Source organism: Neltuma alba, unplaced genomic scaffold, assembly GCF_004799145.2.
Source record: "Neltuma alba isolate B1F8T4 unplaced genomic scaffold, ASM479914v2 tig00012449_pilon, whole genome shotgun sequence".
NCBI lineage: Eukaryota > Viridiplantae > Streptophyta > Magnoliopsida > Fabales > Fabaceae > Neltuma > Neltuma alba.
In genome coordinates, this window is record NW_021636928.1 from 92,573 (window position 1) to 162,333 (window position 69,761).

At 32.1% G+C, this 69,761-nt stretch overlaps 7 protein-coding genes, 2 long non-coding RNA genes and 1 pseudogene across 9 annotated transcripts; 9 read left to right on the forward strand and 1 right to left on the reverse strand.

Annotated features, from left to right (window-relative positions):
• Positions 1 to 4,372: 4,372 nt before the first annotated feature.
• On the forward strand, positions 4,373 to 6,284 carry LOC114727110 (cytochrome b561 and DOMON domain-containing protein At3g25290-like). Its single transcript, XM_028913835.1, has 3 exons — positions 4,373 to 5,011; positions 5,101 to 5,355; positions 6,024 to 6,284. The coding sequence occupies exons 1-3, from the start codon at positions 4,373 to 4,375 to the stop codon at positions 6,282 to 6,284; spliced, it is 1,155 nt and encodes a 384-aa protein (XP_028769668.1).
• Positions 6,285 to 13,241: 6,957 nt separating this feature from the next.
• On the forward strand, positions 13,242 to 16,535 carry LOC114727111 (putative disease resistance protein RGA1). Its single transcript, XM_028913836.1, has one exon. It carries the CDS (start codon positions 13,314 to 13,316, stop codon positions 16,533 to 16,535), a length of 3,222 nt encoding a protein of 1,073 aa, XP_028769669.1. The 5' UTR covers positions 13,242 to 13,313.
• Positions 16,536 to 17,713: 1,178 nt separating this feature from the next.
• Positions 17,714 to 18,307, forward strand: LOC114727108 (uncharacterized). The gene is made up of 2 exons (XR_003738559.1): positions 17,714 to 17,755; positions 18,028 to 18,307. It is a non-coding gene; the product is annotated as an uncharacterized LOC114727108 (long non-coding RNA).
• Positions 18,308 to 22,371: 4,064 nt separating this feature from the next.
• LOC114727112 (cytochrome b561 and DOMON domain-containing protein At4g12980-like) lies at positions 22,372 to 28,849 on the forward strand (annotated as a pseudogene).
• A 185-nt stretch (positions 28,850 to 29,034) lies between these two features.
• LOC114727113 (putative disease resistance protein RGA1) lies at positions 29,035 to 32,066 on the forward strand. The gene is made up of 2 exons (XM_028913837.1): positions 29,035 to 31,976; positions 32,045 to 32,066. The coding sequence occupies exons 1-2, from the start codon at positions 29,035 to 29,037 to the stop codon at positions 32,064 to 32,066; spliced, it is 2,964 nt and encodes a 987-aa protein (XP_028769670.1).
• A 107-nt stretch (positions 32,067 to 32,173) lies between these two features.
• LOC114727107 (uncharacterized) lies at positions 32,174 to 33,767 on the forward strand. The gene is made up of 4 exons (XR_003738558.1): positions 32,174 to 32,294; positions 32,439 to 32,506; positions 33,328 to 33,474; positions 33,747 to 33,767. It is a non-coding gene; the product is annotated as an uncharacterized LOC114727107 (long non-coding RNA).
• A 3,958-nt stretch (positions 33,768 to 37,725) lies between these two features.
• Positions 37,726 to 44,024, forward strand: LOC114727114 (cytochrome b561 and DOMON domain-containing protein At3g25290-like). Its single transcript, XM_028913838.1, has 4 exons — positions 37,726 to 38,358; positions 38,448 to 38,702; positions 39,370 to 39,591; positions 43,897 to 44,024. The coding sequence occupies exons 1-4, from the start codon at positions 37,726 to 37,728 to the stop codon at positions 43,945 to 43,947; spliced, it is 1,161 nt and encodes a 386-aa protein (XP_028769671.1). The 3' UTR covers positions 43,948 to 44,024.
• A 153-nt stretch (positions 44,025 to 44,177) lies between these two features.
• Positions 44,178 to 47,000, forward strand: LOC114727115 (putative disease resistance protein RGA3). The gene has a single exon (XM_028913839.1). It carries the CDS (start codon positions 44,178 to 44,180, stop codon positions 46,998 to 47,000), a length of 2,823 nt encoding a protein of 940 aa, XP_028769672.1.
• Positions 47,001 to 61,118: 14,118 nt separating this feature from the next.
• LOC114727117 (uncharacterized) lies at positions 61,119 to 62,020 on the forward strand. Its single transcript, XM_028913840.1, has one exon. The coding sequence runs from the start codon at positions 61,121 to 61,123 to the stop codon at positions 62,018 to 62,020; it is 900 nt and encodes a 299-aa protein (XP_028769673.1). The 5' UTR covers positions 61,119 to 61,120.
• A 5,492-nt stretch (positions 62,021 to 67,512) lies between these two features.
• On the reverse strand, positions 67,513 to 68,257 carry LOC114727118 (cysteine-rich repeat secretory protein 55-like; the record flags this gene model as incomplete). The annotated part of the gene is given in 3 exon segments (XM_028913841.1): positions 67,513 to 67,784; positions 67,787 to 67,894; positions 67,897 to 68,257. Coding segments are annotated over 3 exon segments (741 nt in total), but the record flags the coding sequence as incomplete, so codon positions are not given.
• Between the last annotated feature and the right edge of the window lie 1,504 nt (positions 68,258 to 69,761).

The following is a 69,761-nucleotide window of genomic DNA, read 5'->3' on the forward strand; positions in this document are numbered from 1 at the left end:
TTTACCTATATTTATTGTCTCCAACTCACATTCTCTCCCCCTCCCACTTCTCTTTCTTTTAATAATTTAATTAGGGGTGTTCACGGGACGGATCGGGACCGGGACAGGCCCGTCCCGGTTCCGTCCCGATGAATAGTAACGGGACAGATTTTCTGTCCCGTGTCCCGGACTCCCGGCCCGTCCCGGGGTTGTCCCGGTCCCGGTCGGGACGGGACCGGGACGTCCGGAAATTATTTTTTAAAATTTTTTAATTTTTTTTAAAAAAATCTGATTTTTTTAATTATATTTTTTTGAGCTTAAATCTTATAAAAATTCTAATCATTAATAATCTCAAATTATTAACAAATATAAAAACTCTAAATAAATATATCCATAGTTCCATACAATAGTCTCAAATCTTAAAAAAATATGAAAAAAATGATATTATATAAAAAATTAAAAAAATTTAAAAGAAAAAAGGAACCGGGACGAGACCGGGACGGGTCGCCCGTCCCGTCCCGTCCCGGTCCCTTTTTTGTCCCGTCCCGAAAAATTTCGGGACGGATCCGTCCCGTCCCAATAAGATCGGGACCGAAACGGGCCGACCGGGACGGGCCGGCCTTGAACACCCCTAAATTTAATTATTCTCTCTCATGCTCTCTCTCCTTATTAATGAGGGCATTTTTGGAAAGAAAATTATGCTTTTTATACATTGATTGTTCTTAACTAATTTTAACTGTTTTTTTATCAACGTAATTCGGTTATTCGTCTCTTATAATAAGGAACGGAAGGAGTAGTTTTTATAATTCAATAAAAATTTAGATCATTTTATTGTTTTAGGGTTCAAAATTTATAATTTAAAAACAAAGACAAATTTAAAGAATAAAAAATTATATTAATCTTTAAAAATAAGCATAAATATTTCACTTTGATTAGTTAAAATGGCACAATCTTTTTGGGTTTGACGTCCGGTTAGACTTTCAGAATATTACTTTATTTTTTGCTGGATCCCGGGGGCGGGAAGAAGCGTCGTCGTCGTCGTCGTCATCATCTAGCTTTAGGAAAAACAAATGCCATATTATAAAGAAGAATAAGAAATTTGTTCTTCGGGTGGCTTATAGAAAGCAATGATTACTTCTTTCCTTTTTAACGGGTCAAATTTTGCTATTGCATGTACTCTAAATAGGCTTTCTATATTTTAATAAAATATTATTTGTGGTGGAAATTTGAATTTTGTCCTTATTGCAATTGGATTTATGCAGCAGTTTTGGCTTCTGCTTTTTTTTCACTATAACACGGGTTTCCTTTTAATTCGTTACGTTGTTTTTTTGCTAGCATGTGAGTATAATTCATGTGATATTTCTTTTCATTTATTCAATTTAAATAAATAATAATGCAATCGCATTAATTTTTGGAAGGAGAGGATCATCCTCTATTTAGAGAGGAAACAAAATCTGGGCCATTCACTGTATTAATGATTCTTTACAAATAAACTTTAAGTCGCAATGAATTTAATATTATCAAATCTGATTTTGAATCTTTTTCGTTCCCCATGCATGTGACCCTACTTTTCCTAAAAGGAAGCGATTTGAATACAATAATATACGTAAGATCAATTATCTTATATTTTCCTCGCCAGTTACAATTAGCAATAGTAATGAGATCATGCATATCCCTTTAAATAAAAAGGTATTTTTTAGTGCTTTTGATATTTATTATTAAATTAGGAAAACATTATGAAAATACCCCAAAAAAAATTATAGACACGTTTCTGTGAAATTACACATAATTTTTAGAAGAGGTTTGCGCATATTTTTAAAATCGAGAAAATATATGTAATTTTTTTTAAAAATATGATTTGAGAAGATTCCAAAAAAGATTTAGCGAAAAATTTATGTGATTTATAAAATCAGAAGTACAGTGTTTGCCACCTTATCTTTAATATGATAATATCATTAAAATGTAACAATTTTGATACTTAATATAAGAGCTGAATACTAACTTAAAAATATTAAATGTGTGTTGATTTTCCTAAATTATTGTATTTAATTATATGCATTAGAATTTATAATTATTTTTTGATAAGAAGCTTTCATAATCAATAATAAATAAGGATATTTTAAAAAAATTATAAATTTAAAAAACAGAATGAATTAAAATATTATATTTATAACTAAATAACTGAATTTAATCTCCCAACCAACCCTTAGTACGCAATCGGTAGTATTTAGCAAATATTTTTTCAAACTAGAAAGCAAGAACAAAAAGGTAACCGTATTGTCAAAACTCAAAGCGGGGGATGAGAACACTCCGGAATTCTTATTATGCCATTTAACAGGGAGATCCTATCGGAATTGTCCTTTGGCTACCATGTTTTATGGCAAATTAAATGGATGATTTTAAAAAAAAATGTTTTATTAAGCGGTAATGAAAATTTTCATCTATTAGATTTGCTTCAATTACCAATTTAATCCTAACATCTAATATTCATCAATTTGATTCATGAAACTTCATCATTATGTACAATTAATTCTTATGGTTTGAAGGGAGAATAACCCTATTAATTAGGAGTAACATTTTAACTAATACTCTTCCGATCTTTAATATAGGATCTAATTAGAAAGTTTATTTTGATCTTAAATATAAGACCTATTTATCATATTTATCAATTTTTTAAAATTACCTCTACAGATACTCCCTCAACCATGATCAAATAGAAGAGGAAGAGAGGATATTAAGAAAGATAATTATGGTGTTTTAGAAAAAATATGTCATATTTTTTTATAATTAACTAACTTTCTTAATCTAATCAAATTAGTTAAATAGGACTTATATTAAGAACTAAAGTTTAAAAAACTTGATTAATAAATATTAAAATTCGAAGATTATATTGATGATCAAAGCAAACTTTGAAGGATTGAAAGTTTTATTGTTGTTTTTATTAACTCATTTTTAATTCACGTTGGGTGGTACCAGGTGTCTTTTTTTAATGATGACTTTAATTAAAGTGAACTTCTGACAAGTGCTCACTGTGAACTAAAGGGTTCAAATTAGACGTACTCTTAGACAATGCAGAAGCACTGAAAAGAATAATAGGCAAGAGTTACTTCATGTTTAAGTTATTTAAATTTCAGTCCCAAAAAAAAATTTGAGTTACTTAAATGTACAATTTTCAATAATTTATTTTACTTTGAATATTTTTATTTCTGAAAATAAAAAATATAGAATAGAATAATTTTTATTTTGAAACATAAAAATTATAATCATATCAAATAAAAAAAAGACTAAAGTCAAACTTAAATAAAATTTACTTTGAAGTTTTAACATTTTAATTTTTATTATATCATATTGATGATAGCACCAAAGAATATGCTAATTTGAGAACTCAGCTTTTCCGAAACCGAAAGGGTATCCCATTATTTACCCTTGTTCTCAGCCAAAAGGCTGAAATTAAAAGATAGTGAAGTGTTAAATGTTTTGTCCAGAGGACCAGAGGAGATTTATGTTCCATTATCTAATCTATATATAAAATAATTTTTTTAATAAAATGAGCTATTTATAATTTATCAAAAAATGTAATTCATTCCTTAAATTGAGACGTAACCTGATTCTACAATATATATTTATTGTAGAGTAATCGAAAAACATAGAACCATCATTATATTTTAATTAAAAATTCCATTTACAAAGATATACAAATTTAATCCTTTTAGGAAATCAGCTACAAGAAGCCAAAATATTTTCCCATATACTCCTCAATGATATTAAGACAAAAATTTTCATTTTTTTTTGTTGAGACAAAAATAATCTAACAAGTCTCTCAATTACCCTCTATTTAATCTGATAACATACTAGAAGGTCGAAGCTTATAATACCGCATACCGAAAAATTATATTTAAAAAACATTAAATGGGCAGGGTTCTTCTAATTTTTATTGAATTAAAAATAATAAAAATTTGATTTTAAAATTTATATTTTTGATAAAAAAAAAATCCAGCAACACAGTTATATGTAAAGATATCATATCTGGGTTTTTCTTCTTTTAGAAACAATCAAATCACATATGGAACCGTGGAGTGCGTTGTAATTAACTACTAAAAGTAAAACAAAAAAACAGACAAAATTAAAAGACACCTTACCAACAATAGAAAAGTAAACCGCAAATTGCCTAAATCTGGAGAAAAGTTCAGTTCGAATTCCTTTCCAAGCAGAAAAGTTTTACGTTCTTCCAACACATTTGTTGCTCTCTAACAGTACTTACTAATTTGCCCAGATTTATTGGCGTTTCGCTTTTTGTTTAATCTCAGTCTTAAATAAATATATCAGAGGAAAAAAAACACCACATGAACACGTACGTACCCACGTTGTCTTGTCTCTAATCTCTCTCTGGACGATGACGGCGATTATGCCTCTGCTGCCACGCTCAATTATTCCTCTCTTTTTGGGTCTTTCACTTTTGGTGTCGTTGCCTTCTCCGGCGACTTCACTCACATGCACTTCCCAGAAGTTCGCCCATAATAAAGTTTATTCCAATTGCGCTGACCTTCCTGTGTTAAACTCCTATCTCCATTGGACCCATGCTTCCTCCAACTCTTCTCTTTCCGTCGCCTTTGTCGCCACTCCGGCGAAACCCGGTGGGTGGGTGTCGTGGGCGATAAACCCAACAGGGACTGGCATGGCCGGAGCGCAAGCTCTGGTGGCGTTTAAAAACAAGGAGGGCGTAGTGACGGCGAAGACGTATAACATTAGCTCTTACAGTTCAGTGGCTCCCGGGAAGCTTTCATTTGACGTGTGGGACTTGAAGGCGGAGGAGTCATCCGGTGGCGCGGTGAGCATTTTTGCCACAGTGAAGCTGCCGGAAAATGCAGAAAAAGTGAACCAGGTGTGGCAGGTGGGGCCTTCAGTCACCGACGGAGAACCGGACGCTCATGACACTGCTCCGGCGAATCTGGAATCCAAGGGCGTATTGAACTTGAAGTCTGGGCAGGGTTTTAGCAGTGGTGGGAATGATTCAAGAACAAAGCAAAAGAATGTAAATTATGAAGCTTCACTGTTTTACATTAATTACGGAATAGATTAATATAATTTGATTGTGATTAATTAATTATTAATATATGGCAGATTCATGGAGTGCTGAATGCAGTGAGCTGGGGGATTATGTTCCCAGTGGGGGTGATAATAGCGAGATACATGAGGGCATTTCCGTCATTAGACCCAGTATTGTTCTACCTTCATGTGTTCTGTCAAGTTTCAGGATACGCCATTGGAGTTTCAGGATGGGCCATTGGTCTTAAGATTGGAAGTGAATCTGAGGGCATTCAGTATTTTGGCCATCGCAACATTGGAATTACCCTTTTCTGCCTCGCCACATTACAGGTAATAAGTGAGGATGCTGGCTATTATACTTGTAAATAGTAATTCTCATAGTACAAATTAGGTCTTATATTTATTTAGAATAAAAAATAATAACATGGTTCTGAATAGAACACAATAATATGTTATTACTTTCGGTTTTTAATATAAAACCTTATTTAATTTTTATTTTGTATGAAATATAAGACCTCAATCTATTTTGTGTCTTATATTTATTCATTTTTTCTAAAATAATTCTTATAATAATAATAGTTCTAGTCAATACATTTGATTTGTAAGATACTTTAGCAAAGACAACACTTATTTATTATAAATAAATAATTTAACTAATTTTTTTAATCTACTCAAATCCGCCGACTGGTTCTTATATTAAGGATCGAAGATAGTGTTATCCATATGACTGACTTTATTTAGTAAAGTAACGCGTAGCCATTACTGTTATGCATGCATGCAGTGCATGAAATGAAAATAAACTATATTATTTACTCAGTCATTTCTAAATATAATATTCATTTTATAGTGTAATTTAGGATCAGAGGGAGTATAATTTATGGAGAGTACAGCTTATTATGGTTTGCATTGTTGTTAGTGCATGATGTGGTTAATTCAAGAGAAATATTCTAATCTCTCTGTTTATATTTAACGTCTGTGTGTATTTTGGAAAATGACAGGTAGTTGCATTGTTGTTGAGACCAAACAAGGATCACAAGTACAGATTTTGGTGGAATATGTATCATCACAGTGTTGGATATATCACCATCATCCTTGGGATCATTAACATATTTGGAGGATTCAACATCTTGCGCCCTAACAGGAGATGGAAGCTTGCTTATGTGGTAGCCATTGTAGCTTTGGCTGTTATTGCCTTGTTGCTGGAAGTCATCACTTGGATCGTTTTCTTTATCAGAAAACGCAGAAGAAACAAAAATTAACTAAATATAGTCTCATATATGCATCATGATCACCTCACAACATCCTCTTAAGAAAAAACACTTACGCTTAAAATTCATGATCTGGGGTAATTAATTATTACATCGATATTTTCTGCAATTCTTGGCTTCTCATCAGCAAGGATTTCTTTTGAGTGTATTGAAATATACTTGAAACTTTCAATTTGTTAGCTAGGTACTTAATCAGCAAAATAGTAGGTAGATAGCTCTTGTATGTGTATATTTGAAGTACTTAATGGGAAGAGTAAGTGTTGTCTGCTTTTAATTATTGTAATTTACATATAGGTAATATTTTATTTCTATGATCTGATTCTGAACAGGCATGGGCATGCTTCATGCATGCTACTTCCAGTCCTTAGTATGAAAGCTAGTTTGAAATTTGATTTGGTTTTAAAATTTAATCCTAATATATTTTATCTCCAATATTTATTCATGTTACCCCTAAGTAATTCTTATAGTTATTGCACATGTTAACAAGTCTCTATCAAAATGTAGTTTCCTTGCGCATGATTAACAGGAATATTTTAAGAAAGACGACAATGTCTATTTATTACAAATAACTAACTTAAATAGCTTTCTTAATATATGCAGATTAGTTATATAAAGTTTTCATATTAAGAACTACAAGGGGTAGCATTTTACTATTTTTATGTTAAATAGATAGGGTTTTAAATTAAATAAACAAGATGGATATTGGTGACTTGTTAATTTAACTTAATGGCGTGGTAATATGGGGTCCAACTCAAACTGAAATAATATAAATTAGGGAATTCATCCAGCACGTTCAAAACGTTCGTTGTGATATTCACTAATGATACTCCCTGACCGACAGGAGTAGGCAATAATTTAAGATGCTTTGGTGAGATATAAAAGCCTCTTTTAAGTAGGGGCCAAGTGATGTACCTAGGGTGCTGGTTAAAAATGTACCTAGGGTCCGTTAGGACTCAGGAGGAGGGTGAAAATTAAAACCTACAGTTTGTAGTCATTCACCTTTTGACCAGGACCCGTAATCTACCTCATTGCTTTTTACTTACTTAATTTAAGTAAACTAAGAAGATTTATCAAGTTGTTATTTGTACTAATTAGGTATTATCTTTTTTAAAATATTCTTGTTAATCATGTGTACTAATTAGAACTATCATTTGATGGAACTTCTAACATATGCAGCTATAGCAAAGACTGCTTTTGAAAAAAAAGATAAATATAAGAGATAAAATAAATTGAGATCTTATATTTATGATAAAATTAAATATCAAATTAGCTCTTATATTAAGAACAAAAAATAATATATAATATTTAGTATTATTGGATCAAATTCCATCATTATTAGCTTGAATGAAAGTCGCTTCCTAATGTAAGTTTTTTTTAATTCAAATTTTTTTGACTCCACATAATTACTGTCGAATTGTTCTTTTGTTCTAAATATAGTAGCCCAGTTTTGGTCCTAATCAAATGTCATATCTTAATTCATTATTTTTTTCTTGCATTTATTATTTCTCTAAAATTAATTTATGCAACACATAAACTGATATACCCAATGTCACACGGAATTATTTTAGAAATATTACTAAATAATTTATTTAACGTGTATTAAAAAAATAGTTTATTTAACACCCTTAATCTACCAAAATAGATCAATAGCCTGACTACATTATTGATCGAAGAAATACTCATTTGCTAAGTTAGTAACATTCCTTAAAGCATGTTTTTTCCCATAAAAAAAATCCTTAAAGAGATTGTTGGAATAAGTTTTGGGATTTAATTTGTTAATTTTCCAGAAGGAATGCATGGATGAAGGCGAATGCTTCTCCCTCATGCCAATCACCATTTTCATTTTGTTGGATTCCATGACATTTTTCCATTCCATGCATTTTAATGGATAAAAAAATATTGCAATGGTTTTATAGCATTTTACATTTCTTATACTCTCTTTACCCAAAGTAATTTTAATTTGAATAAAAATGCCATATTTTATTTTATTTTTGGATGATATGACATGAACTTTATGTAATTATCTTTTTATGTGGCAAATACTTTCTCTACAATAATGTTGAAACATATAATAAGAGAGGGGATCACAAAAAAAATGACAAAAATAAAAATATAAAAATTAATTTCATTTTCTACATATTTATTACTCTATCTTTTTTAAATCAATTTCTTATTACATCATTTTATATAATATTTTTTTCAAATTATTATATTAATGATTCGAAAATAGAGTATCATTATTTTGTAAGCCGTTTCTGTTTAATTTATTTCCCGGCATACATGAAATCTTTTAAACCAAAATTGGGAAAAAAATTCCTATTGAAAATTTTATTGATGGAAAGAATCTGACAAATTTTTATGCATTAAAGGTGCTTGGTAATCTACAAAATTTGTATATACAAAATATTAATATTTTGATTTAAGTCCCTTTCATCAATAACATTTTTGAATTGGAGATTAATTTTTTTCCTCTTTTTGAAATGTTATATGGTATCTTTAATCTAAAGTAAAATATATCAATCTCTCCTCTCTTTAACCTAAATTACAAATACCTTCTTTTTATTTTGGAAACTTCTATGGACCTTTCTTAAAATCAAAATATATATTGTACAAACTCCTTTTCTAGTTTTAAGATTCAACTTTTATCCACCTATCCGTTAGTTGACCATTAAATCATAGGATTTACCCATTATTTTGACCAAATTATCCCTTCTTAATACAAATATTACTTAATAATTATCATTTAATGACACATCATACATCTTTATTTGAAATTAAAAATAACTTTAATATTTTTTGTTATACTATTGAATTGTTTACCATATTATAAATTTTATTAATTTTATAAATACAAATTTTTATTTTACAATAAATGTTGTTTATTTATTTAAACTTACATGTGATGTAATTTTTTAAATATATATTAGTAAAAAATGTTTTGTAATCGTATATATGTATTTTCAATAAAATTATAAAGTTATGTCTTAATTTATTAAATTTGGTAAAATATCAAATAGATTATTAATAAATATTAATGTTAAAAGATAAACTACATATTTAATATAATGAGAGGTAAAGTAAGAAACAAGGTTTATTCTAATATTTTTTAATTAAAAATATATGTAAAAAATCTTTTCAGAATATTCTTTAATGGTATTAATGGTTTGGACTAAAATATATGTTATTAATAAGATCTGTGTAATTAAGACAAAATAAAAGGGCCATCAGAGTATTTTACTTTTTAATCTATCATGGGCGTGGCATCACAGTGATGTAATCGTGAGCACAAAAATGGTCCTAATTTTTTTCCCCCCAAAAAGCGTCACATTGGATTAAAGGAATCTGCATTATATTTTATGTCCTATCTTCAAACTAATGTGTCCCCTTCTTTGGTGCCCCTTTCTTTACGCAGACAGAGACTAATTTATAAAAATTATTATTAAAACTCATACTAATATTATCACAAATTTTTATTTATAATTTTTTTATGGGGAAATCACAAATAAAGACCCTCGAATTAGCAAAATCACTCTATGGTCACCTGAATATGCTAAATTACTATGAGGGACCCGATCTCAAATTGTAATTATGAAATCATGGCCAAATTACCAAAATACCCCTCTTTAATTTTTTTTTTTTAAAAAAGAAAGCCACTGCCTCACCGGAATCCGGCCACCGGCGCCGCAGCTCCGGCAGCCGCTTCCGGCCACTGTCGGCGGCCGGACGCCGGGGTCCGGCTGCCGGAGCTCCAGCACCGGCGGCCGCTTCCGGCGGTCTTCCTTTGTTTTTTATTTTTAAACTGTTTTTTTTTTTAAATTGGGGGGAAGTGAAGTTGGGGGGATTTGATCCCCCAACCTAATGCTTCCCAAAATAAGGAATGACCATTGAGCCAACAAATTTTTGTTAACATTATGATGCAAAAAAAAATATAAGTTAACTCATTTACTCTTGTTCCAGGTGATAACAACAATACATTTGGAAATAACAAGTTCTGATTGTAAAATAACACGTCTGGAATAAAAATTTAACAATATGTTTTTTTTATAACAATAAATTTTGTTGCAGGCAATAACAACAATACATTTAAAAATAACAAGTTCTGATTATAAAATAACAAGTTTGGGATTAAAATTTAACAACACGTTTTTTTTTTATAACAACACACTTTATTTCAAGTGATAACAACAATACATTTAAAAATAACAAGTTCTAATTATAAGATAATAAGTCTGGGATTAAAATTTAACAACATGTTTTTTTATAACAACACACTTTGTTTCAAGTGATAACAACAATACATTTAGAAATAACAAGTTCTGATTATAAAATAACAAGTCTGGAATTAAAATTCAACAGCACCTTTTTTTTATAACAATTAATTATTTTATACTTTTGGAAAATAAATTATTTATAACTTATAAAAAGTACTTGTAATCTATTTAATTTGCTAAAAAATAATTTTTATCTCCAATTTATAATCAGAACTTGAAGTATAATTTTTTATAGATTAAAAATACTTTTTATTGTTCAAATTTATAAATAAAATTTAGGGAAAATGGCAACACACTTTTTTAATTTTTTTTAAAATTTTTTTAATCTATATATCTATACAACTTATTATAAATCAAACTACTTCTTATAAATTATAAATAGTACAATTTATTGTGGATTAAAAATACTTTTTGACTGCTTAAATTTATAAATGAAATTTATCTCTAATTTATAATTAAAAATACTATTTTATTCTTTAAATATAAAAACTATTTTTAATATTTAAAGAATGAAATAATATAAAATTTATACTATGATTAATAAATCAAAAATGCCTTATTATAAATACTTTATAATTTATAAGAAGTAGTTTGATTTATAATGAGTTGTATAGATATACAGATTAAAAAGTATTTTTTTAGAGAAATAAATATATTAAAATTTTTTTTATAAGTTATAAATAATTTATTTTTTAAAAGTATAAAATAATTAATTGTTATAAAAAAACGTGTTGTCAAATTTTAATCCTAGACTTATTATCTTATAATCAGAACTTGTTATTTTTAAATGTATTGTTGTTATCACTTGAAACAAAGTGTATTGTTATAAAAAAAACGTGTTATTAAATTTTAATCCCAAACTTGTTATTTTATAATCAGAACTTGTTATTTTTAAATGTATTGTTGTTATTACCTGCAACAAAATTTATTGTTATAAAAAAATCATATTGTTAAATTTTTATTCCAGACGTGTTATTTTACAATCAGAACTTGTTATTTCCAAATGTATTGTTGTTATCACCTGGAACAAGAGTAAATGAGTTAACTTATATATTTTTTTGCATCATAATGTTAACAAAAATTTGTTGGCTCAATGGTCATTCCTTATTTTGGGAAGCATTAGGTTGGGGGATCAAATCCCCCCAACCTCACTTCCCCCCAATTTTAAAAAAAAAACAGTTTAAAAAAAAACAAAGGAAGACCGCCGGAAGCGGCCGCCGATGGCCGGATTCCGGTGAGGCAGTGGCTTTCTTTTAAAAAAAAAAAAAAAATTAAAGAGGGGTATTTTGGTAATTTGGCCATGATTTCATAATTACAATTTGAGACCGGGTCCCTCATAGTAATTTAGCATATTCAGGTGACCATAGAGTGATTTTGCTAATTCGAGGGTCTTTATTTGTGATTTCCCCTTTTTTTATTTTGAAGGTTTTTTTTTTACTATTTTTTCTTAAACTAATATGTCCTTTTTTTTTCCCTTTCCCGTGTATCCCCCCAAAAAAAAAGTGTCCCTCTCTTTCTGTTTCGGGGAAACCTCCAAAGGATTTATGAAATGATGTGGCCCTTGCAAATTGGACCGCACCCCCCAAAGTAATACTGCTTTATTTACACACGTTGACACGTTTTACGCTTTTTCTCCTCTTTTAAAAGAACCATGCCATACATGTATAAAACAAAATACTATTTCTATTTGGTAATATAAAACCTACTTAACTAATTTAAAATTTTTAAAAATTATTAAATCAGTTAATTATAACATGTATTATATGACTTTAAAAATACTTATATATTATTAGATTATATATTAATTTATAAGTGAGACAAATTAACCAATTGAGTTAAACAGAAGAGGCAGAACTATTTATTTGATTTTTTAAAATGATTTTATTGTTAGATTAAGAAAGTTCCTTTAAAGACTTTAAAGTTCAATCTGATCAAATCGTCCTTGCTAAACACAGCCAACAGAATAAAAGAGAAAATCAAAAACGTGTGAGCTGTCAGACTGGGGGATAAAGTGAGGAAACATATGCTACTGAAAGAATTTCAAATGCGTAACGTTTTAATAATGACAGAAGAAATGGAAAGAACTGAAATGCATATGTGATGTCAAAAGCGAGCGACACAATATAACAGTCATTTGAAAATTTCCCGACGATTTAGCCCAAAATTTTTTGTAAATAAGCCATGATTATTTCACCAAAACCAGAATCAAAGATCTTTTATGCGCCGAGGCCGACCTGCAATTGACAAAAGGTGGGCTTTCATGGGCATTCATTACGAATTCCAAAAACAGAAATGTAATTATTAATAAAATCTCAATAAAAACTGGATAGCATAAATACCGTGCACTTTCTCTATGCTTAGCTCCATCTCTGTCATTCACATCTCACCCTCTCTCTTACAAAGCAAGACGACGTTGGTTTCTCTGAACCTTACCACATGGGCCACCACAGGGGAGAAATTATTGGAAAGTTTCCGCGAAACTTTTTTAAAGTTGATGGATGCTACGCGTATAGGCAATTTCCAGGAAACTTTAATTCCTCTTCCTTAGTGGGAGACAATGAATCAGTGCACTGGGGACCACCAGAGCAATTGCCATGGTCATTTCTCTGTCAATAAAGTTAAATATCATATGGTAGACTTAGTTGAGCGCTTTTAAGTCTTCTCTTCTCCTGCACTTTCTCCTCAACTTGTTTCTAATCATCGAACACCAGAGAGAGAGTCTCCCTTCGATTTGTGTATTGGAGGAAGGATGGCGGAACAAGTACCATATGGAGTGGCTACAAGTCTCATCAACACGTTGGCTTCATTAGCCTTCAAAGAGATTGCTTCCATTTATGGGGTCGAGACTGAGATTGATTGGCTGGAGGAAACTGTTGGAGACATCAAAGCTGTGCTTGCTGATGCTGACCACAAGCACACTGAGCAAAGCATCCAGCGCTGGATAACCAAACTCAAACAAGTGCTTTACGAAGCAGATGACGTGCTTGATGAGATCCACACTAAACATTTGCTGCGCCAGAGGGATGGAAAGGGAAAGGTACGTGACTTCTTCTCATCCTCCAATCCAATCGCTTTTCGCTGCAAAATTGCTTGCGAGATTAGAAGGATTAAAGAGCAATTTAATGCTGTTACTAAAAGAATGTCGGAGTTGAATTTAGTTGGAAGAGTTGTTGAAATGAAGCATGAAAAGAGGAACCGGAGGGAAACTAGTTCTTTTGTGCTCCAAGAGCGTATGGTTGGCAGGGAGGGAAACAAGAAGCACATAATTGATTTGTTGTTGAATGATGATAATAGCCATCAAAATGTTTCCTTGGTTGCTATTGTCGGTATTGGGGGTTTGGGTAAAACTGCTCTTGCCCAGTTGGTGTACAACGATGCTGACGTGGACCGTTTCTTCCAAAAGCGAATGTGGGTGTGTGTTTCCGAAGACTCTGATGCAACGGCCCTTGTGAAACAGACACTCAAATCACTACCTGGCCAAAAACATGACGAGCAATCATTAGAACTACTTCAAAATGAGCTTCAAAAAAATTTAGCTGGCCAAAAATTTTTGCTAGTTTTAGATGATATTTGGGATGATTTTCCCAGAAAGTGGGAAGACTTAGAGAATATTTTGATGCGTGGTGCTAAGGGTAGTAAGATTTTGTTGACTACACGAGATCAAGCGGTAGTCAATAGAATGGGTGTAAAAACGCCATATCTTTTGGAAGGATTGAATAATGACCAATCTTGGACTCTGTTGAAAAGGTTGGCATTTGACGATGAGAAAATAATGACCCAAAATTTGGAGTCTATTGGCCAAAAAATTGCAGCAAAATGTAAGGGCGTTCCACTGGCAATAAGAGTGATGGGAAGTTTGTTGCGCTCAAAATTGCGGGAAAGTGACTGGGAAGATCTCTTGAAAGATGACTTTTGGAAGCTACGTGATGATAATGTTTCAATTATACCAATTTTAAAGTTGAGTTATGACAGTCTGGCAATTGAATTAAAACAGTGTTTTGCTTATTGTTCTATATATCCAAAAGATTGGAGATATAATAAGGATGAATTGATTGATATGTGGATGGCACAAGGCTTCCTTGAAAACAAAGACGAGGAACAATGTCTAGAAGACGTGGGTGAAGAGTACGTTCATGTTTTATTGATGAAGTCATTCTTGCAAGATGTTGAGAGGGATGAATCAGGAGAAATAGAATCTTTTAAAATGCATGATTTGATGCATGACTTGTCCCAATCAGTTGCTAGCTCTGACCTATACGTTGAGGGAGGAAAAAATGGTGCAATGTGTCCTATACATGCTTCTTTTGAAAAATATAACACCAATCGTTCACTAAATATGCCGGATCTAGGTAGATTGAGAACGTTTCATGAAATGAAGAAAGAAGATGGAAGGGATCTACCCGATTTATTTGTGTTCAAACGCTTACGAAGTCTAGATTTGTCAAACTCTATGATGAGATATTTGCCTAAATCGATAGGTAAAATGATCCATTTGAGGCATCTTAATCTCTCTTCTTGTAGCCAATTGACTTGTTTGCCGAAGAGTATAAGTAACTTAGTCAATTTGCAAACATTGATATTGAGCGACTGTTATAATTTGAAATTTCCTGGAGATATTATCACAAAGTTGGTAAAGTTGCGCCGGCTTGACATAGAAGATTGCAAGGCCTTTGATGATGGAATGCCTATGGGGTTGGGCAAAATGACTTGTATGCAGAGGTTGTCACATTTCATAGTGGGTAATGATGATAAGGAGATAAAGAAAGCCAAATTGAACGAATTGAAAGATCTTAACCTCAGAGGTAGATTAGCCATTAAGAAACTTGATTCAGTAAGGGATATAGAGGAGGAGTCCAAGAATGTTAATTTGAGAACAAAGAAAAACCTCATTTCCTTGTCCATGGATTGGGGAAACGACCCAAAGATGGAAAAAAGTGATGCCATGCAGTTACTGGAAAATCTTCGCCCTCATCAAAATTTGAGGATGCTAGAAATATATGGGTACCCGGGGGGACACCTGCCCGATTATTGGCTTTTGTCATGTACAAATCTTGTTCAACTACAGTTTTCTGGATTCAAAGATTGTCAATACTTGCCAGCATTAGAAGGCTTGGTTTCTCTCAAGACTCTTGACATATCGAGGATGGATAAATTGGAGTGCATATACTATAAAGGATGTTCCTCATCAGCCAACTTCTTCCCATCTTTGGAGGAATTAACAATTAGCCGGTGTGGAAGTTTAAGGGGATGGCAAAGGGAGGCAAATGGCCAAAATACAAGAGATAATGAGTGGCATGATTCACTGCCTCCATTTTTACGTCTTTTAGCATTGAGTATTTGGGGTTGCCCACACTTAAGATGCATGCCTGCTTTTCCAAATCTCGTGAGGGATTTGGATTTATTCAACTCTAGCATGAAGCCATTGGTAGACACATTAAGTGTGGGCACAATTGGGCCGTCAACATCACATGATATGACTCCATCTCTTTCCATGCTCAAGTCTCTTCACATTAGAGGGATAGAAATGGAAGCATTACCAGAGGAATGGATGCAAAATCTCTCCTCTCTTAAACATCTCTCCATTCGAGGATTTTCAAGTCTGGAGAAGCCATTTCTTCATATGCGGAATCTATCTGCTACACTCGAGGAATTGACTATTCAAGAACTTGGTGATGAGGATTATAGCATACAGTGCCAAGACCTTTGTTGCCTATGTTCTCTCCAAGCAATCACTTTTTCTTTTTGTGATCACCTCACAGCTTTACCCGAGTGGATTTGTGATCTCCAGTCACTGCGTAGTATGTGCATTTTCTATTGTAAAAACTTGGAGTTATTTCCAGCAGAAATGTCTCGCCTCACTACTTTACAAACACTAAGTGTCTACAGAGCTCCACTTCTAGAGGCCAAATGCAAGAGAGAAACAGGAGCAGAGTGGCTAAAAATTGCTCACATCCCAAATATATGGATCTAAAGGTATGCTCGTGATGTCTATAACTACTTTATTAAAACAAAAAATACAGCCCCATTTGTTTTCACCTTCATAAAAGAATTCATTACTAGAATACATCCAATTTGATAAACTCCACTCCCCTTACTAATTAATTAACCTTTCCTTGCAGTTAACCTATTTTTCCAAGAGAAGAAGGCCTCGCAGAGCATGCTCTGCTCACTGAAGCTTTAAGACGAGGTACTCTACTGCTACTTAAATTGATTATTACTATAGTATTCGCCAACTAAATAACTTGTGCGCCCTTTAAATTTCAAACTAGTTTTGTCCAGCTACATGGATTATAAAACTTTGAAAACATTCAAAGATGATTGGTTTTATTTGCTCTGTTTTTACGAAAATTAGATAACAATTAAAGGGTGCTCCAGCCTACTCCAAATTTGACACTTCCTCTGCTACTTTAGTTAGTTTCAATCCTTTTCTTACTCAGTGATCATGATTTCATGGTTTTAATTTCAATTCAAAAGTTTTAGGAATAGTACAATTGAAGGAATTATGAAGGCAAGGCTTCTTCAAATCTGTTTAATGTTGTTGGAGAGAATTAAAAACTCAAAACAAGTAAGAAAGGATTCTAGTTTTACAACAAATGTGTTAAGCTTGTGCCGCAATAAAATTCTGTAGTGTCTGTTATTATTATCAATTTGACAATAATTGATTACCGTCTCATACCATCGAAAATTCCAGGTCAAAATGGTTATGTTCAGGGTGATCCTGTGAGTTATGTTTACTCCATTTTAAGTAAGCTGCTTTCGTACTGAGTTGAAATATGAAAAAGATAATATGCATATACTTACGATGAAATCCTATTTTGAAGAATAGTATCCAGCAAAACAAAATCGGGTTACAAATTATATCACCATGTCTTCATATTCTTAATTGATTTTCGGTAATTACTCAATTTCAGAATTGGATGGATGTGACAAGGAAACTCCATTCCTGTTCTGAATTTGAATTCAACTGCAATGAATTATATCGCTGGCCGTTCAAGCTTCAATACTTGGATATTTTAGTTTGTCTGTTCAATGCTTATTTTAGTCACTGGCCTCAGATGCAAGAAAGCTTCACTGGGCTCAACAAATTATGCAGCGGACTTCAAATCTAATAGATCTTTTTCTCAATATATATTCATAGCAGAGAACCAGCAATCTGCTTTCAGGAGATTGAAGCCAAACGATGAGAATAAGGTCCAGGTCTCACGCTCCTGATCTTTTTTGTAGTGAATATTTATATGGTGCATGAAGATGCTTCCTTAGTTACTGAACTATAACATACACGCTTGGCATGAAAAGCCTATTATATGCATGAGGTTAATTGTTTAGAGCTATGAATTAGTTAAATAGAATCAATAGATGCTTAAGTTCCTAATTGCCTATAATTAGTGGGGAATATTTAGATAAAATGCCAAATTCATAACTAACAATTTTGAACTTTTTGATGTTTGTGATTTGTTTTGCAGGAAGAACAGCTGGTTTTTTTTCCTCCCCAAATCTCAAGTTTCATATATTTGGTAAAGGAGAATTGAGAAGATTAGTATCACTCAAGTTGTGGAGTCCCCATAATAAATAAAATTGAGTTTGTAATTCATCTCGAATTAAGAAAAACAGCCACATTTAATTGTAATTTATGGAGTGTTGACAGGCTATATTTGATCCTTTTTTCTTTTAATGTGTACTATTTCTAAGAACATTTAATGATTTTTGATACAGTGGAATTTTTCGGAATTGATCCCATGGTTTTTTCCCTGGTATTAGAGGGTTTTTCATGTTAAATTTGTTGTCATTTTTGTTCGGATTGCGTTTCTCGAGATGTGGATGGAAATGGGCTGAGGGTAATTGGCGAATTTGCTGCCCTTTTGGGATGCGACCGTTGGCATGCGATCCATGTGTTTGAGATTCATGATTTTTAGCGGTGCATTTTTTTTCCAGAAATAAAAAAATAATAATATTATCTGCATGAAATAAATATGAAATTGTCATGTGACTTAAAAATAAGAGTTAATACATTTTTTATTCTGATTTATCTTCATTTTAGTTCTGGTTTTTAAAATTTTTTCATTTAAAATATTACTTCCAATAATTCAATAAAAACTTGGATTATTTTGCTTTTTGATGGATCAAAATTTATTTAAAATTTAGAGGACCAAACACAAAATGAGGAACCAAAAATTATATTAACTCTAAAAAATAATCATAAATATTTCATTTTGATTAGTTAAAATGGAACAATTTTTTTTGGGTTTGATGTCAGGCTAGACTTTCAAAACATTACTTTATAAGAAAAGATAAAAGGAAGCATCATGATCGTCTTCTAACTTTAGGAAAAACAAATGCCATCTTATAAAAGAGAATAAGAAATTCGTTCTTCGGGCGGCTTATAGAAAGCAATGATTACTTCTTTCCTTTTTAATGGGTTAAATTTTGCTATTGCATGTACTCTGGGCCATTCACTATATTAATGATTCTCTGCAAATAAAATTTATGTCGCGATGAACTTAATATTCTTAAATCTGATTTTGAATCTTTGGGATGCATGTGATCCCACTTTTCCAAACAATATTCTTAAAATTTCTTCTGCTCCTTTTTCTTCCACACCAGATTCACCTCCAGTCCTCCTCTCTGGCTGTTTCCTCCTTCTTTCAAAACTTCTTCCATTGTAAATCCTCGCCTCTCTGAGTTACTGCGGTGTACAGAAACCCAAAGCACTCTTTCTTCCTCCGTCGCAGTGGGCGGTGGAGCTCACTAGTCACAATCGGCAAGATAACTGCCGTAACAAACTCTCATTGGGAGAGAGAAAAGCTCGTGCGAGGAGAGAGACTTAAACACAACACCTTTGAAATCGATTTTTTATATTAATGATTCTTTGCAAATAAAATTTATGTCGCAATGAATTTAATAGTCTTAAATCTGATTTTGAATCTTTTTGTTCCCCATGCATGTGATCCTGCTTTTCCAAAAGGGAAGCCTTTAAATACAATAAAATACGTAAGATCAATTGTCTTATATTTTCCTCTCCAGTGAGAAGCAGCAATATATCCCTTTAAATAAAAAGGTATTTTTTAGTGCTTTTGATATTCATTATTAAATTAGGAAAACATTATGAAAATACCCAAAAAAAAAATTATCGGCACGTTTCTGTGAAATTACACATAATTTTTAGAAGAGGTTTGCGCATATTTTTAAAATTGAGAAAATATATGTAATTTTCTTAAAAAATATAATTTTGACAAGATTCCAGAAAGATTTAGCGAAAAAATTATGTGATTTATAAAATCAGATGTACAATGTTTGGCATCTTATCTTTAATATGATAATATCATTAAAATGCAATAACTTTGATAAGGGTTGAATATAAGAGTTGAACACTAACTTAAAAATATTAAATGTCTGTTGATTTTTCTAAATTATCATATTTAATCATATGTATTAGAATTTAGAATTATTTTTTGATAGGAAGCTTTCATAATCAATAATCAATAAGAATATTTTGAAAAAAATTACAAATTTAAAAAACAGAATGAATTAAAATATTATATTTATAACTAAATAACGGAATTTAATCTCCCAACCAACTCTTAATACCCAATCGGTAGTAGTTAGCAAATATTTTTATGAACACTTTTTTCAAACCAGAAAGCAAGAACAAGAAGGCGACCCTATTGTCAAAACCCAAAACAGGGGATGAGGACACTCCAGAATTCTTATTATGCCCCTTAACAGTGAGATCTTATCGGAATTGTCCTTTGGCTGCCCTGTTTTATGGCAAATTAAATGGATGACTTCAAAAGAATGTTTTATTAGGTGGTAATGAAAATTTTCATCTACTACCTCTGGTCCTAATTATAAGAGCTAGTTTACTAATTTGAAGAGATTAAAGAAATAAGTTAAGTTAATTATTTGTAATAAATATGTGTTGTCTTTCTTAAAATATTCTTACTAATCAACTGTATTAGCTAGAACTATTATTATTAGAAAGACTACCTTGGAAAAAAATATATAAATATGAGAGACAAAATGGATTGAGATCTTATATTTAGGGTCAAAATAAAAGTCAAATAAGGTCTTATATTAAGGACCGGAGGTAGTATTAGATTTGCTTCAATTATCAATTTAATCCTAACATCTAATATTTATCAATTTGATTCATGAAACTGCATAATTATATACAATTAATTCTTACGGTTTGAAGGGAAAATAACCCTATTAATTAGGAGTAACATGATACCTAATAAAATTTAAGAAACTTGATTAATAAATATTAAAATTCGAAGATTATATTGATAATCAAAGCAAACTTTGAAGGATTAAAAGTTTTATTCTTGTTTTTATTAACTCATTTTTAATTCGCGTTGGGTGGTACCAGTTGCCTTTTTCAATAATGACTTTAATTAAAGTGAACTTCTAACAAGTGCTAACTACGAACTAAAGGGTTCATATTAGACGTACTCTTGAACAATGCAGAAGCACTAAAAAGAATAATGGGTAAGAGCTACCTCATCCTTAAGTCATTTAAATTTCAGTCCTAAAAAAATTGGGTTATTTAAATGTACAATTTTCAATAATTTATTTTACTTCGAATACTTTTATTTCTGAAAATAAAAAATATAGAATAAAATAATTTTTATCTTGAAACATAAAAATTATAATCGTGTCAAATAAAAAAAGATTAAAAGTCAAACTTAAATAAAATTTACTTTGAAGTTTTAACATTTTAATTTTTATTATATTAATATTGATGCTAGCATCAAAGAATATGCTAATTTGAGAACTCAGCTTTTCCGGAACCGAAAAGATATCCCACTATTTACCCTTGTTCTCAGCCAAAAGGCTGAAATTAAAAGATAGTGAAGTGTTAAATTTTGTCCAGAGGACCAGAGGAGTATTATGCTCCATTATCTAATCTATATATAAAATAAAAAATTTTAAGCAAAATGAGCTATTTTTAATTTATAAAAAAAATGTAATTCATTCCTTAAATTGAGACCTAACCTGAGTCTACAATATATATTTATTGTAGAATCATCGAAAAACATTAGAATCATCATTACATTTTAATTAAAAATTTCATTTGCAAAGATATACAAAACTATATATAAATTTAATCCTTTTAGGAAATCAGCTACAAGAATCCAAAATAATTTCCCCTATACTCGTCAGTGATATTGAGACGAAAATTTTCATTTTTTTGTTGAGACAAAAATAATCTAACAAGTCTCTCAATTACCCTCAATTTAATCTGATAATATACTAGAAGGTCGAAGCTTATAATACCGCATACCGAAAAATTATATTTTAAAAATATTAAACAGGCAGGGTTCTTCTAATTTTTATTGAATTAAAAATAATAAAAATTTGATTCTAAAATTTATATTTTTAATAAAAAAATTCCAGCAACACTGTTATAGGTAAAGATATCATACCTAAGTTTTTCTTCTTTTAGAAACAATCAAATCACATATGGAACTATGGAGTGCATTGTAATTAACTATTAAAAGTAAAACCAAAAAACAGACAAAATTAAACGACACTTTACCAGCAATAGAAAAGTAAACCGAAAATTGCCTAAATCTGGAGAAAAGTTCTGTTCGATTTCCTTTCCAAGCAGAAAAGTTTTACGTTCTTCCAACACATTTGTTGCTCTCTAACAGCACTTACTAATTTGCCCAGATTTATTGGCGTGCCTTTTGCTTTTTGTTTAATCTCGGCCTTAAATAAATATATCAAAGAAAAAAAAAAACACACATGAACACGGACGCACCCGCATTGTCTTGTCTCTAACCTCTCTCTGGACGACGACGACGGTTATGTCTCTGCTGCCACGTTCAATTATTCCTCTCTTTTTGGGTCTTTCACTTTTGGTGTCGCTGCCTTCTCCGGCGACTTCACTCACATGCACTTCCCAGAAGTTCATCGATAAAAAAGTTTATTCCAATTGCGCTGACCTTCCTGTGTTAAACTCCTATCTCCATTGGACCCATGATTCCTCCAACTCTTCTCTCTCCGTCGCCTTTGTCGCCGCTCCGGCGAAACCCGGTGGGTCGGTGTCGTAGGCGATAAACCCAACGGGGACTGGCATGGCCGGAGCACAAGCTCTGGTAGCGTTTAAAGACAAGGAGGGCGTAGTGACGGTGAAGACGTATAACATTAGCTCTTACAATTCAGTGGTTCCCGAGAAGCTTTCATTCGACGTGTGGGACTTGAAGGCGGAGGAGTCATCCGGCGGCGCGATGAGCATTTTTGCCACAGTGAAGCTGCCGGAAAGTGCAGAAAAAGTGAACCAGGTGTGGCAGGTGGGGCCTTCAGTCACCGACGGAGAACCAGACGCTCATGACTTTGCTCCGACGAATCTGGAATCCAGGGGCGTATTGAACTTGAAGTCTGGGCAGGGTTTTAGTAGTGGTGGGGATGATTCAAGAACAAAGCAAAAGGATGTAAATTATCAAGCTTCACTGTTTTACATTAATTACGGAATATATTAATATAATTTGATTGTGATTAATTAATTATTAATATATGGCAGATTCATGGAGTGCTAAATGCAGTGAGCCGGGGGATTATGTTCCCAGTGGGGGTGATAATAGCGAGATACATGAGGACATTTCCGTCATTAGACCCAGCATGGTTCTACCTTCATGTGTTTTGTCAATTTTCAGGATACGCCATTGGAGTTTCAGGATGGGCCATTAGTCTTAAGCTTGGAAGTGAATATGAGGGCATTCAGTATTCTGGCCATCGCAACATTGGAATTACCCTTTTCTGCCTCGCCACATTACAGGTAATAAATGAGGATGTTGGCTGTTGCACTTGTAAATAGTAATTCTGATAATACAAATATGTCTTGTATTTAGAATAAAAAATAATAACATGGTTCTAAATAGAGCACAATAATATGTTATTACTTTCAATTTTTAATATAAGATCTTGTTTAACTTTTATTTTGGTACTAAATATAAGACCTCAATATATTTTGTGTCTTGTATTTATTCATTTTTTTCTAAAATAATTTTTATAATAATAATAATTCTAGCCAATACACTTGATTTGTAAGATATTTTAGGAAAAACAATGCTTATTTATTACAAATAACTAATTTAACTAATTTCTTTAATCTACTCAAATTAGTCGATTAGTTCTTATATTAAGGATCGAAGATAGTGTTATCCATATGATTGACTCCATTTAGTAACGTAAAGCATAGTCATTACTGTTATGCATGAATGCATTGCATGAAATGAAAATAAACTATATTATTTACTCATTCGTTTCTAAATATAATATTCATTTTATAGTGTAATTTAGGATCAGAGGGAGTATAATTTATGGAGAGTACAGCTTATTATAGTTTGCATTGTTGTTAGTGCATGATGTGGTTAATTCAAGAGAAATATTCTAATCTCTCTGTATATATACTTAATCAGCAAAATAGTAGGTAGATAGCTCTTGTATGTGTATATTTGAAGTACTTAATGGGACGAGTAAGTGTTGTCTGTTTTTAATTATTGTAATTTACAGATCTAATCTTTTATTTCTATGATCTGATTCTGAACGGGCATGGGCATGCTTCATGCATGCTACTTCCAATCCTTAGGATGAAAGCTAGTTTCAGATTTGATTTGGTTTTAAAATATAATCCTAATATATTTTTTTTTCAACATTTATTCATGTTACCCCTAAGTAATTCTGATAGTGATTGCACATGTTAACGAGTCTCTATCAAAATGTAGTTTCCATGCCATGATTAACAGGAGTATTTTAAGAAAGACAACAACGTCCATTTATTATAAATAACTAATTTAAATAAATTTTTTAATATGTGTAGATTAGTTATATAGTTTTTATATTAAGAACTACAGGGGTAGCATTTTATTATTTTTATGTTAAATAGATAGGGTTTTAAATTAAATCAACAAGATGGATATTGGTGACTTATTAATTTAACTTAATGGCGTGATAATATGGGGTCCAACTCAAACTGAAATAATATAAATTAGGGAATTCATGCAGCACGTTCAAAACGTTCGTATTGATTATTCACTAATGATACTCTGTGACCGACAGGAGTAGGCAATAATTTAAGAGATAAAAAAATGATGTACCCAGGGTCCGTCAGCACTCAGGAGGAGGGTGAAAATTAAAACCTACAGTTAGTAGTCATTCCTCTTTTGACCAGCACCCTTAATCTACCTCATAGCTTCACTAAAAGAGTTAGTTAGTTAGTTAATTTAAGTAAACTAAAAAAATTTATTAAGTTATTATTTGTACTAATTATATATTATCTTTTTTAAAATACTCTTGCTAATTATGTATATTAATTAGAACTACCATTTGATGGAATCTCTAACATGTGCAGCTACAGCCAAGACTGCTTTTGGAAAAAAAATAAATATAAGAGATAAAATAAATTGAGGTCTTATATTTATGACAAAATTAAATATCAAATTAACTCTTATATTAAGAATAAGAAATAATATATAATATTTAGTATTATTGGATCAAATTCTATCATTATTAGCTTGAATGAAAGTCGCTTCCTAATGTAAGATTTTTTTAATTCAATTCTTTTTGACTCCACATAATTACTGTCGAATTGTTCTTTTGTTCTAAATATAGTAGCCAAGTTTTGGTCCTAATCAAATGTAATATCTTAATTCATTATTTTTTCTTGCATTTATTATTTCTTTAAAATTAATTTATGCAACTTATAAACTGATATATCCAATGTCACACGGAATTATTTTAGAAATATTAGAGCACATATGTTATAACTAAATAATTTATTTAACGTGTATGAAAAAATTTATTTAACACCCTTAATCTACCAAAATAGATAAATAGCCTAACTACATTATTGATCGAAGAAATACTCATTTGCTAAGTTAGTAACATTCCTTAAAGCATGTTTTTTCCCCTAAAAAAAAATCCTTAAAGAGATTGTTGGAATAAGTTTTGGGATTTAATTTGTTAATTTTCCAGAAGGAATGCATGGATGAAGGCGAACGCTTCTCCCTCATACCAATCACCATTTTCATTTTGTTGGATTCCATGACATGTTTCCATTCCATGCATTTTAATGGATAAAAAATATTGCAATAATCTTATAGCTTTACATTTCTTATACTCTCTTTACCCAAAGTAATTTTAATTTGAACAAAAATGTCATATTTTATTTTATTTGGATGTAATTATCTTTTTATGTGGCAAATACTTTCTCTACAATAATGTTGAAACATATAATAAGAGAGGGGATCACAAAAAAAATGACAAAAATAAAAATATAAAAATTAATTTCATTTTCTACATATTTATTACTCTATCTTTTTTTAATCAATTTCTTATTACATCATTTTATATAATATTTTTTTCAAATTATTATATCAATGATTCGAAAATAGAGTATCATTATTTTGTAAGCCGTTTCTGTTTAATTTATTTCCCGACATACATGAAATCTTTTAAAGCAAAATTGGGAAAAAAATTCCTATTGAAAATTTTATTGGTGGAAAGAATCTGACAAATTTTTATGCATTAAAGGTGCTTGGTAATCTACAAAATTTGTATATACAAAATATTAATATTTTGATTTAAGTCCCTTTCATCAATAACATTTTTGAATAGGAGATTAATTTTTTTTCCTCTTTTTGAAATGTTATATGGTATCTTTAATCTAAAGTAAAATATATCAACATTCCCTCTCTTTAACCTAAATTACAAATACCTTCTTTTTATTTTGGAAACTTTTATAGAGTTTCCTTAAAATCAAAATATATATTGTGCAAAGCTTTTTTCCAGTTTTGAGATTCAACTGTCATCTACCCATCCGTTAGTTAACCATTAAATTATAAGATTGACCCATTATTTTGACCAAATTATCCTTTCTTAATACAAATATTACTTAATAATTATCATTTAATGACATATTATCCATCTTTATTTGAAATTAAAAATAATTTTAATAAATATTTTAATACTCTTTGTTATACTATTGAATTGTTTACCATATTATAAATTTTATTAATTTTATAAATACAAATTTTTATTTTACAATTGTTTATTTATTTAAACTTACTTGTGATGTAATTTTTTAAATATATATTAGTAAAAATGTTTTGTAATTGCATATATGTTTTTTTCAATAAAATTATGAAGTTATTTCTTAATTTATTAAATTTGGTAAAATATCAAATAGATTATTAATAAATATTAATATTAAAAGACAAACTACATGTTTAATATAATGAGGGGTAAAGTAAGAAACAAGGTTTATTCTAATATTTTTTTAATTAAAAAATATATGTAAAGAATCTTTTCAGAATATTCTTTAATGGTATTAATAGTTTGGGCTAAAATGTATATTATTAAAATAGAAGAAAGGTTTGTGTAATTAAAACAAAATAGAAGGGCAGTCAGAGTATTTAACTTTTTAATCTATCATGGGTGTGATATCACAGTGATGTAATCGTGATCACAAAAATGGTTCCAATTTTCCCCCCCAAAAAGCGTCACATTGGATTAAAGGAATCTGCATTATGTTATATGTCCTATCTTCAAACTAATGTGTCCCCTTCTTTGGTGTCCCTTTTCTAAGGTAGACAGAGACTAATTTATAAAAATTATTGTTAAAACTCATATTAATATTATCACAAATTTTTATTTATAATTTTTTTTATTTCGAATGTCGTTTTTTACCATTTTTTCTTAAACTAACATGTCCTTTTTTTTTTCCTTTCCCGTGTATCCCCAAAAAAAGGGTCCCTTTCTTTCTGTTTCGGGAAAACCTCCAAAGGATTTATGAAATGACGTGGCCCTTGCAAATTGGACCGCACCCCCCAAAGTAATACTGCCTTATTTACATGCGTTGACACGTTTTACACCTTTTCTCCTCTTTTAAAAGAACCATGCCATACGTGTATAAAACAAAATACTATTGCTTTTTGGTAATACAAAACTTACTTAACTAATTTAAAAAATTTAAAAAATTATTAAATTAGTTAATTATAACATGTATTATATGATTTTAAAAATATTTATATATATCATTAGATTATATATTAATTTATAAGTGAGGCAAATTAGTCAATTGAGTTAAATAGAGGAAGTATTACTATTTATTTGATTTTTTAAAATGATTTTATCTTTAGCCTAAGAAAGTTCCTTTTTGATTTAACGGCGAATTAGAGACTTTAAAGTTCAATCTGATCAAATCGTCCTTGCTAAACACAGGTAACAGAATAAAAGAGAAAATCAAAGACGTGTGATAAAAGGAACAATATAATATAATAATGATTTGAAATCAAAAGAAGCTTGGCTTTGCTTCTAGTTTTTTTTTAGACACATGTATGTTTATATTAGAAGTATTCTTGATCGAGATACTACATGGCACTAAATGTTGGTATCTTTCCTAATCTTTCCTAATAAGAATTTGAATTTTTTTTTTCAGCCAACGCATAGGTATCCTCATATTAGAGACAATACTATTAGAGACACTGTCAAATACTAAATGTGGGTACCTCTCCTAATAAGGATTTAAATATTAATTCATTACGTTATGAGAAATTAACTCATTCCGCTTTGCCCAACTTTATTGGTAAGAATTTGAATTTTGATTTACTATGGAGAAATTAGTTTTTTACTACACCCAAACTCCCTTGGGCTTTGCTTCTAGTTGCTGATAAATAAGCGAACACTAAGACTGCTGAGCGGTCAAAAAATGGAGATATTGGGCCTGTGAGCGCACATGGATACTCTTGGTGATGAAACTAGAGAACGAACAAGATATTATTTCTGGGCCTACAATTGACAAAAGGGGGGCTGAGAATCATCACTATGAATTCCGAAAACATAAATGTAATTATCCAAAAAAAAACTCCAATAAAGACTGGATAGCCCAAAATTTTTTGTAAATAAGCCATGAATATTTCACCAAAACCAGAATCACAGATCTTTTATGCGCCAAGGCCGACCTGCAATTGACAAAAGGTGGGCTTTCATGGCCATTCGTCATGAATTCCGAAAACAGAAATGTAATTATTAATAAAATCTCAATAAAAACTGGATAGCATAAATACCATGGACTTTCTCTATGCTTAGATCCATCTCTGTGATTCACATCTCACCCTCTCTCTCACAGAGCAAGACGACGTTGGTTTCTCTGAACCTTACCGCATGGGCCACCACAGGGGAGAAATTATTGGAAAGTTTCCGCGAAACTTTTTTAAAGTTGATGGATGCTACGCGTATAGGCAATTTCTAGAAAACTTCCTCTTCATTAGTGGGAGACAATGAAACAATGCAGTGGGGACACCAAAATAATTACCATGGTCATTTCTCCGTCAATAAAGTTAAATATCATATGGTAGAGTTGGTTGAGTACTTTTAAGTCTTCTCTTCTCCTGCACTTTCTCCTCAACTCGTTTCTAATCATCGAACACCAGAGAGAGTCTCCCTTTGATTTGTGTATTAGAGGAAGGATGGCTGAACAAGTACCATATGGAGTGGCCACAAGTCTCATCAACACGTTGGCTTCTGCAGCCTTCAGAGAGATTGCTTCCATTTATGGGGTCAAAAGGGACACTGAATGGCTCAAGAAAACTGTTGAACGCATCAAAGCTGTGTTGGCTGATGCTGACCAAAAGCAGCACACTGACCAACTCATCCAGCTCTGGATCAAGGACCTCAGGCAACTGCTTTACGATGCAGATGACTTGCTCGATGAGATCCACACTCAACATTTGCTGCGCAAGAGGGATGCAAAAGGAAAGGTACGTGACTTCTTCTCATCCTCCAACCCAATTGGTCTTCGCCTCCAAGTTGCTCACAATATTAGAAACATTAGAGAGCAATTTAATGATGTTGCTGAAAGTATGTCCAAGCTGAATTTAGTTGGAAGAGTTGTTGAAATGAAGCATGAAAAGAGTAACTGGAGGGAAACTAGTTCTTTTGTGCTCCAAGAGGATATGGTTGGTAGGGAGGGAGACAGGAAGCACATAATTGATTTGTTGTTGAATGATGATAATAGCCATCAAAATGTTTCTTTGGTTGCTATTGTCGGCATTGGGGGTTTGGGGAAAACCGCTCTTGCCCAACTGGTGTACAATGATGCTGACGTGGAGCGTTCTTTCCACAAGCGAATTTGGGTGTGTGTTTCCGAAGACTCTGATGTAAAGGCGATTGTGAAACAGACACTCGAATTACTACTTGGCGAAAAACAGGACGATCAACCATTAGAACTACTTCAAAATAAGCTTCAACGAAATTTAACGGGCCAAAATTTTTTGCTAGTTTTAGATGATATTTGGGATGATTTTCCCAGAAAGTGGGAAGAGTTGAAGAAGTTTTTGATGCGCGGTGCTGAGGGTAGTAAGATTTTGTTGACTACACGTGATCAAGCAGTAGTCAATAGAATGGGTGTAAAAACGCCGTATCTTTTGGAAGGATTGAACAGTGACCAATCTTGGACTCTGTTGAAAAGATTGGCATTTGACGATGATAAAAAAATAACCCCAAATCTGGAGTCTGTTGGCCAAAAAATTGCAGAAAAATGTATGGGCGTTCCGCTGGCAATAAGAGTTATGGGAGGTTTGTTGCGCTCAAAATTGCTAGAAAGTGACTGGGAAGATCTCTTGAAAGGTGACTTTTGGAAGCTAAGTGATAATAATGATTTAATCATGCCAATTTTAAAGTTGAGTTATGACGGTTTGGCAATTGAATTAAAACAGTGTTTTGCTTATTGTTCTTTGTATCCAAAAGATTGGAAATATGAAAAGGATGAATTGATTGATATGTGGATGGCACAAGGCTTCCTTAAAAATAAAGACGAGGAACAATGTTTAGAAGATGTGGGTGAAGAGTACGTTCGTATTTTGTTGATGAAGTCATTCTTGCAAGATGTTGAGATGGATGAATTAGGAGAAATAGAATATTTTAAAATGCATGATTTGATGCATGACTTGTCCCAATCATTTGCTACTAGCTTTGACATATACATTGAGGGAGGAAAAGACGTTCCAAGGTGTCCTAGACATGCTCTTTTTAAAACCTATGACACCAATAGTTCACTAAATGTGCCGGATCTGGGTAGATTGAGAAACTTTCGTGAAATGAAGAAAAATTATAGAAGGGATCCATCTGATTTATTTGTGTTAAAATGCTTACGGAGTCTAGATTTGTCAAACCAATCGATAAAATATTTTCCCAAATCAATAGGTAAAATAAGCCATTTGAGGCATCTTAATCTCGATTATTGTCATCAATTGACTTGTTTGCCCAAGAGTATAAGTAACTTGGTCAATTTGCAAACATTGAGATTGACCGGCTGTGAGAATTTGAAATTTCCTGGAGATATTATCACAAAGTTTGTAAAGTTGCGCCGGCTTGATATACTAGGTTGCAAGGCCTTTGTTGATGGAATGCCTATGGGGTTGGACAAAATGACTTGTATGCAGAGGTTGTCACATTTCATAGTGGGTAATGATGATAAGGAGAGAAAGAAAGCCAAATTGAACGAATTGAAAGATCTTAACCTCAGAGGTAGATTAGCCATTAAAAAACTGGATTCAGTAAGGGATGTAGAGGAGGAGTCTAAGTATGTTAATTTGAGAACAAAGAAAAACCTCATTTCCTTGACTTTGAATTGGGGAGAAGATCCAAAGATGGAAAAAAGTGATGCTATGCAGTTACTGGAAAATCTTCGCCCTCATCAAAATTTGAAGACACTAAAAATACAAGGGTACCCAGGGGTATGCCTATCTGATTGGCTTTTGTCATGTGCAAATCTTGTTCAATTGAAGTTTTCTGGAATCAACAATTGTCGATACTTGCCAGCGTTAGAAGGCTTGGTTTCTCTCAAGACTCTTCACATATCGGGGATGGATAAATTGGAGTGCATATATAAAGGATGTTCCTCATCAGCCAACTTCTTCCCATCTTTGGAGGAATTAGTAATTTACTCATGCGGAAGTTTAAGGGGATGGCAAAGGGAGGCAAATGTCCAAAATACAAGAGGTAATGAGTGTCATGATTCACTACCTTCATTTTCACGTCTTTCAGCATTAGGTATTCTTGATTGCCCAAACTTAAGATGCATGCCTACTTTTCCAAATCTCGTGAGGTATTTGTGCTTAGTCTACTCCAGCATGAAGCCATTGGTAGACACATTAAGTGTGAGCGCAATTGCGCCGTCAACATCACATGATATGACTCCATCTCTTTCCATGCTCAAGTCTCTTCACATTGAAGGGATAGACATAGAAGCATTACCAGAGGAATGGATGCAAAATCTCTCCTCTCTTAAACGTCTCTATATTGTGGGATTTTCAAGTCTAGAGAAACCATTTCTTCATATGCGAAATCTATCTGCTACACTCGAGGGATTGACTATTGCCAAACTTGGTGATGAGGATTATAACACCCAGTGCCAAGACCTTTGTTGCCTATGTTCTCTCCAAACAATCAGTTTTTCTGATTGTGATCACCTCACAGCTTTACCCGAGTGGATTTGTGATCTCCAGTCACTGCGCATTCTCAACATTTGGATTTGTAAAAACTTGGAGTTATTTCCAGCAGAAATGTCTCGCCTCTCTACTTTACAAACACTAGAAATCGATGGAGCTCCACTTCTCGAGGACAAATGCAAGAGAGAAACAGGAGCAGAGTGGCTAAAAATTGCTCACATCCCAAATATATTGATCGATGGCTTTCGAATCTAAATCTCCATTGCATACATCTAAAGGTATGCTCATTATATCTATAACTACTTTATTAAAAAAAAAAAAATACTCTCCCATTTGTTTTCACCTTCATATAAGAATTCCTTACTAAAATGCTTCCAAGTTGATAAACTCCACTCCCCTTACTAATTAACCTTTCCTTGCAGGTAACCTTTTTTTCCAAGAGAAGAAGGCCTCGCAGAGCATGCTCTGCTCACTGAAGCTTTAAGACGAGGTACTCTACTGCTGCTTAAATTGATTATTACTATAGTATTAGCCAACTAAATAACTTGTGCGCCCTTTAAATTTCAAACTAGTTTTGTCCAGCTACGTGGATTATAAAACTTTGAAAACATTCCAAGATGATTGGTTTTATTTCCTCTGTTTTTACGAAAATTAGATAACAATTAAAGGGTGCTCCAGCCTACTCCAAATTGACACTTCCTCTGCTACTTTAGTTAGTTTCAATCCTTTTCTTACTCAGTGATCATGATTTCATGGTTTCAATTTCAATTCAGAAGTCTTAGGAACAGTAATTTGCAACTGAAGGAATTATGAAGGCAAGGCTTCTTCAAATCTGTTTAATGTTGTTGGAGAGAATTAAAAACTCAAAACAAGTAAGAAAGGATTCTGGTTTTACAACAAACATTAGCTTATGCCGCAATAAAAGTCTGTTGTGTCTCTTATTATTATCAATTTAACAATAATTGATTACCATCTCATACCATCGAAAATTCCAAGTCAAAATGGCTATGTTCAGGGTGATCCTGTGAGTTATGTGTACTGCATTTTAAGTAAGCTGTTTTCGTATTGAGTTGAAATATGAAAAAGATAATATGCATATACTTACGATGAAATCCTATTTTGAAGAATAGTATCTAGCAAAACAAAATTGGGTTACAAATTATATCACCGTGTCTTCATATTATTAATTGATTTTCGGTAATTACTCAATTTCTGAATTTGAATTCAATTCAACTGCAATGAATTATATCGCTTGCTGTTCAAGCTTCAATACTTATATATTTTAGTTTGTCTGTTCAATGCTTATTTTAGTCACTGGCCTCAGATTCAAGAAAGCTTCACTGGGCTCAACAAATTATGCAGCGGACTTCCAATCTAATAGATCTTTTTCTCAATATATTCATAGCAGAGAACCAACAATCTGCTTTCAGGAGATTGAAGCCAAACGATGAGAATAAGGTCCAGGTCTCACGCTCTTGATCTTTTTTGTAGTTAATATTTGTATGGTGCATGAAGATGCTTCCTTAGTTACTGAACTATAATATACACGCTTGGCATGAAAAGCCTACTGTATGCATGAGGTTAATTCTTTAGAGCTATGAATTAGTTAAATAGAATCACTAGATGCTTAAGTTCCTAATTGCCTATAATTAGTGGGGAATATTTAGATAAAATGTCAAATTCATAACTAACAATTTTGAACTTTTTGATGTTTGTGATTTATTTTGCAGGATGAACAGCTGGTTTTTTTTTTCCCTCCCAAATCTCAAGTTTCATTTATTTGGTAAAGAGGAATTGAGAAGATTAATATCACTCAAGTTGTGGAATCCCCATAATAAATAAAATTGAGTTTGTAATTCATCTCGAATTATGAAAAACAGCCACATTTAATTGTAATCTCTGGAGTGTTGACGCGGTATATTTGATCTTTTTTCTTTTAATGTGTACTGTTTCTAAGAACATTTAATGATTTTTGATACAGTGGAATTTTTCGGAATCGGTCCCATGGTTTTTTCCCTGGTATTAGAGGGTTTTTCATGTTAAATTTGTTGTCATTTTTGTTCGGATTGCGTTTCTCCAGATGTGAGTGGGAATGGGCTGAGGGGAATTGGCGAATTTGCTGCCCTTTTGGGATGGAACCGTTGTTGGCATGCGATCCATGTGCTTAAGATTCATGATTTTTATCGCTGCATTTTTTTTTTGCCAGAAATAAAAAAATAATAATATTATATACATGAAATAAATATGAAATTGTCATGTAACTTAAAAATAAGAGTTAATGCATTTGTTATCCTGATTTGTCTTCATTTTAGTTCTGGTTTTTTAAATTTCTTCATTTAAAATATTAGTTTTAATAATTCAATAAAAACTTTGATTATTTTGCTTTTTAATGGATCAAAACTTATTATTTAAAATTTAGAGGACTAAAACCAAAATGAGAGGTCAAAAATTATATTAGCCCTTAAAAATAATCATAAATATTTCAATTTGATTAGTTAAAATGGAACAACTCTTTCTGGGTTTGATGTCAGGCTAGATTTTCACAACATTACCTTATAAGAAAAAATAAAAGGATGCATCATCATCATCTTCTAACTTTAGGAAAAACAAATGCCGTCTTATAAAGAAGAATAAGAAATTTGTTCTTCGGGCGGGTTATAGAAAGCAATGATTACTTCTTTCCTTTTTAATGGGTTAAATTTTGCGACTGCATGTATTCTATATAAGCTTTCTATATTTTAATAAAATATTATTTGTGGTGGAAATTTGAATTTTGTCCTTATTGGAATTGGATTTAAGCAGCAGCTTTGGCTTCTGCTTTTTTTTTTTTTTTAACCATAGCGTGGGTTTCCTTTTTTTTTTTGTTACGTTATTGTTTTGCAAGCATGTGAGTATAATTCTTGTCATATTCTTTTCATTTATTCAATTTAAATAAATAATAATGCAATCGCTTTAATTTTTGGAAGGAGAGGATCATCCTCTACTTAGAGAGGAAACAAAATCTGGGCATTCACTATATTAATGATTATTTGCAAATAAAATTTATGTCGCGATGAATTTAATAGTCTTAAATCTGATTTTGAATCTTTTTGTTCCCCTCTGGCCAAAAAAAAAAATCTTTTTGTTCCCCATGCACGTGATCTTACTTTTCCAAAAGGGAAGCCTTTAAAGACAATAAAGTACGTAAGATCAATTATCTTATATTTTCCTCTCCAGTTAGAAGCAGCAATATATCCCTTTAAATAAAAAGGAATTTTTTAGTGCTTTTAATATTCATTGTTAAATTAGGAAAACATAATGAAAATACCAAAAAAAATTATCGAGACGTTTCTGTGAAATTACACATAATTTTTAGAAGAGGTTTGCGTATATTTTTAAAATTAAGAAAATATATGTAATTTTCTTAAAAAATATAATTTTGACAAGATTCCAAGAAAGATTTAGCGAAAAAATTATGTGATTTATAAAATCAGATGTACAGTGTTTGGCGTCTTATCTTTAACATGATAATATCATTAAAATGTAATAACTTTGATATTTATTGTAAGAGTTGAATACTAACTTAAAAATATTAAATGTCCGTTGATTTTTCTAAATTATCCTATTTAATCATATGTATTAGAATTTAAAATTATTTTTTTATAGGAAGCTTTCATAATCAATAACCAATAAGAATATTTTAAAAAAATTACAAATTAAAAAAAAAGAATGAATTAAAATATTATATTTATAACTAAATAACTGAATTTAATCTCTCAACCAACCCTTAGTACGCAATCGGTAGTAGTTAGCAAATATTTTTATAAACACTTTTTTCAAACTAGAAAGCACCCTATTGTCAAAACTCAAAACAGGGGATGAGGACACTCCAGCATTCCTATTATGCCATTTAACAGTGAGATCCTATCGAAATTGTCCGTTGGCTACCATGTTTTATGGCAAATTAAATGGATGACTTTAAAAGAATGTTTTATTAAGCGGTAATGAAAATTTTCATTCATGAGATTTGCTTCAATTATCAACTTAATCCTAACATCTAATATTTATCAATTTCATTCATGAAACTGCATAATTATATACAACTAATTCTTATGGTTTGAAGGGAAAATAACCCTATTAATTAGGAGTAACATGATACCCAATAAAATTTAAGAAACTTGGTTAATAAATATTAAAATCCGAAGATTATATTGATAATCAAAGCAAACTTTGAAGGATTAAAAGTTTTATTCTCGTTTTTATTAACTCATTTTTAATTCACGTTGGGTGGTACCAGTTGCCTTTTTTCAATAATGACTTTAATTAAAGTGAACTTCTAACAAGTGCTAACTGCGAACTAAAGGGTTCATATTAGATGTACTCTTAAACAATGCAGAAGCACTGAAAAGAATAATAGGTAAGAGCTACCTTATCTTTAAGTCATTTAAATTTCAGTCCTAAAAAAATTTGGGTTATTTAAATGTACAATTTTCAAGAATTTATTTTACTTCGAATATTTTTATTTCTGAAAATACAAAATATAGAATAAAATAATTTTTATCTTGAAACATAAAAATTATAATCGTATCAAGTAAAAAAAGATTAAAAGTCAAACTTAAATAAAATTTACTTTGAATTTTTTACATTTTAATTTTTACTATATTCATATTGATGATAGCATCAAAGAATATGCTAATTTGAGAACTCAGTTTTTCCGAAACCGAAAAGATATCCCATTATTTACCCTTGTTCTCAGCCAAAAGGCTGAAATTAAAAGATATTGAAGTGTTAAATATTTTGTCCAGAGGACCAGAGGAGTATTATGCTCCATTATATAATCTATATATAAAATAAAATTTTTTAAGCAAAATGAGCTATTTATAATTTATAAAAAAATGTAATTCATTCCTTAAATTGAGACCTAACCTGAGTCTACAATATATAGTTATTGTAGAATCATCGAAAAACATTAGAATCATCATTACATTTTAATTAAAATTTCATTTACAAAGATATACAAAACTATTATAAATTTAATCCTTTTAGGAAATCAGCTACAAGAAGCAAAAATAATTTCCCCTATACTCGTCAATGATATTGAGACAAAAATTTTCATTTTTTTGTTGAGACAAAAATAATCTAACAAGTCTCTCAATTACCCTCAATTTAATCCGATAATATACTAGAAGGTCGAAGCTTATAATACGGCATACCGAAAAATTATATTTTAAAAATATTAAACAGGCAGGGTTCTTCTAATTTTTATTGAATTAAAAATAATAAAAATTTGATTTTAAAATTTATATTTTTAATAAAAAATCCAGCAACACTGTTATATGTAAAGATATCATACCTAAGTTTTTCTCCTTTTAGAAACAATCATATCACATATGGAACTATGGAGTGCGTTGTAATTAGCTATTAAAAGTAAAACAAAAAAACAGACAAAATTAAACGACACTTTACCAGCAATAGAAAAGTAAACCGAACACTGCCTAAATCTGGAGAAAAGTTTCAGTCCGATTTCCTTTCCAAGCAGAAAAGTTTTACGTTCTTCCAACGCATTTGTTGCTCTCTAACAGTACTTACTAATTTGCCCAGATTTATTGGCGTGCCTTTCGCTTTTTGTTTAATCTCGGCCTCAAATAAATATATTAGAGGAAAAAAATACCACATGAACACGCACGTACCCACGTTGTCTTGTCTCTAATCTCTCTTTGGACGACGACGATGATTATGTCTCTGCTGCCACGTTCAATTATTCCTCTCTTTTTGGGTCTTTCACTTTTGGTGTCGCTGCCTTCTCCGGCGACTTCACTCACATGCACTTCCCAGAAGTTCACCGATAATAAAGTTTATTCCAATTGCGCTGACCTTCCTGTGTTAAACTCCTTTCTCCATTGGACCCATGATTCCTCCAACTTTTCTCTTTCCGTCGCCTTTGTCGCAGCTCCGGCGAAACCCGGTGGGTGGGTGTCCTGGGCGATAAACCCGACGGGGACTGGCATGGCCGGAGCGCAAGCTCTGGTGGCGTTTAAACACAAGGAGGGCGTAGTGACGGTGAAGACGTATAACATTAGCTCTTACAGTTCAGTGGTTCCTAGGAAGCTTTCATTTGACGTGTGGGACTTGAAGGCGGAGGAGTCATCCGGTGGCGCGGTGAGCATTTTTGCCACGGTGAAGCTGCCGGAAAATGCAGAAAAAGTGAACCAGGTGTGGCAAGTGGGACCTTCGGTCACTGACGGAGAACCGGACGCTCATAACTTTGCTCCGGCGAATTTGGAATCCAAGGGCGTATTGAACTTGAAGTCTGGGCAGGGTTTTAGCAGTGGTGGGGATGATTCAAGAACAAAGCAAAAGAATGTAAATTATCAAGCTTCAGTGTTTTACATTAATTACGGAATAGATTAATATAATTTGATTGTGATTAATTAATTATTAATATATGGCAGATTCATGGAGTGCTGAATGCAGTGAGCTGGGGGATTCTGTTCCCAGTGGGGGTGATAATAGCGAGATACATAAGGGCATTTTCGTCATTAGACCCAGCATGGTTCTACCTTCATGTGTTTTGTCAATTTTCAGGATACGCCATTGGAGTTTCAGGATGGGCCATTGGTCTTAAGCTTGGAAGTGAATCTGAGGGCATTCAGTATTCTGGCCATCGCAACATTGGAATTACCCTTTTCTGCCTCGCCACATTACAGGTAATAAATGAGGATGTTGGCTATTGTACTTGTAAATAGTAATTCTCATTATACAAATTAGGTCTTATATTTATTTAGAATAAAAAATAATAACATGGTTCTTAATAGAGAACAATAATATGTTATTACTTTCGGTTCTTAATATAAAACCTTATTTAACTTTTATTTTGTACGAAATATAAGACCTCAATTTATTTTGTGTCTTATATTTATTCATTTTTCTAAAATAATTCTTATAATAATAATAGTTCTAGTCAATACACTTAATTTATAAGATACTATAACAAAGACAACACTTATTTATTATAAATAAATAATTTAACTAATTTTTTTAATCTACTCAAATCAGTCGACTAGTTCTTATATTAAGGATCAAAGATATTATTATCCATATGACCGACTCCGTTTAGTAACGTAAAGCATAGCCATTACTGTTATGCATGCATGCATTGCATGAAATGAAAATAAACTATATTATTTACTCATTCGTTTCTAAATATAATATTCGTTTTATAGTGTAATTTAGGATCAGAGGGAGTATAATTTATGGACAGTACAACTTATTATAGTTTGCATTGTTGTTAGTGCATGATGTGGTTAATTCAAGAGAAATATTCTAATCTCTCTGTTTATATTTAACCTCTGTGTGTATTTTGGAAAATGACAGGTATTTGCATTGTTGTTGAGACCAAACAAGGATCACAAGTACAGATTTTGGTGGAATATGTATCATCACAGTGTTGGATATATCACCATCATCCTTGGGATCATTAACATATTTGGAGGATTCAACATCTTGAGCCCTAACAAGAGATGGAAGCTTGCTTATGTGGCAGCCATTACAGCTTTGGCTGTTATTGCCTTGTTGCTGGAAGTCATCACTTGGATCGTTTTCTTTATCAGAAAACGCAGAAACAAAAATTAACTAAATATAATCTCATATATGCATCATGATCACCTCACAACATCCTCTTAAGAAAAAACACTCACGCTTGAAATTCATGATCTGGGGTAATTAATTAGTACATCGATATTCCCTGCAATTCTTGGCTTCTCATCACCAGGGATTTCTTTTGAGTGTATTGATGAAATATACTTGAAACTTTCAATTTGCTAACTAGGTACTTAATCAGCAAATTAAATAGTAGATAGATAGCTCTTGTATGTGTATATTTGAAGTACTTAATGGGAAGAGTAAGTGTTGTGTGTTTTTTATTATTGTACTTAATCCTTTATTTCTATGATCTGATTTTGAACAGGCATGGGCATGCTTCATGTATGCAACTTCCAGTCATTAACATAGAAAATAGTTGGAAATTTAATTTGGTTTTAAAAGATGACCCTAATCTATTTAATCTGTAATATTTATCTATTTTGCCTCTAAGTAATTCTTATGATGATTGCATATGTTAATGAGTCTCTATCAAAATATAGTTTCCATGCACATGATTAATAAGAATATTTTAAGAAAGACGACAACGTCCATTTATTATAAATAACTAACTTAAATAATTTTCTTAATATATGCAAATTAGTTATATAGTTCTATCAGGGGGTAGCGTTTGACTATTTTTATGTTAAATAAGTAGGATTTTAAATTAAATCAACAAGATTGACATTGGTGATTTATTAATTTAACTTAATGGCGTGGTGTTATACATGTGGTCATATAAATTAGGGAATTGATGCAGCACGTTCAAAACGTTCGCAGTGATATTCACTAATAATGCCGTGTGACGGACAGGAGCAGGCAATAATTTAAGACGCTCTGATGAGATATAAAAGCCTCTTTTAAGTAGGGGCCAAGTGATGCATCTAGGGTGAAAATTAAAACCTACACTTGGGAGTCATTCGCCTTTTCCCCTTAATATATATTACCTCCGGTCCTAATTATAATATCCAATTAACTAATTTGAGGAGATTAAGGAAGTAAGTTGAGTTAGTTATTTGTCCTAAATATGTGTTATTTTTCTTAAAATATCCTTGCTAATCAAATGTATTAACTAGAACTATCATTGTTAGAAGGGTTACTTTAGAAAAAAATATATAAATATGAGAGACAAAGTAGGTTGGGGTCTTATATTTAGGACCAAAATAAAAATCAAACAGGGTCTTATATTAAGGACTGGAGGTAGTATAATATTCCCTCATGTTTTTAATAAAAGAGTTTGTTACTTAATTGAGCAAGAAAATTTATTAAGTTATTATTTGTACTATTTAGATTTTTTTAAATACTCTTGCTAATCATATGTACTAACTAGAATTACTATTTGATAGAACCTTTAACATGTGTAACCACAACAAAGACTATTTTTAAAAAAATGATAAATATGAAAAATAAAATAGATTAAGATTTTATATTTATGACCAAATTAATATCAAATTAGCTCTTATAAAAGTAATATATAATATTTAGTATTATTGGATCAAATTCCAAATTATTAGCTTGAATGAAAGTCGCTTCCCAATGTAAAATCTTTTTAATTCAATTTTTTTGACTCCACATAATTACTGTCGAATTGTTCTTTTGTTCTAAATATAGTAGCCAAATTTTGGTCATGATCAAATGTAATATCTTAATTCATGATTTTTTCTTACATTTATTATTTCTTTAGAATTAATTTATGCAACTTATAAACTGATATACCTAATATCACAGGGGATTATTTTAGAAATATTAATTAGAGCACATATGTTGTAACTAAATAGTTTATTTAGCACCCTTCATCTACCAAAATAGATAAATAGCCTTACTACATTATTGATCGAAGAAATACTCATTTGCTAAGTTAATAACATTCCTTAAAGTATGTTTTTGCCCCTAAAAAATCCTTAAAGAGATTGTTGGAATAAGTTTTGGGATTTGTTAATTTTCCATAAGGAATGCATGGATGAAGGCGAATGCTTCTCCCTCATGCCAGTAACCATTTTCATTTTGTTGGATTCCATGGCATGCTTCCATTCCATGCATTTTAATGGATAAAAATATTGTAATAGTCTTATAGCGTTTTACATTTCTTGTATTCTCTTTACCCAAAGTAATTTTAATTTGAATAAAAATATCATAATTTATTTTTTTGGATGACATGACATGACCTTTGTGGAATTATCTTTTTATGTGGCAAATACTTTCTCTACATAACGTTGAAACATGTAATAAGAGAGGGGATCACGAAAAAAATGACAAAAATAAAAATACAAAAATTAATTTCACTTTCTACATATTTGTTATTCTATCTTTTTTTAATCAATTTCTTATTACATAATTTTATATAATTTTTTTTCAAATTATTATATTAATGATTGGAAAACATAGTTTCATTAATTTGTAAGCCGTTTCTGTTTAATTTATTTCCTGGCCTAAATGAAATCTTTTAAAGCAAAATTGGGAAAAAATTCCTATCGAAAGTTTTATTGATGGGAAGAATTTTGTATATGCAAAATATTAATATTTTGATTTAAGTCCCTTTCATCAATATGATTTTTAAATAGGAGATTAATTTTTTTCAAAAATAATTTTCCTCTTTTTGAAATGTTATATAGTACTCTTTCGGTCCTAAATATAAGAATCTTTTCACAGTGTAAATTATACCGCGAAAGGGATCTTATATTTAAGACTGAAGGAGGATATTTAATCTGCCATGGGTGTGACATCGCAATGATGTAACCACAACGACAAAAACGATACTAATTTTTTTCCCCAAAAAAAGGGAAGGCTAAGGCGTTATTATTTTTAATGAGTAGTCACTCACATGTCACATTGGATTAAAGGAATCTGCATTATATTGTATGTCCTATCTTCAAACTAGTGTGTCCCTTCTCGTTAAAAAAAAAAAAACTAATGTGTTCCTTTCTTTCTGTATCTGGGAAATCTCCAAAGGATTTATGAAATGATGTGGCCCTTGCAAAATACTGCTTTATTTACATACGTTGACATGTTTTATTCGGTCATATAAAACTCACTTAACTAATTTAAAAAAATCAAAAAAAATTATTAAAATATTTAATTATAACATATATTATTTGATTTTTAAAATATTTATGTATATTATTAGAGTATATATTAAATTATAAGTGAGGCAAATTAGTCAATTGAGTTTAAGACCCAAGATAGTACTATTTATTTTATTTTTTTAAAAGGATTTTATCATTAGATTAAGAAAGTTCTTTGTGATTAAATGACGCGTTAGAGACTTCAAAGTTCAATCTGCTCAAATCTTCTTTGTTAAACGCAACCAACAGAATAAAAGAGAAATCAAAGACATGTGAACTGTTTTTTTTTTTTTTTACCAGCAAGACATGTGAACTGTTAGACTAAGGAAGAAAGCAAGGAAACATATGCTGCTGAAAGAATTTCAAACGCGTAACTTCTTAATAATGACAGAAGAAATAGAAAGAACTGAAATACATATGTGATAAAAGGAACGGTATAATATAATAATGATTTGAAATCAAAAGAAGTTTGGCTTTGCTTCTCGTTTTTTTTTTCCCCAGACACATTTATCTTTTTATTAGAAGCAATATGGCATTAAATGTGGCATCTTTCTTAAGAAGGACTTAAATTTTGATTTACTAGGTGTGAGAAATTAATCGTTTTTACCAGTTGCTGACAAATAAGCCAACACGGGAAACTGGGCATGGACTTCCCCCAAGTCTAGCTCCATCTCTGTGATACATATCTCTCTCTCTCTCACATCAGCACGACGTTGGTTTCTCTGAACCTCACTGCATGGGCCACCACAAGGGAGAAGTTATTGTAAGGTTTCCACGAAACTTTTTCAAAGTTGGTGGATGAGAGACGTATAGGCAATTTCTATGAAACTTCCTCTTCCTCAGTAGGAGACAATGAATCAGTGCAGTGGGGACACCAAAATAATTGCCATGGTCATTTCTCTGTCAATAGAGTTAAATATCATATGGTAGACTTAGTTGAGTGCTTTTAAGTCTTCTCTTCTCCTGCACTTTCTCCTCCACTTTCTCCTCCACTTGTGTCTAATCATCGAACACCAGAGAGAGTCTCCCTTTGATTTGTGTACTGGAGGAAGGATGGCGGAACAAGTACCATATGGTGTGGCTACAAGTCTCATCAACACGCTGGCTTCAGAAGTATTCAGAGAGATTGCTTCGTTTTATGGGGTCGAGACTGAGATTGAATGGCTGAAGGAAACTGTTGAAGACATCAAAGCCGTGCTAGCTGATGCTGAGCAAAAGCAGCAAACCGAGCGAAGCATTCAGCGCTGGATAACCAAACTCAAACAAGTGCTTTACGAAGCAGATGACTTGCTTGATGAGATCCACACTCAACATTTGTTGCGCCAGAGGGATGGAAAGGGAAAGGTACGCAAATTCTTCTCATGCTCCTATCCAATCGCTTTTCGCCACAAAGTTGCTCTCCAGATTAGAAACATTAGAGAGCGATTTAATGCTGTTGCTGAAAGCACGTCGAGGTTGGACTTAGATAGAAGATTTGTTGAAATGAAGCATGAAAAGAGGAAGTGGAGGGAAACTAGTTCTTTTGTGCTCCAAGAGGATATGGTTGGTAGGGAGGGAACCAAGAAGGACATCATTGATTTGTTGTTGCATGATGATAATAGCCATCAAAATGTTTCCTTGGTTGCTATTGTCGGCCTTGGAGGTTTGGGTAAAACTGCTCTTGCCCAATTGGTGTACAATGATGCTGACGCGAAGCGTTTCTTCGACAAGCGAATGTGGGTGTGTGTTTCCGAAGACTCTGATGTAAAGGCGCTCGTGAAACGGACACTCGAATCACTACTTGACGAAAAACAGGACGATCAATCATTAGAACTACTTCAAAATAAGCTTCAACGAAATTTACCTGGCCAAAAGTTTTTGCTAGTTTTAGATGATGTTTGGGATGATTTTCCTCGGATGTGGGAAGAGTTTAAGAAGTTTTTAATGTGTAGTGCTGAGGGTAGTCGGATTTTGTTGACTACGCGCGATCAAGCGGTAGTCAATAGAGTGGGCGTAAAAATGCCATATCGTTTGGAAGGATTGAACAATGACCAATCTTGGACTCTGTTAAAAAGATTGGCATTTGACGATGATAAAATAATGACCCAAAATTTGGAGTCTATTGGCCAAAAAATTGCAGCAAAATGTAAGGGCGTTCCACTGGCACTAAGAGTGATGGGAAGTTTGTTGCACTCAAAATCGCGGGAAAGTGAATGGGAAGATCTCTTAAAAGGTGACTTTTGGAAGCTACGTGATGATAATGATTCAATTATGCCAATTTTAAAGTTGAGTTATGACAATCTGGCAATTGAATTAAAACAATGTTTTGCTTATTGTTCTATATATCCAAAAGATTGGATATATAAGAAGAATGAATTGATTGATATGTGGATGGCACAAGGCTTCCTCGAAAATAAAGAAGAGGAACAATGGCTAGAAGACATCGGTGAAGAGTACGTTCGTATTTTGTTGATGAAGTCATTCTTACAAGATGTTAAGATGGACGAATTAGGAGAAATAAAATACTTTAAAATGCATGATTTGATGCATGACCTGTCCCAATCAGTTGCTAGCTCTGACCTATACATTGATGGAGGAAAAAATGTTGCAAGGTGTCCTATACATGTTTCTTTTAAAAATTATAACTCCAATAGTTCACTAAATGTGCTGGATCTAGGTAGATTGAGAACCTTTCATCAAATAGACGCTGACTTTGAAGGGGATCCACATAATTTTTTTGTGTTCAAACGCTTACGAAGTCTAGATTTGTCATTCTGTGGCATGAGATATTTGCCTGAGTCAATAGGTAAAATGAGACATTTGAGGTATCTTAACCTCTCTTGTTGTGATAAATTGACTTGTTTGCCCAAGAGTGTGAGTAACTTAGTCAATTTGCAAACATTGAGATTGCATGCGTGTCATAATCTTAAATTTTCTGGAGATATTATCATAAAGTTGATAAACTTGCGACAACTTGATATAGAAGGTTGCAAAGCCCTTGATGATGGGATGCCGATTGGGCTGGGAAAAATGACTTCTATGCAAAGATTGTCACATTTCATAGTGGGTAATGATGATAAGCGGAGAAAGAAAGCCAAATTGAACGAATTGAAAGATCTTGACCTCAGAGGTAGATTGGCCATTCAGAATCTTGGTTCAGTAAGGGAAGTGGAGGAGGAGTCCAAGGATGTTAATTTGAGAACAAAGAGAAACATCATTTCGTTGATGCTGAATTGGGGAGACCATTCAAAGATGGAAAAAAATGATGCCATGCAGTTACTGGAAAATCTTCGCCCTCATCAAAATTTGAAGACACTAGAAATAGAAAGTTACCCGGGGGTATGCCTATCCGATTGGCTTTTGTCATGTGCAAATCTTGTTCAATTAAAGTTTGTTAACGTCAAAAATTGTCAACACTTGCCAGCGTTAGAAGGCTTTGTTTCTCTCAAGACTCTTCACATAGAGCAGATGGATAAATTGGAGTGCATATACTGTAAAGGATGTTCCTCATCAACCAACTTCTTCCCATCTTTGGAGGAATTAAAAATTGACTCTTGTAGAAGTTTAAGGGGATGGCAAAGGGACGCAAATTTCCAAAATACAAGAGATAATGAGTGGCATGATTCACTGCCTCCATTTTCATATCTTTCAGTATTGGACATTCTCAATTGCCCAAACTTAAGATGCATGCCTACTTTTCCAAATCTCGTGAGGCATTTGAAATTATTCATCTCTAGCATGAAGCCATTGGTAGACACATTAAGTGTGAGCACAATTGGGCTGTCAACATCACATGATATGACCCCATCTCTTTCCATGCTCAAGTCTCTTCACATTGGATGGATAGAAATGGAAGCATTACCAGAGGAATGGATGCAAAATCTCTCCTCTCTTAAACATCTCTCTATTATGGGATTTTCAAGTCTAAAGAAGCCATTTCTTCATATGCGAAATCTATCTGCCACACTTGAAAAATTGAGTATTTGCGAACTTGATTCACAGTATGTTGATGAAGATTATAACATGCAGTGCCAAGACCTTTGTTGCTTACATTCTCTCCAAACAATCGAATTTTTTTGTTGTCGTCACCTCAAGGCTTTACCAAAGTGGATTTGTGATCTCCAGTCACTGCGAGTTATAGACATTTGGTTTTGTCCAAACTTGAAGTCATTTCCAGCCGATATGTCTTGCCTCACTAATTTACAAACACTACGGCTGGATACAGATTCTCTACTTTTAAAGGACATGTGCGAGAAACGTATAGGACCAGAGTGGCGAAAAATTCGTTACATCCCAAATATATTGATCGTCGGGCCTCAAATCTAACTCTTCATTGCGTGGATTCAAAGGTATACTCATTAGTAACTATTTTGCCATTAAACAACCAAAAAAAAAAACTTGTATGATATCTACAATTACTTTCTCAAAACAATTAAATACTACTCAAGTTGTTTTCACCTTCATATAACAATTCATGATTAGAAAGCTTCCAAGTTGTTAAGCTCCACTCCTCTTACTAATGTAACATTTCATTGCAGCTGACCTTTTTTTTTTCCCCCAAGAGAAGGCGGCCTCATAGAGCATGCTCTGCCCACTGAATCTTTAAAACAAGGTACTCCACTGCTACTTACTTTGATGATTACTATAGAATTCGCCAGCTAATGGACTTGTGCACCCTCTAAATTTCAAACTAGTTATGTCCAACTCCATGGATTATAAACCTTTGGAAACATTCAATGAGGTAATCTATTACTTGACAATTACTTTTATTTGCTCTGTTTTTATGAAAATTAGATAACAACTAAAGGGTGCTCCATCCTACTCCAAATTTGACGCTTCCTCTGCTACTTTAGTTAATTTCAATCCTTTTCTTACTCAATCATCATGATTTCATGGTTTTAATTTAAATTTGAAAGTTTTAGGAACATTTATTTGGAATTGAAGGAATTCTGATCTGTTAATTATTTTATAACTTTTGCAGGTACTCAAATTGGGATGAGTAAGAGGAAAACTTTTTAGACACCTGAGCTGCCTCATACCAGCACATACTTGATCCTATATATGAAGGCAAGGGTTCTTCAAATCTATTGAACGTTGTTGGAGAGAATGAATAACTTGGACAAGTAAGAGAGGATTCTAGTTTTTCAACAAATATGGTTAAGCTTATGCTACAATAATAGTTTGTTGTGTCCCTCATTGTTATCAATAACACTAATTACCATCTTTTACCCATGAAAATTCTAGTTCAAGATGGCTATGTTGAGGTTGATCCTATGAGTTATGTTTACTGCATTGTAAGTCACTTGTTTTCGTGTTGAAATATGAAAAGGTTAACATGTATAAACTTATGATGAAAGCCTATTTTGAAGAATGGTATCTAGCAAAAGAAATTGGGTTACAAATTATATCACCTTGTCTTCTTATTTTTAATTGATTTTAGCTTATTACTCAATTTCAGAATTGGATGGATGTGATAATTAAGGAAACTCCATTCCTGTTCTGAATTTGAGTTCAATTGCAATGAATTATATCGCTGGCTGTTAAAGCTTGAAAACTTACATATTTCAGTTTGTCTGTTCACTGCTTATTTTAGTCACTGGCCTTACAAGAAAGCTTCATTGGGCTCAAGAAATTACGCAGATTTGTGTACAGTAAAGCCAATGCAGCGGACTTCAAATCTGATAGATCTTTACCCACTATATATTCATAGGAGAGAGACAACAATATGCTTTCAGAAGATTGAAGCCAAATGAGAATAAGGTCCAGGTCTCACCCTCTTGATCTTTTCTGTAGTTAATATTTATGTGGCGCCTGAAGATGCTTCTTTTTTTTTATTTGGTGACAGATGCTTCTTTAGTTACTGAACTATAATATACGTGCTTTACATGAAAAGCCTAATATACGCATGAGGTTAATTCCGTAGAGTTATGAATGAATTAAATCGAATAATTAGATGCTTAATTAAGTAGAATAATTAGATGCTTAAGTTCTCATTTGCCTATAATTAGTGGGGAATATTTTGATAAAATGGCGAATTCATAACTAACAATTTTGAACCTTTTGACGTCTGTGATTTTTTGCAGGGTGAAGAGCTGATATTTTCTTAAATCTCAAGTTTCATATATTTGGCAAAGAAGAATTGAAAAGAGTAATATCGCTCAAGTTGTGGAGTCACCATAAATAAAGTTGAGTTTGTAATTCATACGGCACTATGCAAAACAGCCACATCTGATTGTAATTTTAGGAGTGTTTACATGCTATGTTTTATCTTTTTTCTTTAAATGTGTACTATTTCTAAGAAAATTGTAATGATTTTTGATATAGTGAAATGTTTTTCCCGTGGTTTTTTCCCTCAGTATTAGAGGGTTTTCCACGTTAAATCTGCTGTCATTTTTGCTTTGTTTTATACATTATAAAAGAGAGGCAGAGAAGCATACTTCTATGTTTCATTTTTCCACTTTGATATTTGACAAACCAAAGTGAATTCAACTTGTGGGACTTGCATAACAGAAGGATTGGATTCAAAATTGTGTCTATGTTTTTATATTTGAAATTTATAAGTTTCAGAGACATGCATATACTATTTGGAAGGCAGAATAATAGCCTAATAAGAAATCACACATACTTATTTAAAAAGAAAGAAAGAAAGAAAAGAAACCATACATTCGCCTGTATAAGAAGAGAGAATTGATGGCAATACGTGAGGGTTACGTCCCTGTTAGCATTGATTCCATTTCTTATCAATTTCATGGGCAACTATATATTGGCCCATCGCTTGAATATTCTTCTAACTCTTGTTTTTGTCTCAAGATTTTTTTTAAAAAAACTAACCTTGGTTTATATGGGTCCCTAACTTCCATAATCTGGTGGGATGTGTTATCACGAATAAATCTAAAGGGTCCAATGCACTCAACACAAACTAGAAGTTAAAGATAGGGGTGGTCACGGTACCGGTCCCATCCGGGTAAACAGGGATAAAACAGGATTCTTATCCCGTGTCCTGTCATGTCCCGTTTTCCTTTTTTTTTAAAAAAAAAATGCTATACTTTTTCGTATAAATTTTTTTCTATTATAATGCTTATTTTTTATTAGGTTTCTAAAAATAAAAACATTATAAAGAAATATTATGTAAAAAGCTTAATTATATAGTATAAAAAAAGTGTAAAAAAATATTGTAAAAGAAATACCGTAAAAAAATATTATATAATGGTTTTATGAATTATTTTATTGAGGAAGGAGATTTCATTGAGATGATACTACAACTTAAGAGTTAAAAATCAGTATAAAAATAATTATTATTATCAATAAGTAAATTAAATAATCCAATAATAATTATTAATAAATAATTTTAAAAAAAAAACACCCAGGATGGGACAAGACGACCCCATCCCGAAATTTTTTTTGTCCCGTTCTGAAGTCACAGGGACCGGAACAGGACAAATTGAACATTCCTAGTTAAAAATGACCATATGATATGAAATTATTTTGGCAAACAGTGCTCCTGTGTGTTTTTGCAAAACGCAGCGTTTCAACCAAAAAGCGAAAAAAAAAAAAAAAAACTGATCATGTGAGTAGATTAGGTCACTCTGCCGGATTCAAGGTATGCACATTTTCTTCAAGTACAGATAAGAGATGTGGGAAATATGCTGCAATCAAGAATTCCAAAAAAAAAAAAAAAAAGCTATTGGGAAGCTATGTATTATCTTAGGAGGTGATTATTGGATGTTTATCAGAAAGCAACAATTCAATCATGTTTGATAAGGATGATTATTTCATTAAACTATGGATGGCAAGGCTACTGATGGGATATGGAATCATGGTTGATTATGATTTTCAGATATTAAGGATATTTATCATTATTAAGGAATATTTGGCTTTAATTTTAATTTGATTGTTATCTTTTAATTATTATTTGCTTTCAAGTCTAGGATTCTAGAGTTTTCTATAACCAATTTCTAGGGTTAGGTTAAGACCTATAATAATATCTCAATTTATTTGTTTTGTACACCTTGTGATTTGAATAAACATATTATTTAGTTTCTCTTCCTCTAAATTCTCTTTTTCCCTTTATTTTTCTAATTTCTCCCTCTTTTCTTGCTGTTCTTCCTCCTCTAATCTCTCTCTTCCCCTTCTCTTCACCTCTTTTCTTCCTTTCCCTTTTCCTAATCTCTCCCTCCTCTAGTCTCTCTCTTCCCCTTCTCTTCACCTCTTTTCTTCCTTTCCCTTTTCCTAATCTCTCCCTCCTCTAGTCTCTCTCTTCCCCTTCTCTTCACCTCTTTTCTTCCTTTTCCTTTTTCTGTGCTGCATTAATTAGCATCAAAGCCTGGTTCCTACTTCTTTTCTGCTTGCACATTTGGCTTCCAAGTTAACTTTCAAAATTTTCATGCCCTTTCAAAAATTTAAGATCATATTTTTGGTATTCCACATTATTTTTGCATGGTTTCTATTATTTTGGATCTCCCTCAATAAAAGATCATCACACGGAAGAACTTTCAGGCTGAAGTTTCTTGAGGATCATCATTGAATTTTATTTCTGTAATTTATAATATTTATTGCCTTGGTTAATTGCTTGCCACGCAGTATACACAATTTGGTCAATTTGCAAATTATCACCTTAAAGTTTCTATGGATTTTTTATTTATAAAGAAAGTTTCTATGGATTTTATAATGAAGTTTGTCAACTTGCATTTAACTTGTTGGACAGAATTAAAAACAAAAAGATATTAAATCGTTAAAAGTGAACCTCTAGTTTTCAGGTAATGGTAGTATTGAACATAGAGTCCATACACATTTATTATTTAGCGAAAAATTAAAAAAATATCTATTTTAGTTGATGAAAAAGAAAAGTATTTTTACGACCTGACATTTTTACAATGTCTTTGAAATTACTGTCAAAAACTCAAAGGGTTCATATTTGTATGGTGGAAAATAATTAGTTCTTTTCCTATTATTAGAATCTGGTAAAAGTTTTCCTATCAATAATAAAGAAGACAGCAGTAAACCCACATTACACACACAAAAAATAAAACAAAAGCAATAACAATCTTCCCCTCCCCTTGTTTGGTTGGTGTAATTTTTTAGGAGGGGAGAGGAGCCCCTCCCCTTCCCTCGTTTGGTTAAGATGTTTTTTAAAGAAGGGAGGGATTCTTCTCCCCTCCCCTTCCCTTCTAGCCTCCCCTCCAAAAGTGGGGTTTTTTGGAGGGGAGATGAGAGATAATATTTTAATTCCTTATATACCCTTTTGATTTGTTAACCTCTAATCAGTCGTAAACATTTCTACATAAGAGAGTTTTTTTGGACATCTAACAAGAGGTTATTAAGATAATTGTCTCTAAAATTAGTGAGCATTTGTAAACTTTTTTTTTTCTCTTCTTCTAATTCCAAAAGGTTGTTGGTATTTTCTTTCACCTTCAAGGTCTTTTCTCTGATTGAAATCTATCACTCGTGACTTTTTATCTTAATATTCTATAAGTGTGTGACTATGTCTTGTAAATCAAAATTGATGAATTGTATTATATATATAGTTATATCTTAACAAAATAAAAAAGTGAGAAAATTCATTTAAATTTTATGAGGTTAAAATAGTCAATTTTTTATTAGAATAAAATAAGATATTATTAAAATTGCTCCCTCCCCTCCCCTCCAATCAATCCAAACAGGAGATCATTAAAATCCCTCCCCTCCCTTCCTCCTCCCTCCCCTCCCCTTTGTAGCTACCCTCCCCTTTCCTCCCCTCCCCTTCCCTTGATTAAAATCCCTCCCCTCCCCTTCCCTCCATCGAGCCAAACACAGCGTAAATGTCCTGTTTGCCGTTTTGATTTTCCTTATCTAAATCTCTATTAAACTCTAATTTGAACTTTTTAGTCACCTTGAGTTAAATAAAAAAAAAATCAAATTATGCAGTAAAGCACAACTTGAACCGTGTCTCTTGAGAAGCTTTTTACTAATTCTTAAGTTAACTAAGTGATAAAAATATTAAAAATAAAGGGTTTGAAAAGGGAGTTTTTTTCCTTTTTATAAAATTAATTATTAAAAAAAAAGGAATAAATTTGAGCTACTTTTTTTTTGGTATTTTTAATAAAGAGAAAATGATAAATGCAAATTTGAATTTTAAGAAATCAATGATAAGAGTGCCTCTTGAAAATGAAATATAGCTATCCTTACTTTATAAAAATATGAAAGTAAAATAATGCACCAAGTAAAGGAAAAAAAAAACCCCCAAACACGGTTTGAATCAAGTAAACTTAACACTCAACTATTCTAAACGCTACTCTTCTTGTCCTATTTATAAGGCACTTCCAACATGTTTCACAGACCAAGAAAAACCTTAAACTTCATTAACTCTCATTTAAGATTTAATAATTTTCCAACTTTATCCCTATTTAACATATATTATATCTCATGCAAACAAAATCAACACAATAATAAATGAAGAGTAAAATTGTACTCCTCCGGTCCTTAATATAGGACCCAATTGTTAAATTGGTTTTGATCTTAAATATAAGATCCATTTTTCATATTTATTAATTTTTTCTAAATTACCTCTATGGATACTCCCTCAACCATACTTAAGTAGAAGAAGCAGATGGGGTATTAAGAAAGATGATTATGGTATTTTAGGGAAAACATGTCACATTTCTTATAATTAACTAACTTACTTAACTTCCTTAATTTAATCAAATTAGTTAAATGGGTCTTATATTAAGGACTGGAGGAGTATATTCGTACAAAAAATTTTTCTCAATGTCTTATAAATAGGATCAAAAAGTGTTTTCTCTCTTTGCCGTATAAATAGGACTAGATGAGTAGATAGCAATCAAATTATTAAGGTTTGCTGTGCAATTTAAATTGAGTTAACAAAACTTGTTTCTCTCTCAAAGAATACTCACGTAGACACTCATTTGCAATAGATCTCAATTATAAAATCCAACAACATATCAGATAAAATAATTTCAATGAATGCAAAGGAATTAATATATAAATTCAAATTCCAAGTAATATAACTCAAATTAAACTGTAAAAATCCAATTAACAGAAATTATAAAGTATAATCTCAGTCTCCAAATCAAATAAAAATATTCCTAACACAAGAAAAATCTAATCAAGTCTAAGAGAAAATTAATTAGAAAACTAAATACTCCCCCGAGGTTCTAAACTCAAGCTATTCCTCCATCTCCAAGAAGCACAATGAGATTAGCCTCTCATGATTCTAGAAGAACTCACAATGTGTTTGAAGCAATGAGAATCTATGAAGAAAGAGTGGGTGTGGAGATTAGTTGCAGGAAAAATAAAATAGAGGCCAAAGGGGGAAAAAAAGGAGGAGAAGAAGAAAACTGGAACCCAGAAATCGAATTCTCTGGCGGCGTGTTTTTTTGGTGCGAAATTGAAGAATCAATTCCCAGGGTATCGGCGGCGTATGTGTGTATACGCGCGGCTGTGTATGGGTGCCTTCTGCCATGAATCAGTAAATATATATAATATAATAACATGATATCTTGATGTTCAAGTTGTTTGCATCTCCATTTTTTCTAATTTTTTTTCCTTTTTTCCTTTTAGCTTTCTTTTTATATTTATTTTCTTTTCTGAGGCCTGTAAAAGATAAATTGAGATACTATTATAAATCCCAAAATCAATTATCCAAGAGGAGATAAAAATATGAGAAGATTTTCTTTTAAATCTCTAATTTCATACAATCAATATTTAATTCAAAATATCCACAATCAATACAAATTTTCCCATTTTAATTGACAAATATCTCCAAAAAGATATCAAATAATATATTAAAATAGGAATTTATCAAACTCTATTTTCAATTTTCAATTTTCAATTTTCAGTTTTCAGTTTTAAAATTAAAAAAAAAAATCTAACAGAGAAACTAGTAACTACATGCTTTTGAAGATATAACAAAATTATGATTTCTATGCTGACTGATATGCTAACTAAATTGGTGTTTTGATTGAACCCTCGAATTAGTTGAAAAGCCTTCATTAATCTGATGTCAAATATCAGTAGAATTAGCTTCCACTATGACAGATATAACCATCTGGACTGATTCTCTTGGAATCTGACTGCATAATACTTTTTGAGAAGACAATTCAAATGAACTAATAAACCACCACGTAACTCACAATATCTGCTTTATATTTTTGAGATAGAGAAGATTTTCATATTGAAACTAATAAAATAACAAGGCAATGAAGAATGACAGTAATTGTAATGGCCCTGGGGAAAAAAAATGAGATGGTTAATTATTTTAGCTATTTATTGTATTATATTGGCTATAAGGTTAAATAATATAATGGTAATAAAAATTATTGAATATTTACGAGGCATTGAGTTCGAATCTTTATTCAGGATAGAAGAAAAATTCGAACAGGTTGACGATATTTGATAGCCTCCGGTGCCACAAAGACACAGACTTATCTTTATTTTCAGAGCAATTACACTGAAACATTCACGGATAAACAATAGCCATCCCAGTGTTGTTGAGCCCTGTGATGTTAGGATCAAGAGGAAAGAAAAAAGGATAAAGCTCTTATCAGACATAATAAGAACTATACAACACCCATCACTCTTTGTTATTGCTGCAAAATGTGTCGAAGTTGTTCTCTGCAATAACTAGACGCAGAGCACAAGATCCATCAAGCAAGTCTCCTGTACATTGAGCCAAAGCATAAAATTTCTTTCTGTACTACTCACAAACAAATTCTTATCTACGAATGCTTATTGCATATGACAGATCTTGCTTTCATCATGTTAATTTGTACATAAGGATTTGTTTGTGAGTACTGAACAAAAGAATTTATTTATGCAAATTTGAATCAATGATATGCAATATGAATCGCCAATATGTAACTTGGGATCAATTATATATAATTAGAATTCATAATATGTAATTAAGTACTTGCAGTGTACAATTAGAATCAATAGTATGCAAGTTTGGATCAACAAAATGCAATTAAGATATGTAATACTACCTCCAGTCCTTAATATAAGACCCTGTTTGACTTTTATTTTGGTCCTAAATATAAGATCCCAATCTATTTTGTCTCTCATATTTATATTTTTTTTTCAAAGTAGCCTTTCTAATAATGATAATTCTAGTCAATACACTTGATTAGTAAGGATATTTTAGGAAAGACAACACTTATTTAGGACAAATAACTAACTCAACTTACTTCCTTAATCTCCTCAAATTAGTAATTAGCTCTTATAATTAGGACCGGAGGTAGTATGTAATAAAATCTCATATGCAACTAAGTATCCGCAATACGTAATTGGAATCAATAATATGCAAGTTTGGATTAATGATATGTAATTAGGAATTATAATACAAAATAAGATCCTATATGCAACTAGGCATCCACCATATGCAATTAAAATCCGTGATATGTAAGTGAGGATCTATTACATGCAATTAGCATCCATCAAGGTAATTTGATCTTTTTCCTACTACACTTACTAACATTTGAGGGGCTCACACTTTTACATTTATTGTAAGTCTTATTCCCCAATTAATTTGTCAAAGAGGGACTTTTAACTAATTTTCTCTTATTTATTTGATTTTTCAAAAATGATTTTATGAATAACTGAAAATCCAAATTCCCTTTATTTTACTTTATTCTTTTAAAAGACAAAATCGAAGAAAATCAAAGACCTCATATGAACTGTTAAGCCTACGGGTGAAAGTACGGAAACACATGCTGCTGAAAGAATGAGATGCGCAGCGTTTTAATCATGACCGAAGAAATAGAAAGAACAGAAACATACAAACAAACACACGCACACAGATACACACACACAGATATATATATATATATATATAAAATAACCAGATTCATAGCTCATTGTCTCATATGAGTGCTCTTCAAACGTATAGCTAGCAATATTTTATGTCTTTTACTATTTTAACCCACTTATAATTGTGTAACTCAATTCCTGATATCTTAACTTGTTTATAATTTATTCTGTAATTTTTTTCACATTTAATAATTTAATTCTTATCATACATAACTTATTTTTAATTATCAAATAATTATCTTACCTGGCAAAAAATATTATTTAACACCATCAAAAATTGCACACGTCATCCAACTCAGCTCATGTATTTACTAAATTTTTTCAAGGCAACTCCTCACCATTCCAGAGCCACACGTCCAACTTCTCCACCCTCTCCCGATTCTTCTTCCTCACCTTTCCAGAGACCCAAACCCAATTCCAGGCATTGCTGTCAATTAATTTGAATTCTTTTAGACGTAAGAGTTGGTTAATACAAGGCCCCAAGTCGGGACTTTCACCATTAGAAGCATTACCTTCCTGTATCTACTTATTGCAGTTTCAGTTGCACTTAAAACTTGAAAGACAAAAAATTAATTTAAACGCCAAGTTAATTGCACAGTGTTGTTCCTCCTGGAAGTTTTATTTCGTACTTTTGTAGTAAACAGTGTCAACAATAATATATATATATATATATATATTTGTTACACGTTGAAAGCTTTCGTTTGCCTCTGTTTTCTCCTACGGAAAACAGAGGAGCCTTTTCGATCTTCCTAAATCGTTCATACTTACACAAAATCCTTCGTCCTTCTTCATCCACGTAATGAAAGAACAATCTACATGACAGCTTCAACATGATCACTTTCACTTCGGCATCATTGCCCACATAGATAAACGCCGATAGCTGAGAGGAAGGCTGGAGGGACTGACTTTGAGACTTTGCGAGGAAGTTTGAAACTGAAAGTGACAAACAGAGATGGTTAAAGCCTGCAGAATGAAACTGATGACCAAAAACGAAAGCTTCTTACCGGTTATGATCTCCTCGTTGTCGTCTTCCTCTTTCCTCAAAAGAAACCCGGGATCATCATCTGCCAACCTTAACTTTAAGGCAATGCACGTACGATTGATAACTTACCACTCTATCACGTATAGAATTATTTAATACTCCTCTTGTTGTATTTATATTCATAAAGACATTTTTTATTCTATTTACAAGATATTGCATGAAATTTTTTTTGTTTGGATATACAATTTAACTCCTTTATTTATTATTACATTGATTTTATTCATATGAAGTGTAATATATATTAAATAAGAATAAAATTAAAAAATTATTAAATTTTAAATAAGAGTTAATAAAATTTAAAATTTTTCTTAATCTATGTGAGATATATTAAAAGTGACCTATAAATAGGATTAGGGGAGTAACTTTAACTATTTATTTTCTTACTCATATTTAATGAAGATATTAAAGACATAAGAGTTAATACAATATTAAAATTTATTTCTGTTACTTTCTTAATATTATGTAAACTAAGAAAAAACTTAAATTTTATTTAAAATCGAATAACTTTTAATTTTATTTCTATGTAATATATACTACACCTCATATAAATAAAGTCAACATAATAATAAATGAAAAGTAAAATTGTACATTTATAAGAAAAATTTCTCTTAATATTTTATAAACAGGACAAAAAATATTTTTTTTTTCTACACATAAATAGGACCATAGGAGTAATATATAATATTAAAAATTATTTGAATTTTATGAGAAATTTAATATATTATCTGTTTTAATACTCTTTTGGTCTTTAATATAAGACCAATTTAATTAATTTGATTAGATTAAGGAAGTTAGGTAAGTTAGTTAATTATAAGAAATGTAATATATTTTTCCTAAAACACCATAATCATCTTTCGTAATACTCTATCTTCCTCTTCTACTTAATTATAGTTGAAGAAGTATCCATATGACTAATTTAAAAAAATTGATAAATATGATAAGTAAATTTTATATTTAAAATCAAAATCAAATCAATAACTGAGTACCATATTAACAAGCGCAAGAGTATATAAATAAGAAAAAAAGGTACTAGTTGGGGGCCGGGGAAGTCTCATGTTCCAACGCATTAGCCTCAGCCTTATAGCCCCTTTTTTTTAATTTTTTATTTTTACCAGCAAGCCTTATAGTCACGATCATGGAAGTCCCGACAAACAGATTGAAACGTGAAGGGCTCAGATTTAAAGAAGCATCGCTGGAATCTGGAGACAGGAAATATGTCATATGTGTACGTGTGTGTGACGACAAATTAGCCTTGGAGTTAAGTCCAATGCGGTGAGGAAAGCTCAGGAGCTTAGCATCCAAAGTCAGAAATCCACAATAATTTGATATTTTCAGAAGATACCGTCACCATTCCCAATCCAAGGCTTTTTTTCTCCTTTATAGGCCATTAACTGTGCGAACATAGTAGTCTTTCCACTCTCACCTTTACTGGATCTGATCACCAAACACCGCAGCCTCGCGTAGTTCTTCAACCTATCGCTCTGAGGATGGCGGAACAAGTTCCATATGGTGTGGCTACAAGTCTCATCAACATGTTGGCTTCATCAGCCTTCAGAGAGATTGCTTCCATTTATAGGGTCGAGACTGAGATTGAATGGCTGAAGGAAACTATTGAAGACATCAAAGCTGTGCTTGCTGATGCTGACCACAAGCAGCAGACTGAACAACTCATCCAGCGCTGGATGACCAAACTCAAACAAGTGCTTTACGAAGCAGATGACTTGCTTGATGAGATCCACACCCAGCATTTGCTGCACAAGAGGGATGCAAAAGGAAAGGTATGTGACTTCCTCTCATCCTCCAATCCAATCGCTTTTCGCCTCAAAATTGCTCGCAAGATTAGAAAGGTTAGAGAGCAATTTAAGGCTGTTACTGAAACTGTTTCGAGGTTGAACTTTGATCGAAGAGTTGTGGAAATGAAGCATGAACATAGTAGCTGGAGGGAAACCAGTTCTAAGCTTGAAGAGAATATCACTGGCAGGGAGGAAAGTGAGGAGGAGGTTACTGATCTGTTGCTAAACACTAATGACAATCAAAATGTTTCGTTGGTTGCTGTTGTGGGAATAGGTGGTTTAGGTAAAACTGCTCTTGCCCAACTGGTCTACAATAATGCCAAAGCCAACAAACTTTTCGATAAGCAAATGTGGGTGTGTGTTTCTGAAGAGTTTGATGTGAAAGCGCTCGTTAAAAAAGTATTGGAATCATCAATTGGCAATGGTGTGAATGACCAATCATTGGAATTACTTAAGGATCAACTTGAAGAGAATTTGAACGGACAAAGATATTTGCTCGTCCTTGACGACGTGTGGACTGAGGATAGAGAGAAGTGGTTAAATTTGAAAAAATATTGATGATGTGTGGTGCCAAAGGTAGTAAGATTTTAGTGACTACACGCAGTCAAGCGGTAGCCAATATAATGGGTGTAAGAACACCATATTTTTTGAAAGGATTGAAAAATGACCAATCTTGGACTTTATTGAAAAGATTGGCATTTGATGAAGATAAAATAATGACCCAAAATTTGGAGTCTATTGGTCAAAAAATTGCAGAAAAATGTAAGGGCGTTCCGCTGGCAATAAGAGTTATGGGAAGTTTGTTGCAATCAAAATCACAGGAAAGTGATTGGGAAGATATCTTGCAAGGTAACTTTTGGGAGCTATGTGACCGTAATGATTCAATTATGCCAATTCTAAAGTTGAGTTATGATAGTTTGGCAATTGAATTAAAACAGTGTTTTGCTTATTGTTCTTTATATCCAAAAGATTGGATATATGATAAGGATGAATTGATTGATTTGTGGATGGCACAAGGCTTCCTGGAAAATAAAGACGAGAAACAATGTTTAGAAGACGTGGGTGTGAAGCATATGTTCGCATTTTGTTAACGAAGTCATTCTTGCAAGATGTTGAGACGGATGAATTCGGCGAAATAAAATATTTTAAAATGCATGATTTGATGCATGACCTGTCCCAATCAATTGCTAGCTCTGACCTATACATTGGGAGAGGAAAAAATGTTGCAAGGTATCCCATACATGCTTCTTTTGAGGAATATAGCTCTGATAGTTCTCTAAATATGCCTGATTTATTTGTGTTCAAGCGCTTACGGAGTCTGAATTTGTCACATTGTAACATGAGATATTTGCCTAAATCAATAGGTAAAATGAGCCACCTGAGGTATCTTAATCTCTCTTATTGTGACGAATTAGCTTGTTTGCCCAATAGTTTAAGTATGTTAGTCAATTTGCAGACGTTGAGATTAGATGGTTGTACTAATCTCAACTTTCCCGGGGATATTATCATAAAGTTGATAAACTTGCGTCGACTTGATATAAAACATTGCAAGGCCTTTGATAATGGGATGCCGATTGGGTTGCATAAAATGACTTCTATGCAAAGGTTGTCACATTTCATAGTGGGTAATGATGATAAGGACAAAAAGAAAGCCAAATTGAATGAATTGAAAGGTATTAACCTCAGAGGCGGATTAGCTATTGAGAATCTTGGTTCAGTAAGGGATGTAGAGGAGGAGTCCAAGGATGTTAATTTGAGAACAAAGAAAAACCTCATGTCCTTGACCCTGGATTTGGGGAGATGATTCAGAGATGAAAGACAGTGATGCCATGCAATTATTGAAAATTCTTCACCCCCGTCAAAATTTGAAGGCACTAGCAATAATCGCATACTCGGGGGCATGCCTTTCTAATTGGCTTTGGTCATGTGCAAATCTTGTTGAGTTACAGTTCTTTGGCATGAAAAATATTCAATGCTTGGCAGCATTGGAAGGATTTGTTTCTCTCAAGACTCTTTATATAGCATCGATGCCTAAATTGGATTACATAGACTATAAAGGGTGTTCCTCATCAACTAACTTCTTCCCATCTTTGAAGGAATTAATAATTTTGAAGTGTGGAAGGTTGAGGGGATGGCAAAGGGAGGCAAATGTCCAAAATACTAGAAATAATGAGTGGCATCATTCATTGCCTCCATTTTCACATCTTTTATCATTACAAATTCATGATTGCCCAAACTTAAGCTGCATGCCTCTTTTTCCAAATCTTGTGACATATTTGAGATTAACTGACTCTAGCATAAAGCCATTGGCCGACACATTAAGTGTGAGCTCAATTGGGGCCTCAACATCACATGATATGACTCCACCTCTTTCCATGCTCAAGTCTCTTTACATTGGAGGGATAGACATAGATGCATTACCAGAGAAATGGATGCAAAATCTCTCCTCTCTTAAATATCTCTCTATTACAGGATTTTCAAGTCTAGGGAAACCATTTCGTCACATGCGAAATCTATCTGCCACACTCAAAGAATTGACTATTGGCGAATTTCAGGATTATAACCTACAGTGCCAAGACCTTTGTTGCCTACATTCTCTCCAAACAATCAAATTTTCTTTTTGTGAACACCTCAGGGCTTCACCAGAGTGGATTTGTGATCTCCAGTCACTGCCAACTGTGCACATTGTGAGTCGTGTAAGAGTGAAGTAGAAGGAATGTCTCGCCTCACAATTTACAATCACTAGAACTGGATGCATCTCTACTTTTAAAGGAAAGATGTTAGAGAGAAATAGGAGCAGAGTGGCCGAAAATTGCTCACATCCCAAATACATGGATTGATTATCATCGAATCTAACTCTTTATTACATTCATCTAAAGGTATACTCGAGTAACTATTATGCCTTTTTTTTTGGGGGCGAGGGGCCTTGTATGATATCTATGACTAGTTTTTTTTTATAAAAAAAAAAGATACTGCTCCAATTGTTTTCACCTTCATATAATAATTCACTACCAGAATTCTTCCGAGTTGTTAAACTCCATTTCTCTTACTAATTCACGTTGGATTGCAGCTGACCATTTTTATCCAAGAGAAGGCGGACTCGCAGAGCATGCTCTGCTCACTGAAGCTTTAAAACAAGGTACTTTGCTGCTACTTGAATTGATAATTACTATAGTATTCCCCAACTAACTTGTGCGCCCTTTAAATTTCAAGCTAGTTATGTCCTGCTACATGGATTATAAAACTTTGAAAACATTCAAAGATGTAATCTATTGCTTGATCATTACTCTTATTTGCTCTGTTTTTACGAAAATAGATAACAACTGAAGGGTGCTCCAGCCTACTCCAAGGTTGAAAGATGAAAAAGATAATATGTATATACTCATGCTGAAAGCCTATTTCGAAGAATAGTATCTAGCAAAAGAAATTGGGTCACAAATTATATCACCGTGTCTTCTTATTCTTAATTGATTTTCGCTTATTACTCAATTTCAGAATTGGACGAATGTGATAAGGAAACTCCGTTCCTGTTTTGAATTTGAATTGAACTGCAAATGAATTATATTGCTGGCTGCTCAAGGTTGAAAGCTTTCATATTTTGGTTTGTCTGTTCAATGCTTGTTTTAGTCACAGGCCTCAAATGCAAGAAAGCTTCATTGGCCTCATAACAAATTGCAGTTTTGTGTACAGCAAAGCCAATACAGCGGACTTTCAATCTAATTGATCTTTCTCTCAATATATATTCGAACTGGAAAACACAAACATTTGCCCTCAGAAGATTGAAGCCAAATGAGAATAAACTCCAGTAGGTCTTACCCTCTTGATCTTTTCTGTAATCAGTATTTATATGGTGCATGAAGATGCTTTTTTACTAAACTATAATATACGTGCTTCCATGAAAAGCCTAATATATGCATGAGATTAATTCTTTAGGGTTATGAATTAGTTAAATAGAATCACTAGATGCTCAAGTTCTTATTTGCCTATAATTAATGGGGAATATTAGATTAAAATGGCAAATTCATAACTAAAAATTTTAAACTTCTTGTGACGTTGCGTTTGTGATTTTTTGCAGGCGAAGTGCTCATATTTTTAAATATCAGTTTTCATATATTTGACAAAAAAGAATTGAAAAGAGTAATATCACTCAAGTTGTGGAATCACCACATATGATTAAGGTTGAGTTTGTAATTCATTTGGGACTATGCAAAACAGTCACATCTAGTAGTAATTTTAGGAGTGTTTACGTGCCATATTTTTTTTCTTCAAATGTGTACTATTTATTAGAACATTGTGATGACTTTTAGTATAGTGGAATTTTTCGGAATTGGTCCCATGGTTTTTCCCCTCCTTACTAGAGGGTTTTTCACGTTAAATCTGGTATCATTTTTACCTTTCCACGTTTAATCGAGTGGGATGCGTTATCATGAATAAATCTAAGGGGTCCAACAGGCTCACCCATGCTAGAAGTTAAAGAGGACCATATGATACGATATTGTTTTGGCAAACGATGTTACTATGTTTTTTCGTAGAGTGCAGCGTTTCAACCAAAAGGGGGGAAAAACTGATCATGTGGGCAGATTAGATTGCTCCGTCGAATTTAAGGTACACACATTTCCTTCAAGGACAGAATAAGGACAGACAAGAGATGTGGGAAGTATGTTGCAATCGAGAATGAAAGAAAAGTTATTTGGAAATTATGTAAGTTTTATCTTAGGAGGTGATTTTTGGATGTTTATCAGAAAGCAACAATTCAATCATGCCAATACTAAAATTAAGCAATGATAATTTGCCAATTGAATTAAGACAATGTTTTGCTTATTGCTATTTATATCTAAAAGATTGAAAATATAATAAGGATGATTATTTCATTGAACTATGGATGCCGCAATGCTACCTTGATAGCAAAATGGAAATCAAATCTCTTGAAGATGTTGGAGAATAACATGTTCATCTTTTATTGGTTCTAAATACAAGAGATAGATAAGGAATTTGTTTTCGTACTAAATATAAAATCTTAATTCATTTTGTTTTCTAAATTTATAATTTCTTCTTTAATATATCCTTATTGATTGCTCATAATAAGGAAATCCTAGACACATGATTAGAAAAAGTATGGTAAGGAAATCGATATTATTTACTTCCGGTCTTTATTTAATACCCAATTGACTTTTATTTGTCCTAATTATAAGACCCAATCATTTTCTCTCTTATATTTATGCTTTTTTCCAGATAATCCTTCTAATATGATATTTTAGCCAATATACTTAATTAGCAAGGATATTTTAGGATAACAACACTTATTATTATAAACCACTTAACTTACTTCCTAACTCCTCAAATAAGTCAATTGGGTCTTAAATTAGGACCGGAGGAGTATTAAATAACTAACATATTTATTTTCTTGATTTATAAATTAGTTATTTATCTCTTATATTAAAAATTGAAGACTATCAATTGTTGGTTCTGATTGCTGCTTATATAGTGAGAGGAGGAAAATTGTTTCAAGTCCTTTGCATGTTCCTTGTAAATATGACTCTAATTTTTCGGTGGATTTATTGAATGGAAATAACTCACTAAGAACTATTCTTGATGGATAGAGATGATATATCTAGTTCATTGGGGTTCAAAAAGTTGCGCAGTCTATTTTGTCAGGGTATCATGAGATAAGAGAATTACCAGATTTTATAGATCAACTGAAGCATTTAAGGTATCTTGATCTATCTGATGTTACAATTTGACCAATTTACCACACAGCATAAGCAACCTGGTCAATTTGGAAACTCTAAAACTAATTAGGTGTTATCATGTGCGTAAAGTTTCTATGGATTTCATAATGAAGTTTGTCGACTTGTGTCATTCAACTTGTTGGACAGAATTAAATGGTTAAAAGTGAACCTCTGGTTTGCAGGCAATAGTGGCATTGAACATATAGTCCATACACTTTTTTATTTAACAAAAAAAAAAAAAGATCTATTTTGGTTGATGAAAAACAAATTATTTTTGCCACCTGACATTTCTATAATGTTTTTCTTTGAAATTATTGTGTCAAAGACTCAAAGGGTTCGTGCTTGTATCATGAAAAATAATTAGTTCTTTTATCATTATTAGAATCTGGTAAAAGTTTAAAGCACTAACAATCTTTCTCTAAAGGGGTTTTTCGATAGAACCAACTCATAGTTTGAAAAATAGTTTCAGGAGAATAGATTTTAGAAGAATAGATTTTGGAATAAATTTTAGAAGAATAGATTTTGTGTAAAATGATTCTAATAAAGAGAGAGTGGTTGGATAATTACTATCAGAAACACTTTTTTATGTACAAATTACTAAAAGACATAAGTTAATATGATAATTACATTAAAAAAATATTTTAATTTATATTTTTTATTTGAAGTTATTCTACTGTCTTTAATGTAAGATCTAATTAATTAATTTGAGTAGATTAAGAATGCTAGTTAAATTAGTTAATATGATATTTTTTTAGACACCCTAAGCATTTTTTTAATTTCCTTCCTCTCTCATCTACTTATTATATTGAGGGAGCACCAATTAGGTCCTATATTAAGGACCGAAATAATAAATTTGTTAATAGTTTTCTTTGCCAACATAATAAATAATGTATAAAAATATATTAATTAATTGTTTACATCTCTATATATATTTATAAAATATAAGACTAAATATGTTTTAGAAAAATGAAAAAAAATTTCACCAGAAAATATTATTTTAAGTGGGGGAGGAGAACCGATCAAAAAAAAAAGAACCAAGGAGGAGAAAGAAGGAGAAATGTGAAGGCGTGAAGATGACAGTGATGGGGCAAAACATTTCACTGACAAATTTGGATTGCGCTGGAAACGGCAAAAGCTCTAAGAAAATGTGAAACTGAAATTTGCAACTGAGTTGGACACAAATAGTTGTTTGGTTGGAGTTAAAAACTTGACCAACTTGTGGCTTTTAACCTCAGTTGAATTCAACAGAAGAAAAGTTGACTTTTTCCATTTTAAATTGTAGTTTCAAATGGTAATCATTAAAAAAGAGCATTAAAAATATACCAATCCAGATATACCCTCACATTTTTCTCTTTACCTCATCTCCTTCATTAGCATAATGAGCTTTTATTCAGACCAAATGAATTAATTTATATTCATGTTTTTAATTGTATATATTTAATTAATTATATACAATGTGTTTTCAAATTTTTCTCTGTAACAAATATTTTGATTTTATAATTTCACAAATAAATTAATTATATTTTATCATAATAATTTTATGTATTTTTTAAACTATTATCGTATTAAAAACATTAAATTTCAAACACTACTATTCAATAAAGTTCATACCCTTTTCAGTCATTTTACAACTAAACTAATTTTTTTATTAATCATCTAAACAACTTTCAACTTTTTCAACTGGCTTTTTATAAGCACCTATCTAATATAAATCACATTATACTAACTGATTTTTATTCTAATTTCAGTTATAAAAATAGTTAAATTAGAAGTCATTTTTACCCAATATCAATCCAAACACACCCAACAACGTCCATGTTCGTTCCAAAAGCAACAAAATTTCTATGTCTAAATATCTATTAGACTCCATTTTCAAATTTTAACTATTGACTACATGCTTTTGAAGATGTATGAGAATTACAATCTATATGCCGACTAATATGCTAATTAAATGGGTGTTTTGATTGCTCCTTCAAAGGATTTGAAAAGCCTTCATTAATCCGATGGCAAACAAGTGGAATTAGCTTCCACCATGACATATTTATCTGGACTGATTCTTTTAGAATCTGACTGTATAATACTTCTAGAGAAGACAATTCAAATGAACTGATAACGACAACATAACCTCAATGCTACATTACTATTTAGATTGTCAAGATTTTTCATGTTGAAACTGATAAAATAATAAGGCAATGAAGAATCAAGAATGAACAAAGGTAACGGTCCTGAAAAATAATGAGATGGTTATTATTTCAATTGTTTATTGTAAATTGGCAACCATGTTAAGTCGGTAGACACAGTGGTACTAAAGGTTATCAATATCCTTCAGTGCTGAGGTCGAATCTTTGTTCGAAACAGGATAAAAATTCAAATTCAACAGCTTAACGATATGCAGTAGCCTCCAGTGCCACAAATATATATAAACTTATCTTTATTGCCAATCATTCCTTTTTAGAGCCATCACACTGAAACAGTCACGGATAAACAATGGCCATCTCAGTGTTGTTGAGCTCTGTGATGTTAGTATCAAGAGGGAAGAAAAAAGGATAAAGCTCATATCGGACGTAACAAGAACTATACAACACTCTACACCCTTTACTATTGCTGCAAAATGTGCCGAAGTTGTTCTCTGCTATAGCCAAACACTGAGCGCAAGATAAATCAGACAAGTCTCCTGTACATTGAACTAAAGCATAAAGTGTCACAAAAGAAGACAGCTCGGTCTTCCCTTTTCCCAGCCCTTTGTTTTTGCCATAACAGCTTCTGCTTTAATCTCATCCATCAGAGATCTCAGTTCTTTATTGAAAGCTTCAGGATCACTCACATTCTCGAGGTTCCAATAAATTATACCAAAGATGTATCAACTTTTCCTACAAAACTCTGATTACTATACTTTAAAAAGCAGTAATCATACCAAATTCTTGAATCAGCTTGGCCTGGACATTTCTTTCTGATCTCTTTTGCCGCGTCTTGTATGCAAATAGAGCAGTCTTCTTTGCTCACATCTTGCCTACATTGAGACAGACCATAAATTTGGTCTTGTTCTTTACCAACGGAGGCAGAAACGAAGCCACTTGAGGGAGTTTCAGGCACTAACTCTGCTAACAGTTGATCAATGTTAGCAGATAGTTTGCTCCCGGCTGTTATGTTTGTGTTTTCATTGCAGAAATTACCCAAGGCTTCTTGGGATTCTGCATTGCAAGAGCATATGAGAAGTAAGAAGAAGATTTAAAGAACAAAGACATGATCTTTTTTGGTTTTAGCACTTAATTTTAGGGTTCACAAGCTGCTTCTTATGTAGAAAACAAGTTTGGGAGGCGTTGGAATGTGGAATCTGTTACAGCGGACATTCTGACTTGCAAGTCATAGTGATTGGAGGAAACAATCAGCATTATTTCAGAAGGCTATTCGGGATACTGTAATTTTAATTAATTCTAATAATTTAGAAGCTAGTTGACATCCAATATGACTCCATTTATAATACCAGATAAAATGACATGTTTAGAGTGGTAACTCATATCATACCACTCAAAACTTGTGGGATTTTAAAGCACATCCTTTTTATATCTTCAGAAAAACCTTCAATTGCTATACAGAATAAAGACGAGTTAAACACGAAGGTATGTTATGAATTAATTTTTTTTTTTTGGTATCATACTATCTATGATATAATGATATTATAGGACATGAGGTAATATTGTAAGTTTCTTAAAATATATGCTTTTTGTTGTCAAATGACGTCTGAATGAATGAGCTTTTATGTATTTTAACTAGTTTAGCTCTAGAACTTAAATTACGTGAATAAAAGCATTTAGCAGTCCAAGTTGAAACACATACAAAACAACAACAACAATTAGTCTTGTGAGAACAACAATAATTTGTTTCATCTGATTAAGTTGTATTAGTTTATATCAACCATAATGATCTTGTTTGCCATCACGATTAAAATCACTTATAAGCACGTTTCACGTAATCGAGATAAAATTTCTCTCACATATTAATCTCGTATTCTATAAATCATGATGAAAAACTAAATATTATTATACTCTATCCGCAAACGAGCCCAACATTACTGTATTTTTTCCACAAACTAAATCTTTAAAATAATAAGAGGAAATAATAAACTTGCTTCATTAATTTTTGTAGCCATTAAGTCAATAATGATTAGCTGTACAATAATATTACCATTCAATCAATCATACTATCCTTCCACATCCTACAGATAATACTTCCTAGTTTTCAATAATGGCATGTTGACTTTTGAAATTGACATTGTTTTGTGGCCTACAGAGTTCGAAAATTGATTGGTCCATTGACGATAACAAATTTGGGAGATAGTGTATTGTCGAGTCTTTTCTCAGCAGACACTTTTGACTACTAGTTTCTGAGCCATCATAATGATCAGAGGCGTCAATTAAGCAAGTATTTGGCATACTGTTGATTGTTATCCTCTGTATGTGTGAGCCTGCATAATATGTTTGGCCAGAATCAGATGTACATTCCATTGGAAGCCCCTTTGTTTAAGCTCAACGGGGAAAAAAGAAGTAAACGTGATATCAGAAATATGAAGCTACCATCATTTGCAAAGACAGACTTTGGGTCTGTTTGGTTATCCAAAACCGTGGTTTCAGAATCATTTTTCTGCAAAACGAGATAATCTCCTCTAATATTTACTTCGTAATCCGTAAAAGCAATTTGGAAACCATAGTTTGGTTTCTATCCA

Bases quoted from the DNA above. Each gene is read 5' to 3' on its own strand.
- LOC114727110 (XM_028913835.1), top strand. From the start codon at position 4,373: ATGACGGCGATTATGCCTCTGCTGCCACGCTCAATTATTCCTCTCTTT. The intron at 5,012-5,100 runs GTAAATTATGAA...AATATATGGCAG, and splicing joins CAAGAACAAAGCAAAAGAAT to ATTCATGGAGTGCTGAATGC. The intron at 5,356-6,023 runs GTAATAAGTGAG...GGAAAATGACAG, and splicing joins TCTGCCTCGCCACATTACAG to GTAGTTGCATTGTTGTTGAG.
- LOC114727111 (XM_028913836.1), top strand. From the start codon at position 13,314: ATGGCGGAACAAGTACCATATGGAGTGGCTACAAGTCTCATCAACACG.
- LOC114727113 (XM_028913837.1), top strand. From the start codon at position 29,035: ATGGCTGAACAAGTACCATATGGAGTGGCCACAAGTCTCATCAACACG. The intron at 31,977-32,044 runs GTGCCAAGACCT...ATCACCTCACAG, and splicing joins GATGAGGATTATAACACCCA to CTTTACCCGAGTGGATTTGT.
- LOC114727114 (XM_028913838.1), top strand. From the start codon at position 37,726: ATGATTATGTCTCTGCTGCCACGTTCAATTATTCCTCTCTTTTTGGGT. The intron at 38,703-39,369 runs GTAATAAATGAG...GGAAAATGACAG, and splicing joins TCTGCCTCGCCACATTACAG to GTATTTGCATTGTTGTTGAG. The intron at 39,592-43,896 runs GTTTTCTTTATC...AAGCCGTGCTAG, and splicing joins TGGAAGTCATCACTTGGATC to CTGATGCTGAGCAAAAGCAG.
- LOC114727115 (XM_028913839.1), top strand. From the start codon at position 44,178: ATGAAGCATGAAAAGAGGAAGTGGAGGGAAACTAGTTCTTTTGTGCTC.
- LOC114727117 (XM_028913840.1), top strand. From the start codon at position 61,121: ATGAAAGACAGTGATGCCATGCAATTATTGAAAATTCTTCACCCCCGT.